At 52.7% G+C, this 54,473-nt stretch overlaps 10 protein-coding genes across 15 annotated transcripts; 6 read left to right on the top strand and 4 right to left on the bottom strand.

The window, feature by feature from the left end:
- Window positions 1-374: 374 nt before the first annotated feature.
- Window positions 375-7,406, bottom strand: TTC9C (tetratricopeptide repeat domain 9C). The gene is made up of 4 exons (XM_081100193.1): window positions 7,095-7,406; window positions 6,428-6,719; window positions 2,213-2,395; window positions 375-1,242 (listed from the first exon to the last, which is right to left on the bottom strand). Exons 2-4 carry the CDS (start codon window positions 6,663-6,665, stop codon window positions 1,148-1,150), a joined length of 516 nt encoding a protein of 171 aa, XP_080956319.1. The 5' UTR covers window positions 6,666-6,719; window positions 7,095-7,406; the 3' UTR covers window positions 375-1,147.
- LOC308525328 (large ribosomal subunit protein eL21-like) lies at window positions 4,189-4,687 on the top strand (the record flags this gene model as incomplete). The annotated part of the gene is made up of 1 exon (XM_081100160.1): window positions 4,189-4,687. The coding sequence occupies one exon, from the start codon at window positions 4,189-4,191 to the stop codon at window positions 4,669-4,671; it is 483 nt and encodes a 160-aa protein (XP_080956286.1). The 3' UTR covers window positions 4,672-4,687.
- A 587-nt stretch (window positions 7,407-7,993) lies between the features above and the next one.
- On the top strand, window positions 7,994-20,317 carry HNRNPUL2 (heterogeneous nuclear ribonucleoprotein U like 2). Of its 2 annotated transcripts, XM_081098424.1 has the most exons (14): window positions 8,023-8,888; window positions 10,861-10,996; window positions 11,286-11,362; window positions 11,550-11,689; window positions 12,215-12,305; window positions 12,401-12,513; window positions 12,699-12,962; window positions 13,155-13,277; window positions 13,658-13,786; window positions 14,325-14,493; window positions 15,815-16,021; window positions 17,052-17,125; window positions 17,382-17,489; window positions 17,607-20,317. In XM_081098424.1, exons 1-14 carry the CDS (start codon window positions 8,315-8,317, stop codon window positions 17,685-17,687), a joined length of 2,286 nt encoding a protein of 761 aa, XP_080954550.1. In that variant the 5' UTR covers window positions 8,023-8,314; the 3' UTR covers window positions 17,688-20,317. The 2 variants fall into 2 exon arrangements, 1 of the variants encoding a protein (XP_080954550.1); XR_013996389.1 differs by lacking the exon at window positions 17,052-17,125 and having other exon boundaries at window positions 7,994-8,888; window positions 17,607-18,221.
- Window positions 20,318-20,937: 620 nt separating this feature from the next.
- Window positions 20,938-33,293, top strand: BSCL2 (BSCL2 lipid droplet biogenesis associated, seipin). 3 transcript variants are annotated; one of them, XM_081098427.1, is made up of 12 exons: window positions 20,938-21,273; window positions 23,599-23,820; window positions 25,236-25,552; window positions 27,132-27,213; window positions 29,748-29,891; window positions 31,299-31,433; window positions 31,610-31,707; window positions 32,233-32,374; window positions 32,503-32,569; window positions 32,690-32,758; window positions 32,857-32,937; window positions 33,041-33,293. In XM_081098427.1, exons 2-12 carry the CDS (start codon window positions 23,674-23,676, stop codon window positions 33,193-33,195), a joined length of 1,437 nt encoding a protein of 478 aa, XP_080954553.1. In that variant the 5' UTR covers window positions 20,938-21,273; window positions 23,599-23,673; the 3' UTR covers window positions 33,196-33,293. The 3 variants fall into 3 exon arrangements, with proteins under 3 accessions (XP_080954553.1, XP_080954551.1, XP_080954552.1); XM_081098425.1 differs by lacking the exon at window positions 20,938-21,273 and adding an exon at window positions 21,787-21,889; XM_081098426.1 differs by lacking the exon at window positions 20,938-21,273 and adding an exon at window positions 21,790-22,198.
- Window positions 22,150-23,462, bottom strand: GNG3 (G protein subunit gamma 3). Its single transcript, XM_081098428.1, has 4 exons — window positions 23,352-23,462; window positions 22,984-23,061; window positions 22,601-22,700; window positions 22,150-22,496 (listed from the first exon to the last, which is right to left on the bottom strand). The coding sequence occupies exons 3-4, from the start codon at window positions 22,697-22,699 to the stop codon at window positions 22,368-22,370; spliced, it is 228 nt and encodes a 75-aa protein (XP_080954554.1). The 5' UTR covers window position 22,700; window positions 22,984-23,061; window positions 23,352-23,462; the 3' UTR covers window positions 22,150-22,367.
- Window positions 33,294-34,925: 1,632 nt separating the features above from the next.
- On the top strand, window positions 34,926-35,678 carry LRRN4CL (LRRN4 C-terminal like; the record flags this gene model as incomplete). Its single annotated transcript, XM_081098423.1, has 1 exon — window positions 34,926-35,678. One exon carries the CDS (start codon window positions 34,926-34,928, stop codon window positions 35,676-35,678), a length of 753 nt encoding a protein of 250 aa, XP_080954549.1.
- Window positions 35,679-38,436: 2,758 nt separating this feature from the next.
- Window positions 38,437-42,266, top strand: UBXN1 (UBX domain protein 1). Of its 2 annotated transcripts, XM_081098422.1 has the most exons (10): window positions 38,437-39,173; window positions 39,278-39,365; window positions 39,501-39,554; window positions 39,634-39,740; window positions 39,819-39,888; window positions 40,107-40,298; window positions 40,382-40,433; window positions 40,570-40,683; window positions 41,781-41,973; window positions 42,128-42,266. In XM_081098422.1, exons 2-10 carry the CDS (start codon window positions 39,307-39,309, stop codon window positions 42,175-42,177), a joined length of 891 nt encoding a protein of 296 aa, XP_080954548.1. In that variant the 5' UTR covers window positions 38,437-39,173; window positions 39,278-39,306; the 3' UTR covers window positions 42,178-42,266. The 2 variants fall into 2 exon arrangements, with proteins under 2 accessions (XP_080954548.1, XP_080954547.1); XM_081098421.1 differs by having other exon boundaries at window positions 39,634-39,888.
- A 1,655-nt stretch (window positions 42,267-43,921) lies between these two features.
- Window positions 43,922-44,565, bottom strand: UQCC3 (ubiquinol-cytochrome c reductase complex assembly factor 3). The gene is made up of 2 exons (XM_081098420.1): window positions 44,393-44,565; window positions 43,922-44,301 (listed from the first exon to the last, which is right to left on the bottom strand). Exons 1-2 carry the CDS (start codon window positions 44,510-44,512, stop codon window positions 44,149-44,151), a joined length of 273 nt encoding a protein of 90 aa, XP_080954546.1. The 5' UTR covers window positions 44,513-44,565; the 3' UTR covers window positions 43,922-44,148.
- Window positions 44,566-48,049: 3,484 nt separating this feature from the next.
- On the bottom strand, window positions 48,050-49,906 carry CSKMT (citrate synthase lysine methyltransferase). The gene is made up of 3 exons (XM_081098417.1): window positions 49,563-49,906; window positions 49,362-49,468; window positions 48,050-49,215 (listed from the first exon to the last, which is right to left on the bottom strand). Exons 1-3 carry the CDS (start codon window positions 49,835-49,837, stop codon window positions 48,563-48,565), a joined length of 1,035 nt encoding a protein of 344 aa, XP_080954543.1. The 5' UTR covers window positions 49,838-49,906; the 3' UTR covers window positions 48,050-48,562.
- Window positions 49,907-50,090: 184 nt separating this feature from the next.
- On the top strand, window positions 50,091-52,886 carry LOC308524212 (uncharacterized protein C11orf98). 2 transcript variants are annotated; one of them, XM_081098419.1, is made up of 4 exons: window positions 50,091-50,159; window positions 50,308-50,432; window positions 52,041-52,138; window positions 52,221-52,886. In XM_081098419.1, exons 1-4 carry the CDS (start codon window positions 50,121-50,123, stop codon window positions 52,328-52,330), a joined length of 372 nt encoding a protein of 123 aa, XP_080954545.1. In that variant the 5' UTR covers window positions 50,091-50,120; the 3' UTR covers window positions 52,331-52,886. The 2 variants fall into 2 exon arrangements, with proteins under 2 accessions (XP_080954545.1, XP_080954544.1); XM_081098418.1 differs by having other exon boundaries at window positions 50,122-50,432.
- Window positions 52,887-54,473: the final 1,587 nt, after the last annotated feature.

The following is a 54,473-nucleotide window of genomic DNA, read 5'->3' as shown; positions in this document are numbered from 1 at the left end:
GCCTCCTACTGAGCCATGGCCGCATCAGCTCCGCAGCCTGCGCTGGTGCCCGCACAGCTTCCAGAAGGTTTTGAAAACGGTACTTAAAAGGCACTAACTAAGGAAGGAGAACCCTTCCTCATGGTTTCCCTCCTCTGTAGGGGAACTGGGCTCTGGCTAAATACAAGGTGGCAGGTAGAGAACAGATTTATGCTTTTATCCTGCTCGTTCATGGTGCTGTTTCTAGACTTAGTAATCTGTCTTTCCTAAGTTTCAGAGAAACAAGCATACTATAGCAATGCACTTACTAAAAACGAAACTGCTTACTTGGGTGTTTTTGTAGCACGAGGGTGGAAGGATTATTAAATAAATACTTAAATGCTTGACTCCAGAGATCTTAAAATAGAAGAGTTTAATGAAAAATTAAGTAAGTCTACTCTAATGATCTGAATACAAACAACAGCAACAACTAGAAATTACCCAAACAATAGGAACCAGATACTTTTGTAGGGGAAGAAGAATCCAAATATGTGTGGAATATTAAAAATAAGGAATTAATTTAATTTGAAACCTTTCATTTATTTTTTAAATATGGAACGCTTCACGAATTTGCGTGTCATCCTTGCGCAGGGGCCATGCTAATCTTCCAATTTTAGTATATGTGCTGCCAAACCGAGCACTGAAACCTTTCATTTTAAGACACGTGGGCCCAATTTGTAATTGTCTAGTTTCACAAAAGAAATATACTGCCCAGTTTCTGGCCTAAGTTTGGCTTTGGGCATCTGAGAAAACAAAGGAAGAAACTCCCCTTTGCCAATCCTTCCTTCATCCTCTGCTAAACGTCTCCTCTGTGTATGAATACATCTGACAACATCCATCATTAGAATCTATGATTAATTCCACACACAGGTGATGAATATATTCTGGTTGTAATTCTCAGGGAAAATGTCCCCAAGAATACCATGTATTAAAAGCTATACAAATATATAGATGGACAGACAAAAAAGCAAAGGCAGACTGTGTAAGTAGTTCAGAGTCTGTGCAGGACTAGAAACAAGACAGACAGACATCTGGGTCAGAGGGGTGGGGCTCGTGCCTCCTGCGAGGCTCGGGTTCACTGGGTGAGACTTTCCCCGAAGTTCAAGCGGAGAAGCGTCATTCTTCTCTGTTAACCGAACATGCCCACGTAGAGCTGCTTCTCTTTCTGATGGTAGCTACTGAGTTCCGACTGTGTCAGCTGGAGGTACCGCCGGACATTGGCATCTTACAAGAGGGCGAAGAAAGCAATTAGAGACACACCATAATCTCACTTTAGGGTAGGAGGAGATTTGTTAACATGCTTCCATTTTTAAACATAATTCTAAGATCTGAAAATATTACTATTCCATGTAGTAGTAAATCTCATTAACATCACTTTGGATTTTTTAAAAAAAATCTCGTCCACATCTGGGCTGGTTGCTAATTTGATAATGACAGGGAGGTTGAAGAAAAAGTTATTGTCATAGCAGAGCCGCTAAAGATACTATACCTGGGTGGCAGTTAATCTATATACTTGAAGGTAAGAAACATGAACAAGTGGCTTATGTTTTATTTCTTTATTAATTCACAGTGGCCAGGGATCAAACCTGCAACTGAGGTATGTGACCCTTTGGTCTGAGGGCCAACACTAACCACTGAGAAAAACTGGCCAGGGCAGAAACAATGCCTTAAAATCTCTTCTACTGGGGGGAGGAGGAGGGATATGTATGTGCCCATTTAAGCATAGAGATTTCTGGAGGATATACACACAATATTGCTTTTCTGTGGAGACAAGAATGTAAGTGTAGAAGGCCTGTTCATTGTATACTTTTATAGTTTTTGAATTTTGAACCATGTGAATATATTATTATCTATTCAAAAATTTGAAAAAGTAAAATAAAACAAGCCCTAGCCAGTTTGGCTCAGTGGATGGAGCGTCAGCCTACAGACTGAAGGGTCCCAGGCTCGATTGTGGTCAAGGGCACATGCCCAGGTTGCGGGCTCGATCCCCAGTGGAGGGCGTGCAGGAGGCAGCTGATCAATGATTCTCTCTCATCATTGATGTTTCCATCTCTCTCTCCCTCTCCCTTTCTCTCTGAAATCAATAAAAACATATTAAAAACAAACAAACAAATAAAACAAAAACCCCTTCCACAGCTACCCCCTTAACAGGACAATTTTCTTTGTTCTCCCACTCCATCCCCTTCGCGCTCACCTTTTGGCTGCTTGTTGACAGCAGCCAGGAGGTAGTGCCGAGCTTGGTCATAGTCCTGCAGGTGGAAAAAGGCTACTCCGGCCCGATACAAGGCCTTGGCATTATCAGGCTGTCGCTCCAGGACTTTCTGGCTGTATTCTTTCACTCGTTCATAGTTGACTGGCTCCATCTGAAGGAGACAGGCTAATGCGGCCAAATGGAAGGAAGAGAGAAGAGGGAGAAGGGCCTTGTTATACTAAATTCCACTGGCCAACTCAAGGCAGCACCAAACATAGAATCACAACATTCACTTACCCAACAAATAAATGTAAGTGTCTGCCACGTGCCAGACCTTCCCCTAGGCAGGGGATGCAGCCGTGAATCAAGCTTTACACATCTTCAAACTACTTCAACATCTACCCAATGCCTACTTTGCACCTAATGTTGAGCTAGGCCCAGCTACAAAACGGATGAGACTATACTTTAAAATGTATTTAAACTTCTGTGTCTCTTCCAGCCAAGGCTCTCTGTTTTGAGTCTCCATTTCACCACAGTTCTTGTCTGAGGCGACAGCAAGCACTGCTATGTGCTTGTCTCACTTCTCACCCAATCTATGAAGTCGGTATGTGTTACTCCCTCAGTTCAGTGGGTGAGGAAATCAAGGCTCAGAGAGGCTAAGTAACTGGTCCAAGATGACACAGCTTCTAGGTGGAATGAGGTGGAACTGGTACCAAGGACTCTCACTCCAAAATCATCATCTCTCTCAATGGTATTACTTTACTCGTCCCTTGGATGATTTGATGGCACCTCAAAATACAAGTCTGTTTAGGAGGCAACTGATCAGGTCAGTTTTCTGCCTTCTTATTAAGAAGGGACATTTTGCCCGGCCGGTGTGGCTCAGTGGATTGAGCATTGTCCCATGCACCAAGAGGTCCGGGTTTCAGGCTTAATCCCCAGTAGGGGGTGTGCAGGAGGCAGCTGATCGATGTTTATATCTTCTCTCCCTTTCCCTTACTCTCTCTCTAAAAAACCAATAAAAACAGCCCTACCCGGTTTGGCTCAGTTGAGAGGAATCTCAGCCCCTGGACTGAAAGGTCCCGGGTTTGAATCTCAAGGGCTGGCTCTCCCCCTTACTTCCAGTCTTTCTAAAAGAATCAATGGAAAAATATCCTCGGATGAGGATTAACAACAACAAAATAAATAAAAAAATAAATAAAAACATATTTTTAAAAAAATTGCAATGTTTCTCTGTTTCATAAATGTTTCCCTATTAAGTTCCTTAAATTTACCTCAAAGAATTGTGGGAATCAAACACAGTATTTACATCACAGTGCTGAGAACCAAGAATCAGGGCTGATGAGAACATTAAAGGGCTGATGTTTGCATTGCTTCTCCAACACCCCCACCAAATGGTCATACTCGATCCCCAGTAAGGAGGTAGCTGATCAATGAGTCATAATTTTTTTATTTTTCATTGATTTCAGAGAGGGAGATAGAAACATCAATGAGGAGAATCATTGATTAGCTGTCTCCTGCACGCCACCTACTGGGGAGGGTCAAACCTGCAAACCCGGGCATGTGCCCTTGGCCAGAACGGAACCTGGGAACCTTTTAATCTGCAGACTCTATCCACTGAGCCAAACCGGCTAGGGCTCATCATTGATGTTTCTATCTCTCTCTCCCTCTCTGAAATCAATAAAAATATATACTTTAGCCGAAACCGGTTTGGCTCAGTGGATAGAGCGTCGGCCTGCGGACTGAAAGGTCCCAGGTTCGATTCCGGTCAAGGGCATGTACCTGGGTTGCGGGCACATCCCCAGTGGGGGATGTGCAGGAGGCGGCTGGTCGATGTTTCTCTCTCATCGATGTTTCTGACTCTCTATCTCTCTCCTTTCCTCTCTGTAAAAAATCAAAAAAATATATTTAAAAATATATATATATACTTTAAAAAAAAAGACCTTTCGGCCGGAACCGCCATCTTTCAGTAATTCGCCAAAATGACTAACACAGAGGGGAAGAGGGGAGGCACCCGCTGTATGTTCTCCAGGCCTTTTAGAAAACATGGAGCTGTCCCTTTGGCCACATACATGCGAATCTACAAGAAAGGTGACATTGTGGACATCAAGGGAATGGGCACTGTTCAAAAAGGAACGCCCCACAAATGTTACCATGGCAAAACTGGAAGAGTCTACCATGTCACCCAGCATGCAATGGGCATTACTGTGAACAAGCAAGTTAAGGGCAAGATTCTTGCCAAGAGAATTAATGTACGTACTGAGCATATTAAGCACTCTAAGAGCCGAGACAGCTTCCTGAAACGTGTGAAGGAAAATGATCAGAAAAAGAAGGAAGCCAAAGAGAAAGGTACCTGGGTTCAACTGAAGCGTCAGCCTGCTCCACCCAGAGAAGCACACTTTGTGAGAACCAATGGAAAGGAGCCTGAGCTGCTGGAACCCATTCCCTATGAATTCATGGCATGATAAGTGGGGAAAAATAAAAAAGACATGTGCTGATAAAAAAAAAAAAAAAGAAAAAGAGCTCTGGCTGGCTTGGCTCGGTGGATGGCGCATCGGCTTGCGGATTGAAGAGTCCCAGGTTCAGTACAGGTCAAGGGCACATGCCCGGATTGCGGGCTTGATCCCCAGTGGGGGGCGTGCAAGAGGCATCCAATCGATGATTATCTCGCATCATTGATGTTTCTATCTCTCTCACCCTCTCCCTTCCACTCTGAAATCAATAAAAGATATTTAAAAAAAAAAAAAAAAAGGAATTGCCTAGATTTAATTTTAGCTCTACCACTTACTAGCTGTTTGTTTCCTTAAATTTACCTCGGAGGGCATGTGACTCTTCACTAGGTTCATATGTGTAAAGGGCTTAAATAGTGTCTGCCCAGGGCATTTCGTAAATGCCACCTCAATGGACGCCCCCCCTCTTTAAAAGTGAACACTGGCATGCCTGTGGCACCCACTATCCCCATTTTCTGCTTTATTTTCCACAGCACTTACCATTTTCTAAAAATTATGTTACTTTTTTGTTAATTGTCTATCTCCCTTACTTGAATACATGTTCAATGAGAGCAGGAGGCCTTGGCACCCAATAAATAATTGTTGAATTGAAACATTAACTGCCTTAATTCCTATTTTTGTTCCCAAGAGTAGCACTGAACATGCACTGTAAAAAAAAAAAAAAGAAAAAAAAAAAGCTAGATTTTCACCAAATCATAGCTGATGAGTATTATAGTAAAAAAAAAAATCACTTTTAAAAAACCATAACAAAGTGTAAAAACTACTCCCAATAATTCAATAATTTCTATGGCCTCAATTTGGACTATTAGAATATTTTAATATACATTAGAATAATTTAATTAGCTCCATGGTTAGTTTGCCTTCCACAGAACAGACCTAAAAAGTCTCCCTCCGCCCAGCCGGCATGGCTCAGTGGTTGAGCGTGGACTCAGGCACCAGGTTACTGTTCCATTCCTGGTCAGGGCACATGCCTGGGTTTCCCACTCGGTCCCCAGAGGGGACTTGCAGGAGGCAACGGATGTATAAATCTCCCTCATCATTGATGTTTCTATCTCTCTCTCCCTTCCTCTCTCAGAAATCAATAAAAACATGTGTTGTTGTTTTTAAAATGCCTTCCCTTCAATGTAAACTCGGTATTTTCTCCATTGCATGCAGAATTTCCTAATCTATCAGCATCCCCAGAGACTCGGTTAGAACATGCAAACGAATAGTAGGCACCACCAGGGACCCATTAAATCCGAATCTCTGGGGGTGAGACTCAGCAGTTGTGTTTAATAAACCCTCCAGGTGATGTTTGAGAACGACTGCTCTACAGAACCTCAATTAGAGCCCTATAAATTGGGGAAAAAAAGTATATATGTATATATTTGATAAAGGATTTTAAACTTTTATTTACATATTTTAGAAAGCAAAGGAGAGAGAGAGAGAGGGGCGGGGGGGGGGGATGGATTTGTTGTCCACTTATTTATGCATTATTGGTTATATTGGTTACTTCTTTAGGTGCCCTGTCCTGGCATGCACCTGCCACCTTGGCTTATCAGGACCACGCCCTAACCAACCGAGCTACCCGGCCAGGGGACAGATATTTCAATTCTTGGCAGAATAACTAGATGGCCGCAGGAAAGCCTGTCAGTGTGTTTTCTCAATGTTCACAGATTTGGGGGTACCTGCCTGGTCCCCCTACCCGCCCCCCCTTCGGCCCTGTTCTTACCAGCCAGATTGTTGTAGCAGTCTGTCTGGGTGGTGTGCAGCATGCTTTCCTGAGCAGGTGTGAGGGCCGGGCCCTCGGGTCCCAGGTCGGGTATCGGGGAGGGCAGACTGGGATCCAGACCCCGCAGCTGAAGCAGAGCGCGATGGTACCGACTCACAGCATCTCGGTACTTCCCCTCCCGGTAGCGCCGGTTCCCTTCCTCCTTGTACAGCTGGGCCTCCTGCAGGCGCTTGTCCATGATCCGCCGCCCAGGGGTCTTGCGGAACTGGGACGCGAGAGGGCAACTGCAGCTCTGCGGGTGGGAGCAGAATTACTGCTTTGGGAGCCGAGCGCAGGCAGGAAACGGCCCTTCTCCAGGGACGAGCTCTGCTGGTTTCTGCTACAGCCCCCCCCTCCCCCCCCGCCCCCCGTCTCCTCTGAGGTATCCCCGACCTCTAGTAGAGCAGGAAACGAGTCAGTGAGAGGATGTGGGAACAGTAAAGCCAGAGAGTAAGTGCTTGCTCCGGAGTCAGGAGACCCCGAAAACGCAAAGGGCTCGCTAGGAACCGTGGCAGGCGTGCGAACGCCGGCGGAATTTGCTTCCTCCTTTCTTGGGGACACACCTCCCTGACCTGGAAGTGGAAGAAAGTAGGCGGGGACACTGCTCAGAGAAGTTTAAAGGACTTGCCTCCGTCCCGGCTCTTTATTCGCACGTATACTCAAGGAGCATTCGTCGATGTCGGTGCCCGGAGCTGGGAAACCCAGGCGAATGTGGCCCGAGCCCCGCGGCCACCCCTTGCCCTCTGCGAGGGTCCTAGCCCGGAAGTCTGCCCCTGGGTTTCCGATTACGGGTGGGAGCACCCAGAGGACAGGGTCCGGGCCCTCGACAGTTTGTTGTCTAAAGGGTCGCGCGCATCGCATCACGCCGCCCAATCAGGAGCGGCCCCAGAAAAGTAATCCCGCAGAAACGACCCCGCCTTTCCAGCTTCCTCTGCGGACCAACGGGGGAGGGGGAGAGCCCGTGGCAGCTTCGCCAATTGGAAACATTCGGACTACCACGGATGACCAATCAAAATTGCAGATGAAGATTCAAGTTGGCCAATAGCCTAGCTACAAGGCGAGGTTCGGTCATCTGTTGCTAGGTAGAAATTGAGGGTTGGGGCGGAGCAAGAGGTTACTGTATTTCTTGGTTTTGGAGAGCCCTTTGGTTTTAGTAGTCAGAAAGACGATTACTAGGAGGCTTTCACGTTGCAACAACTTCCCTTCTGGCTTTTATTTTTAACTGCGAAGAAGCTGCTGCCTGCTTAGACAGGAAAAGCGCCCGGTGAGCAAGCCCCAAGACGAAAGCGCGACTGGAAGTCAGACCGAGCGAAGGTGGTGGCGGGGTGGGAGGGGCGTGCGGCAGGGGAGGGAGGTCCGGGCGGCTGCGCGATTCCCCGCTGGAAGTACGGAAAGAAGGGCGCGCACACGCCTCCATGCTACGAGGCACTTGAGCGGCAGCCAGTCTCGCCCGTCTCCGGCTCCCGTGCGGCTGCGCAGCGGAACGCCGGCGGCGATTGGCCAGTACGGGAGAAGGGGCGGGAGGCCAGGGGAGGGAAGTCCGTCGTCCTCGGCGCGCGCCCGCCGCGGCTGGTAGCAGAGGGAAGAGGCTGCAGGCCGGGAAATAGTTCCCCGCTCCGTTGTTTCGGGCTCCCGGGGCTGCGAAGGGGAGGGGAGCCGAAAGGAGAACCGTCGCAGAGGCTGCGCGCGGCCCTCGCCGCCTGCGTGCGTCCGTGCGTGCGCTCGCTCGCGCGGGCTCAGTGCTGGCGCGTGAAGCGGAGGCGGGCGGCGGCGGCGCCTGCGCGGTCGTGCTCGGTCGTCGGTTCGCAGGGGAGGAGGCAGCGGGAGGCGGAGGAGGCGGCGGCGGCAATGGAGGTGAAGCGGCTGAAAGTGACCGAGCTGCGGTCGGAGCTGCAGCGGCGGGGCCTGGACTCGCGCGGCCTCAAGGTGGATCTGGCGCAGCGGCTGCAGGAGGCGCTGGACGCCGAGATGCTCGAGGACGAGGCCGGTGGTGGCGGGGCCGTGCCCGGCGGGGCCTGCAAGGCGGAGCCTCGGCCTGTGGCCGCGTCGGGCGGCGGCCCGGGCGGGGACGAAGAGGAGGACGAAGAGGAGGAGGAGGACGAGGAGGCGCTGCTTGAGGACGAGGACGAAGAGCCACCTCCGGCCCAGGCCTCGGACCAGGCCTCGCAGCCGCCGCCGGAGCCCCCGGAGGAGGCAGCCGTGGAGGCCGCGGCCGAGGCCGAGCCTGAGCCCGAGCTCGAGGCCGAGCCCGAGCCCGATGCTTCCGAGAAGCCGGCTGAGGAGGCCGCGGCCGAGTCAGGTGGCGTCAATGGTGGCGAAGAGCAGGGCACCGGCAAAGGGGAAGAAGAGGAGCCGGAGGAGCGCAGCGGGGACGAGACGCCGGGATCCGAGGCGCCGGGTGACAAGGCCGCAGAGGAACAGGGTGAGGTGCTGGCAGCGGAGCGCGGCTCCGACCTGCCGGGTGCGCCCTCGTCCCAGGCGCCCAGCCTTGCACCCCGGGGTCCGATCCCTTGTTCTCACTGCCTGAAGTGCAAGGTTCCCTTCGCCGTTGGGTGGGATTCCCCAGGGGAGGTGGCTTTTATTCCCCCCGCACCTTTCTGGGGGGTTGGCCGCCTCGGGTGGCCCCGCTCTGCAGGAGGGAGGTTCCTGCCTAACTGGGTGGGTTGGTGGTGGTGGATGGACGTGAGCGGTGCTGCGTGCGGACGGCTCGCGAGCTACCTGTGGAGCAGCCCCCGCGGCGCTGGTTGCCGTGTCCTAACCCGAGAATGCACGGAGCGTGGGTAGCCCCACGGACAGCCAGAGCGACCGACTGTTGGGGGCTTTGGCCTTTGGGCTGGCTGCTGGCTTTTTCGCCATAAAAATGTGAAGCAGTAACTAAATTCGTCAGCGGTCGATCCATCAGACAGACGCACAGTGGGACGGCTTGAGCCACGCAGAGTCTGGCGATCTACCCTTGCTCCTGCGCAGGCAGCAGCAGGGCACAGCCAGTGGGGTGACGGCGTCGAGTTTAATAGTTAACTAGCGAAGAGAGGTCTTGTCCAGCGCATTGAGAATGATAAGTCAGTTAACTGGCGGGGGCTTTTCCCTGGCCTGTATTATGATGAAAATGCCATCTTCCCACTGAGTGGGAGGGCGGGCACATCTGTAAATTGGGTGCACACACAGCCTTTTACGTTTCAGGCCCCTGGTGAACTGAATTGAAATGCTTGAGGTGGTGGTGGACCCATCAAGCAGCCCGGGGGAAGAGCATGTGTAAAGTTGCCCCGGGAGTTAGTCACCTGCCTTCCTTTGAAGTAATTGGCTGGTTAAGCTCACCCATAACTATCTGTCAGAGTGAGGAGGACAACTAGAGCCGCTTCTAAGTCGGGTTGCCGCCTTAGTGCCTGTCTTAATACATTGTTTGGGCTGCTACTTAGTATCGTGGTATTAATTGGAACCCATTCTACAATAATCACGTGCAACTTGAAGATTGTTTGCCTACGTCCTGGAACAGCAATCCCATTACATAACCTTTGACATAATGTGTACCCCAAATAGCAGATAAAAGAGGTTGAGGAAGAGGTGGAGGGAGGTGAAGAGGGCATAGAGGGGATAAATGGCGATGGGGAACAATAAAATAAAAAAGGTTAAAGAATAAAGGACTGCCTTAAATTATTATTTAAAAACCTTTGTATTGAAAACTACAGAGGCCGAAGGAAAAACTCCTGAGTTGTTTTTTTCCTCTAATAAAGAATGTTGCTAAATATCTGATAGCGCCTTTCTGCCCCCAAATTATGTGCAGTAATGATGCAGAATTAAAAGATGTGCCTCTTGTGAATGAATGGTTTTGCTCTCGCAACTTTCAGTAAAAATCCATTATAAAAATACAGCTCTGTGTCATGCACCTGTATCCACTTGCTATATAAGTAAATCCGTGGATGGCTGTGCATTTTAAAGCTGGAAAGGCAAACCCTTCGTTTTTCTAAATTGAGGCTTCTATATCATGAAGCTGTGGGAAAGTGTTGGAAAATATAGTTTGTGTCTAGCTTAAATCCAAATCTATCAAGAATCAAAATTAAATTAACCAATGAAGTTTTTTTTTTTATGTCATACTGTTAGGGAAAGCTGCAAGTTTGACCCGATTTAAGCAGATAAATTTAGAATGCAAAAATTGTCCAATTTTTGTCTACTGCTTAACTGTAATTAGTCCATAGTGTACTTTAAAAACATAAATACAATTTCAGCCAATGTAGGAAGATGATCTTTGGAAATAAAACGTTCTGTGGATGCAGTGGGATTAACTTGGCTATTCTGATGAAACAGATACTCAGATCCCCCTTTAGTGTCTGTTGGTTCTGAGCTTATTCTACACTCCAATATGAAAACTGCTGATTTTCTTTCCCTCCTTTTTGTAGGAGATGACCAAGATAGTGAAAAGTCAAAACCAGCAGGCTCAGATGGTGAGCGGCGGGGGGTAAAGAGACAGCGGGATGAGAAGGATGAACATGGCCGAGCTTACTATGAATTCCGAGAGGAGGCTTACCACAGCCGGTGAGGGAAACAGTCCCTTCCCTTGGAGGGAGTGTCTGCGCTGATCTTGGTGTACCTGGTTGATTGGAGAGTCTGGAAAGGGGTGGAGTAAAAATGGAATAGGTTTTATAGGCATAAGTTGTAGATGGAATCTACTCTGAAAGCTCCTGTTGCCCTTTTCTCGTTTACTGAAAGCAGCTGTCTGCTGGAATTTATATTCGCTATAGTTTAAAACAGACAATGTCCTGCAGACACCTCGCTAAGCGAGGGCTTTGGTTACATTGTACCTGCTTTTCTCTTACTTGTGTAGCTCAAAGTCTCCACCACCCCCTGAAGAAGAGGCAAAAGAGGAGGAGGAAGATCAAACTCTTGTGAACCTGGACACGTGTATGTATAAGGCAGACAGTTTGGGGTTTTAACCAATCAGAAGTGATTTTGGAGATTAAAATTTCATGGCCTGCAAATTTTAAGAGATTTAGCATATGAGAGATTTTGTATCCATTCTTGATAACTGAGTATACTTGTGTGCTATTGGTGGCACATAAGTATTAATGGATTGCTTCTTTCTTAACAGATACCTCTGATCTCCATTTTCAAGTGAGCAAAGACGGCTATGGAGGGCAGCCACTTTTCTCAGAGAAGTTCCCTACCCTGTGGTCTGGGGCAAGGAGTACTTATGGAGTGACAAAGGGGAAAGTCTGCTTTGAGGCCAAGGTAGTATGTACAGCTCATTAAGACCGTTCATTTATTAAATTATTGATTAAACTACTATGTACTGGACTCCTGCCCACCAGTATTTCATTAGTGCAGAAAAAGGTACTACACACTTCAATGATAGCCTTACCTCCAGTAATCAAGAAATTGTCTCTTCCCAGGGCTTTGGTTTAAGTTCATTGGCAGTTATTATTCTGATGCTAAGTTATGATAGTTGTCATTTTCAGTTTGTATAAAAATCTTGTCTTGCTCTGGCCTTGTTGCTCAGTTGGTTGGAGTGTTATCCTGTACACAAGGGTTATAGGCTTGATTTCTACTCAGGGCACATACCTAGGTTGACTCCTGGTCAGAGTACATATGGGAGGTGACTGATTGATGTTTCTCTCTCTCTCCCTTCCTCTCTCTCTAAACTCAATAAAAACATATCTTTGGGTGAGGATTAAAGAAATAAATATCTTGTTTTTTAAGAAACTTTGCTTCTTAGTTGGCCTGAGTATCTGAGAGGTTTTTTTCTGACCTGGCCAGGTAACCCAGAATCTCCCAATGAAAGAAGGCTGCACAGAGGTTTCTCTCCTTCGAGTCGGATGGTCTGTTGATTTTTCCCACCCACAGCTTGGTAACGTTACTTTAACTTCATCATTCATGTTTGCTACCATATTGCTTACTCATGGGAAGTTTGGGTGTAGGTAACTAATTTGTTCACTATTCTAGGTGAGGATGAATTCTCTTACGGTTTTGATGGACGAGGACTCAAGGCAGAGAATGGGCAATTTGAGGAATTTGGCCAGACTTTTGGGGAGAATGATGTCATTGGCTGCTTTGCTGTAAGTGCTCCTGAAAGTTGTGGATGCACAGCAGGGAGAGGGTAGAGGGCATTGGGAATTCAGTTCCCTTCCCATTAGTTGCTGTATTTTATGTATTTGATGCATTGCTTAGAGATTAAATTGTAAGATTCAAGCAACCTCAAACCCTATAAGCCCATAAGTGCTCTTGTCTTTTGTCACTGTAGAATTTTGAGACTGAAGAAGTAGAACTTTCCTTTTCTAAGAATGGAGAAGATCTTGGTGTGGCATTCCGGATCAACAAGGAATCCCTGGCAGCCCGGGCGCTCCTACCCCATGTCCTCTGCAAAAATTGTGTTGTAGAATTGAATTTTGGTCAGAAGGAGGAGCCCTTCTTCCCACCACCAGAAGAGTTTGTGTTCATCCATGCTGTGCCTGTTGAGGAGCGTGTGCGCACTGCAGTCCCACCGAAGACCATAGAGGAGTGTGAGGTGTGCAACACAGTGCTAAAAGGCTTAGTGCTCCTGCTGTACAGTGATTGTGGGGGCGGGCCGGGGGGAGGGTGGCAGCTTTTCTTCTCAAAGTTCTACTGAACGGGGGCAAGGGAGGGTATTATCAAAGTGGGCTTTTAAACATGACCCTTGCTTATTTTTTATGGTATTCCTGGTTTTGTTTGTTTGCAGGTGATTCTGATGGTGGGACTGCCCGGATCTGGAAAGACTCAGTGGGCACTGAAATACTCAAAAGAAAACCCTGAGAAAAGATACAATGTCCTGGGAGCGGAGACTGTCCTCAATCAAATGAGGGTGAGTTGCTGGGGGAGGTTAGGCAACTGGGTAATGGCTCTGGGGCATCAGGACGTCCCTGTAGCTCCTCCCACTGGAGTTGGTCTTTCAGGTACCTGACAACACAAAGAGAGAAATGACTCATCTCAGCACGTGTTCAAGGGAGGGCTTCTTTCTTCCTTGCTGTGTTGTCATGTTTCTGAAAGATGATAAAATCTGGAATACATTCAGATTAAGACTAGAAGTGACTCCTGCATAAAGTGGACAACATTCATGGCACTGAGGAATAGGAATGAACTGATGTGACAGCTTTGGTGGCATTAAAGAAACCTATGACTCTTAGGCTTTAACTTGCTGTATAACTTCTTGCATTTCTCTTCCTTTCCTCTCAAACTCATCAGATGAAGGGGCTTGAGGAGCCAGAAATGGACCCCAAAAGCCGAGACCTTTTAGTTCAGCAAGCCTCCCAGTGCCTTAGCAAACTGGTCCAGATTGCTTCCCGGACAAAGAGGAACTTCATTCTTGATCAGGTATTTTTCAGACATTCAGAAGCAACCTCACTTTACAGAAAATCCAAAGATGAAAATTTTGGCATCCATTTAATCTGATACAATTGCTCAGAGTTAAAGTGGGTTGCATTTGTAGAAAGATACTGAGTTCAGGAACAGAATCAGTTTACTTAATTATGACCAATAGGTTGTATGTTGTAACATCTTTTGAACTCAGAGATGGTGGGTGTTCCGTTCGTGCTCTACCAGAGAGCACGTGAGCCCAGACCAGAAAGCACATCCTCGAGGCCGGGCAGAGGGCGTGAGAGCTCCTTTGGGTTCCTGGCTCCCCCACTTGCTAGGCTTGTTACCTTCTTTGGACAAGTCTTGGCCTCAATGAGTCTCGATTTTCTGATGTGCAAAACCCAACAATATCTGTCATGTAGAGTTTAAAGAATCAAAGGAGATTGTATGTATAAGACTCCTAATCTGGTGCCTCATTTGTAAAGGATGCTCAATAAGTGTTTTCGTTGAATTTGATTTTTATTCCTAAAACATCTGTTATTCCTCTTGTCCCTAGTGTAACGTGTACAACTCTGGCCAACGGCGGAAACTGTTGCTGTTTAAGACGTTCTCTCGGAAAGTGGTGGTGGTTGTCCCTAGCGAGGAGGATTGGAAGCAGAGGCTGGAGTGGAGGAAGGAAGTGGAGGGCGATGATGTGCCTGAGTCCATCATGCTGGAGATGAAAGGTGGGCGGAAATTGTACAAGTCAGGCACCTAGCCTTGGTCAGCACACACCTCAGTAGGGCTGTCAGCCCCTGGAGGGATTCTCCACACCTAACATGTAACCCTGGAGAGTAAATTAATGGATGTGAGCGCTTGTAGGTAAATGAAGAAGCAGAGTGGAAGGAGAAGCACTCACTCCTTGGTCATTCTGGATAAGACACAGTAGTGATTGGCCTCAGGGTAATTAAAACTCACGGTGGAGGCTTCACTGAGTCAGGTACCCAGCAGTCAGTACTTCAACTGTCTACTTGCCTAGCACTATTCTAGATGTAGGGCAATTGTGAACGAAAGGAAGCTCTGCTTTATTAAATTTATATTCTGGGGGGGAGCATTATGATTCAAATTAAAATATAGTGGTTGGCCGAAACCGGTTTGGCTCAGTGGATAGAGCGTCGGCCTGTGGACTGAAGGGTCCCAGGTTCGATTCTGGTCAAGGGCATGTGCCTGGGTTGCGGGCACACCCCCAGTGGGAGATGTGCAGGAGGCAGCTGATCGATGTTTCTCTCTCATCGATGTTTCTAACTCTCTATCCCTCTACCTTCCTCTCTGTAAAAAATCAATAAAATATATTAAAAAAAAAATAAAATATAGTGGTTGGATTGAATGATCCCATCATGTCTTGATTTCCCATAGCACATCAGGCTTGCTTATTTTGGTTTCTGGTCGGAGCCTGAAACCTTTAATGCAGTACAAAGCCTAGTAGCAAAGCCCCTGTGAGGCGGGATTACCTGTCCTGCTGTTCCCTTCAGGGTGTGATTTTTAACACCCAGGGATGGAGCCGGTTGCACATCTAAGAGCCAGACTGTCCGCGTTTAGACAGACAGAACTATGCGGTCCATAACTGATAGGCGGTTGGAGGAATGTCGTTCAAGAGGGTTCACTGGATTCATGTAAGAATTAAGAGAGCCCCACATTGAACTGCATTCCACTGGGACTCAGCCTCTGAACTTGTATTTCTTAGCGTCTTATCTAACCAACACCAAAACTTTCTCAGTTACTTTTCGCCTCTGGCTACCGCTTTTGTCCTGATAAGAAACCTTAACCCAGTGGACTCCCTAATTTATTATGGATCACTTGAGAACTTGTACATCTACCACTTACAGTAGCCCTTTGCTTGTGGCTGTTACAATTTAGGGAAAGCCTTTGATAGATAAAGTACCAGCACGTTTTTGTGCATTAGTGGAGGAGTTTAGGAAATCTATTCTTCCTGTAATAGTTTTTGTAATGAGCTCTTACCCATCTATGCACTTTTCAGGCCCACAAGTTTCTCTCTTACTCTTACAGCCAACTTCTCTTTGCCTGAAAAATGCGACTACATGGATGAGGTGACATATGGGGAGCTGGAGAAGGAAGAAGCTCAGCCTCTTGTCACTAAGTACAAGGAGGAGGCAAGGAAGCTGCTGCCCCCCTCTGAGAAACGGACAAACCGCCGGAACAATCGAAACAAGCGCAACCGGCAGAACCGAAGCCGAGGCCAAGGCCAAGGCTATGGTGAGTCCCGGGGGCCAGCCAGCCCCTGACCCCAGTCTGTGCTTTGTGCTGAGCAGGATCCATAAGGAAACCAAGTCAAGTCACTAACCAGGAATAAGGAAGTGACTTCTTTATGGAGCTTATTTCTTCCTGTGTGCTTTAACCCCAGCTTCTTGTGCTTTTCCCATAATCCTTCAGTAAAAGGGAGTTATTTTTCAGCATGAATATTTGCTTCTGTGAAAAGCAATGCTTGAGCCTTCTCGTTTGTCTAGTTTTCACTTGTATATGTAGGTTTCCCACTTCACTGTTGCAGCTTATCTAAAGGGTTTGTGCAGTGAAATTGGATTCTCACTTTAAGTTTTCTTAATGCTCTATCGAGTGGGTCAGCCCAACCATATCGACCAGAAAGTGAATGCGTTATGCAGTACTGTGGGGGTTACAGAGTAATTTAGGCTACTAGTGGAATTAATATCCATCTTGAATGTCTAGCTTGTCAGTTAACCTTCCACTGTGCATTCACTGCCCTTTAAAAATGTGTGTGTGTGTGTGTGTGTGTGTGTGTGTGTGTTTGCAAGTAAGTCAACAAAATGTTTGCATGCCTGTTCCGTGCTAGGCACTGGGAATACCAACAGTGCCTACCCTGGGGGAGTTTGTCACTTAGACTTTGCTCCGTCTGTATAAGATGATGGGTCGGGGTAATCTGACCTCTGAGATCCCTTCCAGGATTGAAAGTCAGTGGCTCTGTGAATGGCAGTATTTACTGATGGTTCTTATTCTGCCAGTATTTTTTGTCATCTTAAATATCTTGCAGAAATTGGGGAGCTTCCAAAGCAAGGTGGCTTGGTTTTCTTGTGTCGCTGTTCCTCTGCCTTCCCCTCAGCCTTTCTGAGAGATCCTGGCTAGTGCTTTAATTAACATGTGGGAGCCTGACGGAAGCAGGCCTCCTGTTCTCCCAGAATTGCCTCGGGCTCCAACTTTCTGATTTCCACTCAGCCACGGAGCCAGGACCCCACGCCAGCTGTCTGAGCGCGGTCTCCCATTTCTCTTCCAGTGGGCGGGCAGCGCCGAGGCTACGACAACCGGGCCTACGGGCAGCAGTACTGGGGGCAGTCTGGAAACAGAGGGGTGAGTGCAGCTCTCCTTCTGCTCCTCCTCTGGGCCGTGCTAGCACTCCTATTGGCTTGGGGAGCAGAGTGGTTTGGGCTGTTTTCTCAGGGCTTAGCTTGTGCCCATTTAATGTGTTCCTCTGGAAGGATTTATCCTGGGAAGATTAAGTCTGTTAAAAAATCAAGCCGAGATGTGTTTCATTTAAGATGGGGGATAGCAGTGGATTGTGATACTGGAAACCCATAAATCTTCACTCCTCTTTCTCCTTTCTCAGGGTTATCGTAATTTCTACGATCGATACCGGGGAGATTATGATCGCTTCTATAGTCGAGATTATGAGTACAACAGATACAGAGACTATTACAGACAGTACAATCGGGATGTAAGTATCTTCTGGGCATAGAGAGGGTGAAGGGGGGCAGGACCAGGGGCTGAGTGTCATGCCTCTTGGTCCTCAGCCAGCTGTGGCCTCAGGTGACGGGGTTCCCCTCTCTTCTAGTGGCAGAATTACTACTACCACCACCCCCAGGACAGAGACCGATACTACAGGAACTACTACGGTTACCAAGGGTATCGGTGAAGCCTCTGCCCTTGTCACCTGTCAGCCATGAAGCTGAATCTCTGGGGGTGCCAGCCATCCCCAAAAACACAACCAAGGAAAACAGGGGCTGTCGGGGTGGGGCTGAGCTGCCGGGGAGGGGTGGTGGGAGGGAGGGTGCGCAAGCAAGGGTGGGGGAGGGGGGAGGTGGAAACAAACAACAAAACTGTACATTTTTTTTAAAGTTTGTTGAAAAGAATATTGTCTTATTCTATAAAACATTTCAAACCTAGTTAGATATTTGTAATCAAAAAACATTTGCTCAGAAAGCAGCACTTAGGGCTGCCTGTCCTATAACCTGCAGTTGGACAGGAAAAGGACTGAAAATGTCACCCTTTAACACTGTAAGGCAGCAGGAGCGCAGCCATGTGAGGGAGAGTGAGGAGGTGGAGTGGAGGGTGAGCAAGCAAGCGTGTGAGGGCACTCTCCGTGGCAGGCAGGAGTGGGACAGAGGGAGAGCTTGTGACTGGGGCAGTGAAATAAACGATTGGCTCTTATCAATCACTTGCACCAACTAACCGTTTGTATTTTCTTTACCAACCTTTCCCTCTTGGGATATCTGGTCTGGTGGGCTGGGAGGCCAGAGTGGCATTGTCTCCACTCTCCTGTGCCTGTGTGCTGTTTGGCTGAGGCCTGGAGACTACCAATTGGGTGGTTCTATTATATAGGATTCCCAGGCTGAGGAGGCAGGGGACTGTGCTTGTTCGCAGAGCAGAATAGCTTGCACCCTCTACGTGCCCATTAATGAGTTCCCATCAAGTCTTGGGGGAGAATGGGGTTGCAGGCCTCAGCCTGAAGATTGTGATCGTCAGTCTGTCCTCTCTGTCTTCCAAGGTTGAGATAGGCATGAAGTCTCTGAAGTCATCTCTGTTAGAGTCTCTGTCCTCTTACAGTGCAAGAGAAGGAACGTTTCTCAGGGTTTCCGCTCACACAGAAATGAAGCAGGATTCTTTTCATGGCAGCAGGATGTGTATATAGTGAATCCTGTGGTGTGGGCTAGCAGGCCCAGGTGCTGAGAATAGCAACTATTTTATACAGTATGGAGGGCACGAGCCCGCTGGTCTTTTTGATACACAGGTAGAAAGTGAATAGAAAGGGGCGGGTGGGGGAGGGGGGGAGGCAGCTCAGTGGGGCTGCTGCAACTTGGGGAGAGTGTGAATGTGTGTGTCATGTGTGCATGAAAGGGAGCGCCCCTTCCTGGCTTCTTGAAACAGGATTCCTTCTGGGGTGCTTTGCTTGCGTGTCCCCAGAGAGGCCTCTAGCCAGGAGACTTCAGTTGGGATGGTCTTTGCAACTTTACCAACACCCTCCCAATTCTTAACAGCTTCAGGTGCCCGGGTTCAAGGCTATGGGTGGGATATGGGAATGCTCTTTCAATATGTAGCTTCAGTTTTAATTCATCTTCCCGCTCAGCAGCTCAGCATGGAGTCCGCCAAGAGCTTCTTCAGCCAATACCACGTGTTGCAGCGCTTCCTGGTGAGGAAAGACCCTGGGTTGTGTTACTAGAAAAAGCTTCACTTCCATTTCCTCACCTGAGCAGTTCTCTGTTTAAAACTTTTTGCCGAGATTTGATCTCTCCCTCTCCCACTGTGACCACCGTGCAGCCCTTCTCTAGGTCTGCAGGCTCTCGTTCTGGCCCTCTAGTTGCCCGTCTGTGATACACCCTTCTGTCCCACAAATACCTCTGACCCCCAGGCTGGAATGGGGGGCTGATAGGAAGTAACTGCTTGCTCATGGTGTCCTCTGGACACTGCTTTTGTAGTGCCGTCGAATGGATTTGTGTGTGGCAGTGGGTGAAGTGACTGCATGAACTTTTCTGTAACCCACTAACTTTTTATTATTAAGGGAATTTTTGAGAAGCTTTGCTCATAGTATCAGGGCAAGGAGGTGAAAACTGGAGCCCAAAGAAATTCTCTTAGGGCAAGATCATGTTATAATAGAAAATTAAATCTGAGGCAGAAACTGCCACCCCCTTCGAAATATCTAGTCCTCCAGCAAGTAGCAACCTTTTGTAATCTATGACATGGTTTGTGGGTGCTGGGCCCTCAGGGCCAGGGGGATAAACTCTGCCCCTTTGGGTTTCTTGGGGGGAGGGAGGATTAGGGGAGGTACTTGCTGTTAAATTTTGACACTAGAAAGTCACCTTTAAAAAAAAAAGCTGTTTTTCTAGGTGGGTGGAAAGTGAAACTGCCATGTCCTTGTTGGTTTAATCCGAGATCACTCACAGCAACACTAGATGTCTGGGTTTTGTTTCTGTCTTTTTATTATAAAAAAAACAATGTTAAGGGGGCAAATGTGGATTAACAGAAGGGATCCCTGGCCTTGTTTTCCTTAGATTTGTTTAGTGTTTTATCAGACCTCTGTTGTAGTTGTAGGTGGAAAAGCTTGTGAGAAAAACAAACATCACATGGAGCCTGTAAATGTTTTTGCACAACCTGTAAAGCATTCTTGGAAGTGGCCAGTAAAAAAGGGTTTTACCATTTTTAAAAAAATGTAACTGTGTCATTGTTTACATCTGTAACTTTTTCCTCCCCTGTTCTCATTACAACATTCTGGCGAATATGTAGGCACAGTAGCTTCCAGTTTTAGAATAAATAACCATTTGGATTGAATTCACTCTCTCTCCTGTGGCTGCACTGATGGGTGGAGTGTGTCCTCTGAGGGATTCATTTACTTTTGATGCTGCTTCCAGTTCACTGGGCCCCACCAAGGATGGCTTTCCTGTGGGATGGCTGTTCCTCCTTCCTACTTCGCCACCCACGGCTTCACGTGGTGCCAGCCACGCCTCCGCTCGGGTGGCGAGCCTACTCGGTGCTTGCTGATGCCAAGAGCTTGAGCCGTTGGAAGAGAAGAAAATAAGTTATGTCGGACCTCTGTATTTGGCCTAGACTAACACCAGTGAATGCCTGAAGTTAAATCTCAGGTCCCATTTATGGCCAAGTAAGTTTATTCATGAGTAACTGCCTCGTCCTTCAGCAGAGGTGTTCGGTGGGAATTCTGTGGACGTGGGGACGAGAAGGTAACTGACTGACAAGCGCTGCACGGCCCGTCCTTTCCAACCGGGACTCACCGGGCTGGGGGCGCGGCGCGGGGAGCCCGTGTGTGCGGAGCCGGGACAGGTCCGGGGCCCCGGCTTCCCCTACCGGACGGGGGGACCCAGGCCCAGGCGGGTACCCCGAGGCTCCCCCGATCGCAGGGCCCGCCCAGCCATCACCTCAGCGCTTATTCACAGCTCGGGCTGCAGCGCTCGCCCTCGTATCCGAGCATGGACATGTGAGCAGAAGGTGAGCAAGGGCTTTTGAAAGTACCGGTGGCAGCTGTCAGCACTCGCTCCGGCTTTCCCGTCTGCGCCGACGCCGGCGTTTCACTCACGGCCTGGAGCTCGCCCAGCGCGGAGCAGCCCGAAGAGGACGGTCCTGGGCGTCGGCGGCCGCGGGGCGCGGGTCCTCCCGGCTCCACCGGCTCCGACAGGAAAGGGCTCGGCCTCCCCTCGGGGCAGCGGCTTCCTCTGCGGCCCCCCCCCCCCCCGCTTCCTGTGACAGCGGAGCTGGGTGATGGCTACCGTGAGGCAGGTCCCCCCATTGCTAGAGGCCTCCCCTTGACCCCCCATCCCCCCAAAACGTGTCCCGGCACAAAACTGGCTTAAGCTTCCCCGAAGGATGTGCCCCTGGGGGGGGCCTTGACCATCTGGGGGGCCGGCCGCCGGGTGACCTCAGCCCTGGCCCCTCCGTGAGGCCCTGAAGGGAAGGGCCGCGGGGGTGGCGACAAGGGGGCAGCGGAGCAGCGCCCGTCTCCTCGGGAGCCGCCATTCCGCGAGGGAGAGCCCGACTGCCGCCCCGGGCCCCGGGCCGCGGCCTCCGTAGCCGTCACCGGGTCGGGGCGCCGGCTGCCAGGCCCCGGGGCGGGTGCGAGGGGAGACCCAGCCGGCGAGGGCGGGGCAGCCATTTTGAGACCAGACGAGCTCGAAGGGACCATGTTGAGAACGCCAGCCGCTGGGCCGCCATTTTAGGGCCGGGCGGGCGCGGACTCGCGGTGACGCGGGCGCGGGAGGCGCCGAGCCCCTGGCGGCGGCCATCTTGGAAGCGCCTGTGGGCGCGGCCATCTTAGCGGCGCGCCGGCCTCTCCCTCCCTCCCCGCTCCTCCCGTCGGCGGCCGCCCGCCCGGCTCCCTCCCTGAACCACTCGGTTCGTCTGTTTTCAGTTTCTCTTGCCTCGTCGTCCACGGCCCCCGTACGCGTGCGCATGAGTGTGTGAGAGTGTGACTGTGTGTGTGTGTGTGAATCCCCCGTGGAATCCACTGGCGGTGTCCCCGCCGCCCCACCCCCCACCCCAGGCGGTGCGGGACCCGCGGGAACGGCCGTTCCCGGGCCTCGCCGGCCCCCCGGCCGCACGCACCCGCGTGACTGACGGTCCGCCCCCCAAAGACCGCGGCACCGGAGCTGCACCCCGAGGCTCTGGTGACTTTATTCAGATGCCCCCCTCCCGCGGCCCCAGGTGAGGCGGGAGCCGGCCCGGCCCGCCCCTCGCCGTGGTCGGCGGGTCACAGGGGAGGGTGGGGCCGGGCGCCGGTGGGCGTGGAAACCGGGCGGGGCGGGCCGGGCGCTGCGGCACCTCCGGGTGGCCGAGCGGGGCGGAGGCGGAGGGCGCGGGTCGGCGGGCGGGCTCAGAGGAGGGCGCAGAAGAACTTCTTCTCCCGGAAGGGGTTCTCCGAGGTGGGCACGGGGGTGATGAGCGGGTCCTCGCAGGCGTGGGCGTCGCAGTAGGACATGAGGTCAGCGGCCGCCTTGGACACCTGGGCGCCGGGAGGGATGTGAGCCCGGCCCGGCGCTGTCCCCGCCGCCTCCCCGGCCTCCCCCCCACCGAGACGGGAGCATCCCTGACCCGCATCCCGCCCACCTTGATCCGGCAGAGGCTGGCCTCGATCTTGAGCTGCTCCACCATCTTGCGGGCTTGCCCGATGCTCATGGTGCTGTTCACCGGGGTCTCCCCTTTCATCCTGGAGGGGAGCGGCGGGCCCCTCCCTGCTCGCTCACCGCCCTCCGAGGGCGGGGTCATGCGCCCCAATATTTCGTTCTCCCCCATCCCCACCCCTGCGTCCTCCGCTGCCATGGAGAGGGAGGCGAGGTGCTCCCGTCTCCCACTGGCCCGGGCCACGCCGACCCTTCCACACACACGACCTCGGGCGTTTCAGCCCGTGCAGCCATGTGCTCCTGCTCGGGAGCCTCAGCCAGGAGCCCCGCCCTGAGCCCCCCGGGGAAAGCAAGATGCTCCCGACTCACCTGAGGCCACGGGCAGCGGCGGCCGGGAGCGGGGTCCGCGGGGGGCGCCGGAGCCTGGTGCCGGGGTGCGCGCCCCACCTGCAGGGAGTTGCCGCCGAAAGCGTTAGCGCCGAGGCTGCTAATACAGGGCCCCCGGGGTGGGCAGGTCAGTGCGCCTCGGAGGGCTGGTCCCGGTTCCTCGGTTCCTGCGGCTCAGGCACGGCCCGCCAGCTGGCACCTTCGGGACGAGGATGCGGGAAGGAGCGGGATGCGGGAGGGAGCGGGTCGGGCCTGGAGCGTACCAAGTGCCGGGCCGCGGGGGCGCCTGGCTGTGCCCGCAGCCCCTGCGCACCCCCTCCTCCCCGCACTCCCCCCTCCCGTCTCAGTACCTGCCCCTCCCGCCGGGTAGGATCTTGAGTCTGGCCTCGAGCCCCCCGCAGGAGCTGCAGCCCGGGGCGGCTCCCCCTCCAGCGGGTGGTCCCGGCCTGTGACAGCCCCTGCAGTGCAGCCGGGACTGGCTGCGGGGGACCCTGCTCATTTGAAAATCTGACATCAGCTGGGCAGTCGCCCCCATCCTCCGCTCCTCCCTCTCCTCTGACCCAGCATTTATCACGTGCATCTTCGTTTCTCTCCCAGGAACCCGCCATTCCCCACATCCACATCCAGGAAAATGTGATGCGCTACAGGTATTAGCTTCTAGGTCGCCACTTCATGTTCCAGCCACAAGTGACTGGAGCGGAGACTCTAGGAGCAGCGAGGAACCTCAGGAAAATGTCTAAAGAAATGGCAGACCAAAGGGAAGCATCTGGGGGGAAAGAGGCGTGCAGAGAGCGGCTCAGAGAATCGGACAAAGTGGAGGTAGGGGCCTTGGGGAGCCCTGGTGCCGCTGGAATAGATGGGGCTTTGGGGTGCGGTGGGGTTATTGGTGTGCTTGGTGCTGGGGGCGATGCAAAGATCCCCCACACTGACCTGGCCCTCCGAGAGCTCCTATTGGGGCGGACAGACATACAGAACAGAAGGCGCCGCCCTCCGAGGCCCAGTCTGGCTGGTGCGCTGTGGGGTCTCAGGGAGAGTGAGTCAGGGTCAGAGCGGGTCCATCACGCGTCCTGGACGCTGGAGGCAAAGCACCGGACCGAACTGCGACCCCTCTGGATCGCGGCAGCCAGAGCGCGGGGCGCGCAGGTCCCTGCAGACTGCCATGTTCTCTGGCGAGTGCTCTCTGCTCGGGCACCTACCGGCCCGAGAGCTGAGGACGGGCGACCAACGTCAACGCCGGCTGGGCGCCGCCTCCCTCCCGTTTTGGGGGTTAAATGGCCCGGGTGAAGGTGTGGGCGCAGGCCCGTGATTGCGGCCTGGAGGGCGGGCCCAGGGGATGCTGCTGACTCACAACATGCCCGGGGGCTGTCGTGGGACGGGAGGGAGGTGCCTGTCCCCTTTAGCCCGGTAACCGGAGGATGCGGACTGCGGGGAGGAAGAGCGCGGAGCGCGCGTAGGTGGGAGCCCCGCAGTCCGGACAGCTGGGTCCCCGCGCCTAGCCCCGCCCCTCCCCCTGGCGAGGCCCCGCCCCCGGACCGCATTGGCCGTCGGCGGGCGGGGGCGGGGCGTGCCCGGGAGGCGGAAGTCCCTCTCGCCGTTGCCCAGGCAGCGCGCGATGCTGGTGAGTCCGCTGAGCTGTGGCGTCCGGCGAGTTGCTGTTTTCAACCGCGGCGGGGTGCAGTGGGGGCGCCGCGCCCCGCGGCGAGCGGGAGGGGGCTGGCGGGGAGCGGCCACAGTCTGCGGGACGCCCTGCCCGGCGTGGGGCGCGGGCCGGTCAGGAGAGGAGAAACTCGGGAGGCATTTGTGACTGCGCTTCGGCTGCTTCTTGAGTCTGGCTTTGCGACTTTAGGCGCGTCGCACCTTCTCTCGGGGCAGCCACCCCGCAGTGCGGATTCAGTGTCACTGTGTGTAAAAGCGCCTTAATAATTTTAAGGTGCGCACCCTCTGTGTGTTATGTATTGTTGTGAATGAGTCTCAAGGCGGCCTGTCCGGAATCGGGAGGCGGGAGGACCAGTTTCACTGAGCAGCCCTGGCACTGGGTGTGAACAGCGCAGTGGAGGAAAGGGAAGGGACATTGCCTGGAAAACAGTCATTTGGAGAAAGGCCATGTGAAACAAAGACTCTGCTATGTCCTGCTATATCTGGTTCTTCAGAGTCAGCCCAGTAACCTTGTCCTTTTGTCCCCACCTCCCTCCAAAAAGAAGCTATTTTTTTCCTCCTCTCTTGTCTTTTTCCAGGAACCACCAGCTGCTTCATCCCATGGCCAGGGGTGGCGTCCAGGTGGCAGAACAGCTAGGAACTCAAAGCCTGAACCCGGGGCCAGACTCACTGCACCCCTTACCATGGTCAATGACCCACCAGTACCTGCCTTGCTATGGGCCCAGGAAGTGGGCCATGTCTTGGCAGGCCGTGCCCGCAAGCTGCTGCTGCAATTTGGGGTGCTCTTCTGTACCATCCTTCTCCTGCTCTGGGTGTCTGTCTTCCTCTATGGCTCCTTCTACTATTCCTACATGCCGACCGTCAGCCACCTCAGCCCCGTGCATTTCCACTACAGGTGAGAGGGGTCTGTGTCAGAGAGGAGTCCTGTGGGAGAGCTGCTGCGAGACCCTTAGGGCTTATTCCGTTCCGTCCCCTCCTTTACAGAGGAGGAAACTGGCCCAGTGGCTCATATGACTTCTTACCTATCGCAGCCCAAAGCTAAACAGCAGATCAGGTCTGATGGGGGTCTGGGTTCCTAGTTGTACCTCTGGTTTAAAAGGTTTAAAAAAAAACCCTTCTAGACTGTCTCCCTGAGTGTCATGAGTCAGTTGGATCCGACCTCTCTCAGGGCCACAGTAGACTTCTGGAACAAGCCAGCCCCTTGGTTCAGCTCAAAGCTAACCTGGCCTTTACTAAAGGAAGTATTAGGAAAGCAGCCATTTGCCCTTTGCATCACTTCCGCTCCCAGTAGTCTGCTGCACAGTAGAGATTATGGAAACACAGGTGGCTAGATATGTAAACTCCCAGAGTCATGCTCTTCCCATTTACAGACCCTGCCAGATTCTCTCCCCTTGTCTTAACAACGGCCAATCAAGAGAAACTGATAAGGACATTATTGTCAATGGTCCAGAATCTTTTTTCCCCCTGTCTGTGTCCCTGATTATAAGTTACAATTTCTAAGGAGCTATGGATGTCATGAAAGCTATGGCTCTTCCATATATATATATATATATATATATATATATATATATATATATATATTATTGATTTCAGAGAGAAAGGGAGAGGAAGAGAAATAGAAACATCAATGATGAGAGAGAATCATTGATTGGATGCCTCCTGCACACCCGACACTGGGGATGGAGTCTGCAACCCAGGCATGTGCCCCGACCAGGAATCGAGCTGTGACCTCCTGGTTCATAGGTCGATGCTCAACCACTGAGCCACGCTGGCGTTATGGCTTTTCTTGCCATAAAAACATATCGATATGCCCACCCATATGCTGCACACACATGCCCATGTGCAATTTTGCCTACAACTTAGCGGGGCGGGGGGGGCATGACCCTCTTAAAAAGGGGTTTTCTCAAACCGGGCCCCAGACCAGAACTACTGAATCAGAATCTGGGGGTGGGAATCAAGCTCTCCATGTGAGAAACACTCAAGTCTGAAACGTTTTTTAAAAAAATTTATTTTTATTGATTTCAGAGAGGAAAGGAGAGGGAGAGAGAGATGGAAATATCAGTGATGAGAGAGTATCACTGATCGGCTGCCTCCTCCCTGCCCCCTACTGGGGATTGAACCCACAACCTGAGCATGTGCCCTTGACCAGAATCGAACCCAGGACCCTTCAATCCACAGGCTGACGCTCTATCCACTGAGCAAAACCAGCTAGGGCAAGTCTGAAACTTTTCAATGAAGTGTCCGTAGAGTCCCACTTAAGAATGTCTGCTCTCTGAGGGAATTAGCTGAAGTAGCAGAAAGAGAATGAAAGACTCACTTGCATCTGTGGGCTGCATCTCTCCTCCATCTGTAACAGAGAAGGGTGTTCTGTGAGAAGGGTGGGGGACAGGAGGGAGCACTAGGGGGCCAACCAGGGGTGCAGGCAGGTCAAGCAGACTCCATAACTTAGCAGTGTCATCCTCATTCTCATTTAGGACCGACTGTGACTCCTCTACCTCCTTACTGTGCTCCTTCCCTGTTGCCAATGTGTCCCTAGCTAAGGGTGGACGTGATCGGGTGAGTATGGAAGCTGAAGGGAGGTTCCATTAGAGCTTTGATGACTTGAAATCAGAAGGAAGACTTGAGAAAGATCTGGAGAACAGGGGTTGAGTGAAAGGGACTAAGAAAGGAAGGCTCTCGAGGAAAGGGATGATAATAACCAGTGTCACCTAAATAAATTCAATTAAAAAAAAAGGAAAGGGAAGTTAAAGAAAAGTTACTCTAAATAAATTTTATGGCTTGTTCTTTCCTGCAGATGTTAGCAATGTTCTCCTTCTTAGATTGTTTCAGCCAGTCCATATCTATACGAGGTGTGTTTTAAATCTAAATGAACCTAAATTATCAAACCAGCCGTTTCACTGGACTAGGATGGAAGCCACCCAAGAGTTTTGAAAGCTTGTATGTAAAATTATGAAACTGTTGACGAGTATGTGCAACCTGCCATTACAAAGGGTACTGTGCCATAGGACTGGCCAGCGGCCAGGGTGATTTCAGCTAACCTGGAAGCCCCGAGAAATGCAGAATGGGAACATCCTTTATTTTTATTTATTTGTTTATTTTTTTTTTAATATATTTTACAGAGAGGAAGGGAGAGGGATAGAGCGTTAGAAACATCAATGAGAGAAACATCCATCAGCTGCCTCCTGCACACCCCCGACTGGGGATGTGCCCGCAACCAAGGTACATGCCCTTGACTGGAATCGAACCTGGGACCCTTCAGTCCCTGGGCCGACGCTCTATCCACTGAGCTAAACCGGTCAGGGCTATTTTTATTTTTTAAAATATTTTTATTTATTTCAGAGAACAAGGGAGAGGCATGAGAGAGAATCATGATGGGCTGCCTCCTGCATGCCCCTCACTGGGGACCGAGTCCGTAACCCTGGGCATGTGCCCTGACCGGGAATACTAATAACTGGAATATACAGAGCAGATTATAAAGAAAGCCTCAGGCCCTGGCCAGTTTGGCTCAGTGGACAGAGTATCGAGCCTGCGGACTGAAGAGTCCCAGGTTCTATGCCTCATTTAAGTAAACAAGGCATGCGGCCTGCCAGCCGCGAGTTTGACATTTACAGCAAACAGTTAAAAATGAATGACTGTATTGGGTGGATGAAATAATGTGTCTGCTCTATGCTTAACACCTTCTAAGAGTAGAAGACGTGGTCCTGCTTTCAGAGAACCCAGAGGACTGATAGGGTTTTGCACATTGTGTTAAAGAGCTAGTGTACGATGCAGGTTCTGCGTTTCAGGAGAATTTGTGAAGACGTGCCGAGATCAGTGTGAGCCATGGAGACAGGCTCACGGTGAACCTTGTAAAGAAGGGTGGGCACTGTGGGGACAGGAGAGAAGGGGAGAGTCTGCCTACCAGACACACATGAACAAAGGCATGGGGTCGGTCACAGGTTCTGGGATTAGATTCCATGGATCTCCTCAGAGAGAACGTTTATTTAGACGGCACAGATACGCATGCATTCACACACAAACAGCCTGGTTGATACAAAGTTCACATGATAAATAATGCACTCATTTAAAATGCACAGCTCAGTCATTTGTAGTATATTCACAGAGTTGGGCAACCATCACCACAGTCAGTTTTAGAACATCTTCATCACCCCAAAAAGAAACCCATTAGCTAGCAGTCACTCTCCATTTCCTTCCAACCCACCCAGAGAACTGTTTTAATATTTCAAAGAATTCGCTGAAGCCTCTGGTTTAGACTCATCTGACCTCTACAGGGGGTTAGGAATCTCATGGAATCCATTTTTTTCAAAAGAGACTTCAGACTGAAAGTAAGAATCTGTATAGACTGGGATCAGCGGCTTCTGCCTTTTACCCTGTGACGAAATGCCGAGTCCCCTCAGCACGCCCAGCCTTGCAGCGGATTCACTACGGCTAGCACAGTGCTTTCCAACATAAAAAATATCCATTCCCTCTTTGATGACAAACAAGCTTTCCTTCACCCCTGTGGCGGTCACGCTATGGGGAAATAGTTGATACAGGCTTAGAGGGGTACAGGAATGGTCAGGAAACACCAGGGTGTGTTTGGTGGCAAGTCTTGAACATTTTGAGGTTAATCCCAGAGAAGAAGCCTTCCCGCTCATAGTGTTCTCAGGGTTCTCCCGACCAAGGTAAGGGGCCCAGAATGACAAAAGGATGGTCTGGCGTGACAGTGACCATGCAGAGCTGGCTGAGAGCTGGCTGGGGAGATGCGCTCTCTGGCACTTGGTTAATTAATCATGTAAGTGCAGGCAGGATGGGTCCTGGGGGCGGGCAGTAGCCTCCGGGGACAGGCCTGAGTCACAGATGGCCCAGTTGGCAACACGCTGGTTCACTTTTGGAAAAGAAACGTGACAGCCTTTTCCAGAACAGCAGGGAGAGAGAAGTGAGAAGGGTTCAGCCACCAGCAGGGGGCAGCACGACCTTGCAACGAGATTGAGAGGTGGTGACTGCCAACCAGGGCGCTTGTGGCTTAATATTAGGAGGCGAATATTTGAAGGCGTGGGGGGAGGTGGAAAATACGTGTTTTTGAAAAGAGATGGGGCTCCCTTGGGCAGGTGCTGATGTATGGACAGCCGTACCGCGTTACCTTAGAGCTTGAGCTGCCAGAGTCCCCCGTGAATCAAGATTTGGGCATGTTCTTGGTCACCATTTCATGCTACACCCGAGGCGGACGAATCATCTCCACCTCTTCACGCTCTGTAAGTGTCCGTGGCCTGGTGGGAGGGTGTGGAGAAGGATCACCGTGTTAGAGTATCTGGGTAGGCCTTCAGGAGCAAACGCCTCGCCCTGAGGTCACAGGCACATCAGGGTGGGGAAGGGGAGCAGGCATTGCCCGGTGTCATTGTCCAGCTTTGGGATAAAATCTGAAAAGAACGGCTCTGAATATGGGCCTCCTTGGAGCCAAACAGACCCAGGCTCAAATCCTCACTCAGAAACATATACCAGCTGAGGGCACCGTAACCCCGTGAGTATAAAGTATTATACACCATATTAGGGTAACTCCTCACAGCAAGACCATGAGGGTTCAATGAGGAAATGTAAAGTGCTTGTTAGCACACAGTAGGTGTTCAATAAATGTTCGAATGATGAAAATCATTGATTGGCTGCTTCCTGCACGCCTCCTACTGGGGATGTACCTGCAACCCCGAGCATGTGCCCTTGACCGGAATCAAACCCAGGACCCTTCAGTCCGCAGGCCCACACTCTATCCACTGAGCCAAACCAGCTAGGGCATGACTCCATTCTTTTATTTTGTTAATAATGGTTTTGTTGATTTTTATTTATTTTTTTAAAATATATTTTGATTTTTTACAGAGAAGAGGGGAGAGGGAATAGAGAGTTAGAAACATCGACAAGAGAGAAACACCGATTAGCTGCCTCCTGCACACCCCCTACTGGGGATGTGCCTGCAACCAAGGTACATGCCCTTGACCGGAATCGAACCTGGGACCCTTCAGTCTACAGGCCGATGCTCTACCCACTGAGCCAAACCGGTTAGGGCAGGTTTTATTGATTTTTAGAGAGAGAGGAAGGGAGAGAGATAGAAACATTGATGAGAGAGAAACATCATCAATCGGCTGCCTCCTGCATGCACCCCTACGGGGGACGGAGCCCACAAACCGGGCATGTGTTCTGACTGGGAATCGAACTGGTGACCTTTTTGTTCCTGGGTCGACACTCAACTGCTGAGCCACACCAGCTGGGCATCGACTCCATTCTTAACTATCAACAGAACCACGCCATGAAACAAACCCCTAAATGTCTACCTGGGGAAGAAAGTTTCAGGTGGCGCCCTGGCAGTCAGTCTGCTTGGGTGCTAGAGCTATCTGGGGGGAAGGTAGATTGGAGACAGTGGAAGCTGGACCTAGGGAGTTTGCTTAGCAGAGGCCTTTGTTGAGCTGGAAAAGACACGCGGTTGGCGGGGCAGGGCTGCCACGCAAGCATTTGAACGGTTGGGTCAAGACGTGGGCGGGCATGGTAGAAGGAGAAGGTGGGAGCAGGGGACCTGGGGAAGAAGCAGTCTTCATAGCTGCTCAGGGAGACGGGCGTGGGGGGCTCAGGGGAAGCTGGGCTGCCTGACTCCTGCTCGCCTCCTGGCCCTGCAGGTGATGCTGCACTACCGCTCAGACCTGCTCCAGATGCTGGACACGCTGGTCTTCTCCAGCCTGCTGCTCTTCGGCTTCGCTGAGCAGAAGCAGCTCCTGGAGGTGGAGCTGTACCCGGAATACAGAGAAAACTCGGTGAGGGGGTGCAGGAGGGCGGGAGATGGCCTCCCCAGAAGCCTAGAATTCTCCCCTCGAGGAGCCGGGCTAGGTCAGGGGGGACAGCCACCAGGAGGCTGGAAGTGGCTGGGCCTCGGATTGACAGCAGCCGGATCTGGCCTGATGGGGCCACCCCCTCCACCCCGACCCCGCAGTACGTGCCGACCACTGGAGCGATTATCGAGATCCACAGCAAGCGCATCCAGCTGTACAGGGCCTCGCTCTGCATCCACGCCCACTTCTCTGGGCTCAGGTAGGAACCGGGGCTCAGTGCGGAGGTGGAGGGTTTAGCGGGGTCACAGGTCGCCGCCCGGCTGCACAGATCAGCTCCCTGGGGAGCCTTTCCTCCTCTTGGTGCGTGTGGTTTTTTGAGGTCATGTTGGTGCCTAACATTTCAAGTGCACAACATCATAATTCAACAGCCATACACTGCAGCGTGCTCACCACCAGAGCCCATCTCCACCACCACCACACAGCGGGGCCCTTACCCATCCCTCCCCCTCCGCCCCTGCCCGATCTCCGGTGATGAGCAGCATGTTGTCTGCCTCTATGAGTTTGCTTTTGTTTTGCTTTGTTTGTTCCCTGGGGAACTTTTTAAAATGCCGATGCCTGGGCCACCCCAACCGGCCACCTGAACCCGAGTGGGTGGGGCTCACGCTGGCCCCCAGCTGTGTGAAGGCACCTAGGGAAGGCGACGTGCAGCCAGAGCTGAGACCTGCTCTCAGGAGGAGGCTGGTGCCCGTAACGGCTCCCTTGCTGTCCCTGCTTCCTGCCTCAGGTACCTGCTGTACAACTTCCCCGTCACCTGCGCCTTCATAGGCGTCTCCAGCAACTTCACGTTCCTCAGCGTCATCGTGCTCTTCAGCTACATGCAGTGGGTGTGGGGGGGCATCTGGCCCCAGCACCGCTTCGCTCTGCAGGTGGCAACGGGCCCCTTCCTGCCCCTTCCTGCCCCTTCTCTGCCTGGGGAGTGGGCCAGGGCGTACCGGGGGCCCTGGTCGCTGGGGGGGACGTCAGTCCCCGCTGCTGAGTAGCTTCTCCTCCTCAGGTAAACATCCGAAAGAGGAACGGTTCCCGGAAGGAGGTCCAGGGGAGGACGGCTGCCCACCGGCCAGGTAACGTGGAGGCTGGGGCTGGGGGAGGGCTGCTCCATCCAGGAGGAGGCTGACGGCTCTCACACATGAGCATGCGGGCCAGGCATAGCCACCTGACCCTGTGCTGCCCTCTATCCCAAGGCCAGGAGGAGTCAGCACCCCTGCCGGACATTACAGAGGACGGCGAGAGCCCTGACCCCTCAGGGACAGGTACAGTGCCGCAGCCACCGCCTCCCTCCCTCCTACCTCCTCCCTGCCTCCCCAGCAGCTCTTCCAGGCTCCCCTCTACTTTCTCCCTGTGGCTGCAGAGGGCCAGCTGTCCGAGGAGGAAAAGCCAGACCCGCAGCCCCTTAATGGAGAGGAAGAGCTAGAGCGGGAAGCCAGCGATGGTGAGGGACCTCATGGGGACCTGGGGTGGGGGTGGCATTTGGGTAGGGGCCCTGGTTATCTGATTTCCTGTTTGGGGTTTTGCTTTTCCCTCTCCTGGCCTAGGCTCAGGCTCCTGGGAAGATGCAGCTTTGCTGACAGAGGCCAACCTGCCTGCGTCTGCGCCTGCGCCTGGTCCTGCCCTGGCCCCCGAGACGCTGGGCAGCTCTGAACCCTCCGTGGGCTCTCACCGGCAGCAGCTCACCTGCTCCAGCTCCTGAGAGCAGGCAGAGCCCCTCCCGAGTTCCACACACACTCCAGCCCTTCCCCCCGCCCTGACCTTTTCCTGCGGCCTCCCCAATAAACAATATTCTTGCCAGCTGCCTCCCTGACTCTTCTTTTTTAGCTGTTTTTATTTATTAGAGAAAGAGGAAGGGGGAAGAGAGAGAGAAACTTCAATTTGTTGTTCCACTTAACCATGCATTCTACTGGTCGATTCCTGCATGTGCCCTGACCAGAGATTGAACCGCAAACCTCGGCGTATCAGGACGATGCACTAACCCAGATGAGAAAGGCCTCCACATCGTGGGCTGTTTTAGTCCCAGCTGTTCTGTGGTTGGTTTTGTGTTTATCCTCACCCACGGATATGCTTAGAGAGAGGAAGGGGGGGCGGGCGGGTATGGGGACATCATGTGAGAGCAACATCAACTGGCTGCCTTCCCTACATGGCCCGATGGGACCGAACCCACAACCCAGGTATGTGCCCTGACCTGGGAACTGAACGGGCAATCTTCCGGCGCACAGGATGAAGCTCAGCCAGCTGACCCACCCTGGCTGGGCTCGACACAGCTGTTTTCATTCATGAGCCTAGGAAGTGCAAGGAGGGAAAACCTATCTGGCCTTCTCCACATCGCTCTCATCTCCCTGTGGGGAGTGGGGAGTGCAGGGCGGGTCTGGAGAGCTGGCCTACATCATCCAGGCCTCTGCACCCCTCCCTTTCTGTCCATTGGGAGGCAGAAGACAGGAAATGACAGCCATGCATGTGGTATGATTTTTACTGAAACAGCATTTGGTAGCCTAGGCCCCATGCGGTCCACATCTGTTTTCCTCTCTGGTACCAGCCAGGTGCCCCCCCCCCCCCCGCCCATGTCGCTCATCCCTGGCATGACTTCAGCCTTTGGCTTCTCAGCTGCTGGCTGCTTTCCACATTCCAGTCCCTTTCAGAACCCAGGCAGCCTAGCCTCCAGCTGAAAGCACGGCCTGTGGCTCCCCCCACCCCGGCCTCATGACTCAGGCCTTCTGCGGGCACCAGCCCTCTTAGCACTTACCAGGAAAGGAGGGCAGGGGAAGGGGGGCTCCGTGGTGACCTCAGAGTCGAAGGGTATAAAAACAGCATTGAAACTGAAGACACAAAACCTGACTGCGCAGCCTGTGTTCCCGGAGACCCCCGGCCTGACGTTCGTTGGCTGAGATCTGGTCACAGAATCCCGCTGCATCAAGGCCTGCGCATGGGTGAGGCGCCCGGGTCGGAGCTGGTAGATGGGAACAGGCAGGGGCCAGGCCTGAGTGACAGGTGGGGCTGAGTCTCCCTTCCCCTTCTGCTCCGTCTCTCTTCCTCAGCTCGGTGCTTGCTTGTGTCCTTGACTGATGCTTGTTTTACTTAGACCTCTCCTCTGGGCAGCAGGCGGGGGCTTCGGCCACCTTTCCTTCCCAGGCTCAGTGAGTACTTCCTCCTGACTCCCCGCTCGCCCCCAAGCACTTGGTTTATTCATTAACTGTGTCTAGTACTTCCTACCTTGCTGGACACCCAGCTGCCTCCTGTCCGACCACATTTTATTTTTTGCCCCAAATCAAGCACGTAGGCTGTTCAGAAATTGGTTGACAAATTAGTGTGTCCGTCTCGTTCCCTCCCCTTTTGTACTCTCGGTCGCCAGGGGTTTGTTGAGGGGAGCCTGGATGGCATGGGGGCCCAGCAGCCTTTCCTGATCCACCCCCTTCCCTTCCAGGCTCCATGCCGGGCCCTCCCTGCCTCCTGTGGCTGCTCCTGGCGGTCGCCTTCTCCGGGGTTCCCAGGGCGCAGCCCTTGGCCCCCCAAGACTTTGGCGAGGAGGAGGAAGAGGAGGCCCCGCGGCCACCGGGGCCGGCCGTCCTCTGTGACTACGACCGCTGCCGCCACCTGCAGGTCCCGTGCAAAGAGCTGCAGAGCGCGGGCCCCGCCGCCTGCCTGTGCCCCGGGCTGTCCAGCCCCGCGCAGCCGCCCGCGCCGCCGCGCCTGGGGGACGTGCACGTGGTGGCCGAGGACGGCAGCGCCGAGGTGCGCTGGTGCGCCCCCGCCTCCCCGGTCCACCGCTACTGGCTGCTGCTGTGGGAGGGCGGCGGGCCCCCCCAGAAGAGCGGCCCCTTCAACGCCACGGTCCGCCGAGCGGAACTGAAGGGGCTGGAGCCCGGGGGCGCTTATGTCGTGTGCGTGGTGGCGGCTAACGCGGCGGGAGAGAGCAGCGCGCCCGGGCCCGGGGCGGGCGGCCAGGCCTCCGCGGCCTCCGCGGGCTCCGCGGGCGGCCCTGCCTTGGGGCCGTGCGGCCGGGTGGTCGTGCCCCCGCGGCCCCAGAGCCTGGTCCACGCGGCCGTGGGCGTGGGCGCGGCGCTGGCCCTGCTGAGCTGCGGCGCCCTGGTCTGGCACTTCTGCCTGCGCCAGCGCTGCGGCTGCCCCCGCGCCCCCCAGGCGGGCATCGCGCCCCCGCGGAGCCCCCGCCCGGCCAGCTGAGCCCGCGCTCCCCGAAGAGGTGCGGGGGCCCCGGAGCCCGCAACCCCAGAGCTCCTGCGGGCCCCAGACTGTCTCTTCTGGCTGAAGCTGGGGAAGAGGTAGAAGAGAGGGTCCTTTCCTAAAGGATCAGATGGTAAATAACTGGTTTTGCGGTTCCGGAGGATAAAAGAAGATATTATGTAGGTCCTCATATCACCATGCAACCATTTATAAACATGTACAAACCATTCTTAGCTCATGGGCCTTACCCATCAGGCCGGGGCACATCTGGCCTCGTTGGCGTTGCTTGGCAACCCCTGCCATGCACCCTGGAAGGGCTCAGAGAATCAGCTGCTGCGGGGTGGAAGTTTGGGGCCGCAGACCACATCTCCTTCTGCCTTCTGTTTAGCTTGCGCACACCTGACTTAATCCACTTGCGTCTCAGGTGGGGAAGGGGGTGGGGGGATGGGGACAGCCCATGCTGCTGTCTGGGCCGAGCTTGCCAGTTAAAAATAGTAACAAGTAATAATATAATACCAAGGGCTTTCCCCTTTCCCCAACTTGTTTCTTGTGTACCCTCTGTAACAACATTAAAGGAAAACATTTCATTTTCATAATCCTTTTCAACTCCCTATCCACACACCTGTTCTTCAGAGTAATATGCATAATTTTGAATTTATTTCTAAGTGAATTAGATGTAGAAAAGTCTTATCTTGCTAAAGAGTATAATCCTCACTTACTAGTATATTGATCTTACTTTTTTTCCCCCCAGAAGCCAGAAGTGGGATTTGAAGGTCTTATAACATTTTTTAAAAATTATGAAAGTAACACATACAAATTTTACGTAATACTGGAGAGTATAAAGTGAAAGTTCCCCTCCTCCTCAAAACACTATTGCTTGTAGCAGAGGTCTTTACGTAATACAATTATTTTCTCTTTTTTAATTTTTATAAAGCTACTTATTTTTTAAAAAATATATTTTATTGATTTTTTACAGAGAGGAAGGGAGAGGGATAGAGAGTTAGAAACATCGATGAGAGAGAAACATCGATCAGCTGCCTCCTGCACACCCCCTACTAGGGATGTGCCCGCAACCAAGGTACATGCTCTTGACCGGAATCGAACCCCGGACCCTTCAGTCCACAGGCCGATGCTCTATCCACTGAGCCAAACCGGTTAGGGCGCTACTTATTTTTTAATTGATTTGAGAGAGAGAGAGAGAGAGAGAGAGAGAGAGAGAGAGAGGAGAGGGAGAGAGAGAGTTTAACATTGATGAGAAACATTGGTCCGCTGGAGCCCGCAACCCAGGCGTGTGCCTTGACCGGGATTCTAACTGGTGACCTCTTAGTGCATTGAACACTCAGTCAACTCAGCCACACCTGACAGGACTTTTTAAAAATTGATTTGAGGAAGGGAGAGGGAGAGAGATAGAAACATCAGTGATGAGAGAGAGTTACTGATCAGCTGCCTCCTGCAGGCCTCCAGCAACCTGGGCATATGCTCTTGAGTGGAATCAAACCTAGGACCCTTCAGTCTGCAGGCTGACACTCTATCCACTGAGCCAGACCAGTGGCCACTTATCACTCTTCAGTGCCTTTTTTGCTTATTGCATCCTCAATACTTATCTATATCTATGTCTGTCTATCTATCTATCTATCTATCTATCTATCTATCTATAGGCTAATATGCAAAGTGTCCCCTTGGCAGTTCAACTGAGAGACTGGTTGTTCGATTGCTCGCTGTGACATGCACTGACCACCAGGGGGGGCGCGTTATGAGGGAAGGCCCAGGCCGGCAGCTGGAAGGCCCCAATCGGCCCTGATCACTCGCCAGGCCTAGGGACCTTACCTGTGCACAAAGTTTGTGCACTGGGCCTCTAGTTTACAAATAATAAGGGCCAACTGTTTAATTATCAAAGACATGTTTACACAATACAGTATACAGATGCTGTGTTGTGGAATTGCACAGCTGAAACCTGTATACTTTTGTTAGTGTCACCCCCATAAATTCAATAAAAAGTGGGGGGAAGACATGCTTTGCATGCATTCTCAATCTTTGCGATCATTACAAGAGATGGTATTACCTTTTTACAGATGAGAAAGTTGAGGTTCTAAATGGTTTGAAGCTACATGTAGTGAGTTGAGTTAGGATTTGGGCTCAATGGTACCTATATCCTACGGATTGTTGTGATGATTAAATATGCATTAATCATCTAAAAGTCTCTAGTGCATATATTATCAATTCAACTTATTGTTACTCTGCCTCCTAAAATAGCCTAGGGCTAAGTAATCCACAAGGACTACCCAGCAGGGGTATAAATGCGTAATGGGGTAATTATTGGAGCTGGGAGGTGGAGTTGGGATGGACCAAGCAGGCTTCCCTTAGAAAGCAAACCCAGGGAGCATTTGAAATTTTGCATCATGTCATCAGTTTGGCTCAAATAAAATCACAAAAACTCAAGTAAATAAATGGTAAAAGCAAACCCAGAGTCCAGTCCAAAGAACCGACTGGGAGTTGACCAAGCCCATAAGAGGCAGGACCTTCCAGGCAGAGGGATTGTAGTGCAAAGACCCAGGGGAGAGAGAGGGTTTGTTTTGCAATAAGCACAAGTTACCCCTCAGCCAGTGGGAAACCCAACTGCGAACTACTCACATTTACACAATACAGGCTGGCCGTGCACCTAAGATAGGGCTATTGTTAGCCCCACCTTACAGATGGAACTGGAACAAAAACGGGCTGGCAGGAGGGAGCCAGACTACATTTCCTCCTAAGCCAGCGATCCCCAACCTTTTTCATCTCATGGCACACATGAACTAATTACTAGAATTCTGCAGCACACCAAAAAGTATGTTTTGCAGATCTGACCCCCCCCCCCAATATAATTTTGATTCATTCACACTGGACGCTCTTGTTGTGTTGGCTGTTGTCATTTTTTAATTTGACAACCTAAGGGAAAGCGGTCAGTGCCCCGGACTGGCCAGGTTGTGTACGCTTTAAAAATTCCTGGGGCACACCGGTGTGATGAAGATCGCTGTCCTAAGGGGCTGGCAAGTCGTGGAGTTTTAGGCAGGTGGGCGATGACAGGGTAAGATACTGTGTTTTGCAAAGATCCCGGTGGCAGTCGGGCGGAGGCCGGCTCCATTGCCCGGAGAGACGAGGACAGACGAGCGGGTCAGAGTGTGCAGTGGCCAGGGCCCCGCGGGAAGAGCGCCAACCACCTCCCAACCGGCCGCCCAAGGGACCACATCGCCAGCCCCTGCAGGTCCGCCCACGGTGTCGGGGCCGCACCCGCTTCCCCACCGGGGTCAGGCCCCGGGGTTTGTTCAGAAGCCTCGTCTCTCTCCGGAACTCTCGCGAGATGTCCCCCGCGCCGCCCCGGCGGAAGCGTCAGGCTTGTGCTTTCTGACTCTCGGCGGCCCCCGTCCACGTCCGCCGCCACGTGACCAAACAGATCCGGGCACTTCCACTTCTCCTCCGCTTTCTTCTCGGCAGTGTCCGCGGCGGGTCCAGAGTCGGGTGAGCGAGCGAACGCCTGGCCGGGGCCGTCCGGGGGGGACGGGCTGGCCCGCGGGCCGGGAGCGCCCCTCACGGACCCCCGCCCTCCCCTTTCGTCCCCCCAGGTCCCCGCGGAGGCGGCGTTGGCGGCGTCATGGCGGAGCTGACGGCTCTGGAGAGTCTCATCGAGATGGGCTTCCCCAGGGGACGCGCGTAAGGGAGCCCCTCTAGCCCCGGCCCGCGGGGCTCGCGGGCGTGTCCGCCTCCCCCCGCCCGGCCTCAGGCTCCGCGCCCCGGCCTGACCGTCGCCATGGCCCGCGGGCGCTATCACGGTGTTTCTGCCCCCAGGGAGAAGGCTCTGGCCCTCACAGGGAACCAGGGCATCGAGGCCGCGATGGACTGGTGAGCGCCCACCCCGGGGCGGGGACGGGGGCGGGGCGGGCAGCCTCGGGTCGCCCTCCCTGCCGACTCTCTCCGCCAGGCTCATGGAGCACGAAGACGACCCCGATGTGGACGAGCCGCTGCCGACCCCCCTCGGACATGTCCTGGGACGGGAACCCACCTCCTCGGAGCAGGGTGGCCCCGAAGGTCCTGACCGAGGGGCGCGGTGTGGCTGTGGAGGGGCCCGAGGAGATGCCGGGGGTGACGCCGATGGCTTGTTTGCAGGGCCCGGGTCCCCCGCGGAAGAAGGGAAACTCGTTCTGAGCGAAGAGGAGAGGCAGGAGCAGACGAAGAGGCACGTAGGCGGCAGGCCCTGCGCGGTGGCGGGTCACCGTGTGCCTCTCCGGGCGCAGTCCGATCAGTGTCTCCCCCTGGCCACATCCCCTGCCCTCTCGGCGCGTCCCTGTTGTGCTGGGACACATGTCCCCGGGCTTGTGCTTCCCGAGCCCCTTGTTATCAGCCCACCCCTCCTCTCCACGGTCATTTCCCTGGAGCTTTGCTGTTTGCATACAGGATGCTGGAGCTGGTGGCCCAGAAACAGCGGGAGCGCGAAGAGAGGGAGGAGCGGGAGGCGCTGGAACGGGAGCGGCAGCGCCGGAGACAAGGGCAGGAGCTGTCCGCGGCCAGGCAGCGGCTGCAGGAAGACGAGATGCGCCGGGCGGCGGAGGAGCGCAGGAAGGAGAAGGCCGAGGAGTTAGCAGCCAGGTGGGGCGCCGGTCAGAGCTGAGGAAGGAATCAATATTTGCTTTGTCAGGGCCTGACCTGCTTTCTTCCTGTCCGCGTTCCAGGCAGAGAGTCCGAGAAAAGATTGAAAGAGACAAAGCAGAGAGAGCCAAGAAGGTAGGCGGTTGGGAAGACGCAGGAATGAAGTGGATGAGGCTAATGAGCCCCATTTTCTGCTTCGGAGGGCAAGGCTGGGCTCAGTGTGTCTCCTGCGGGCAGGCGGGCGCCTGATGGCTCTTGCTTTGTCCTGCAGTATGGAGGCAGTGTGAGTTCTCAGCCGTCCGCACCCACCGAGCCGGGTTCCGTTCCCTCCTCTCCCAGCCAGGAGCCTCCCAGCAAGCGGGAGTATGACCAGTGCCGCATCCAGGTACTGATTCTCATTCTTCTTGCTCCAGGACCCCTGTGTTGGCCTGTCAAGCCCCTAGCCCAGAGCTTTGTTTGTTAATCCTCACCCAGGATTTTTCCATTGATTTTTAGAGAGAGTGGAGGGCAAGAGACACAGAGAGAGACATCAATGTGAGAGAGAGACATCAGTGTGAGTGAGAGACATCAGTGTGAGAGAGACATCAGTGTGAGAGAGACATCAGTGTGAGAGACATCAGTGTGAGAGAGACATCAGTGTGAGAGAGACATCAGTGAGAGACATCAGTGTGAGAGAGACATCAGTGTGAGAGACATCAGTGTGAGAGACATCAGTGTGAGAGACATCAGTGAGAGAGACATCAGTGTGAGAGAGACATCAGTGTGAGAGAGACATCAGTGTGAGAGACATCAGTGTGAGAGACATCAGTGAGAGAGACATCAGTGTGAGAGAGACATCAGTGTGAGAGAGACATCAGTGTGAGAGAGAGACATCAATTGGTTGCCTCTTGCAGGAGCCCCGACCAGGGCCAGGGATCGAGCCTGCAACCAAGGTGCGTGCCCTTGACCAGAATCGAACCCGGGCCCCCTCAGTCCGAGGGTCGGAGCTCTGTCCATTGAGCCAAATAAGCTAGGGCCCAGAGCTTTTTTCAGTTATGTTTCCTTTGCCAAACTTCTCCCTTCTTTGTAAATGACTTTTGAAATCCTACCTTCTCTCCTCTTAGGAATAGTATCAAATTTCACTTGCCCAGTCTTCTTTAAATCCATACCTCCCTCTTACTCAGCAGTTACCTCTTACCTTGTTCATGCTTCCATTGGCTGTATTACACAGCTGTTGGCAAAGCTGACATTTATTCATTTATCTGTCATGGTGTTTTTCCAGGTAGTTTTGTGGACTCTTAAGTTGTGAGGGAGCAAGGAGTCTGTCTCTCTCTTCACTGTTTAGTCAAGCAGAACCGAAGTGATTGTTCATTAGGTGCTTGCAGTAGCAATGATGCTGGTTCCATCTGAGAGGAAGGAGGAGCCAGCTTTGCTCTTCTTTGCCTTGCTGGGTCCCTCCCTGTTTTGACACTCACCGTGTTGCGGCTTTCACCTGCCCTCCAGGTCCGGCTGCCAGATGGGACCTCGCTGACCCAGACGTTCCGGGCCCGGGAACAGCTGGCAGCTGTCCGGCTCTACGTGGAGCTCCACCGTGGGGAGGAGCCGGGCGGGGACCAGGACCCTGTGCAGCTGCTCAGTGGCTTCCCCCGGCGGGCCTTCTCGGAGGCTGACATGGAGCGGCCTCTGCAGGAGCTGGGTATGACGTGGGACCTGGAGCAGGACGTGGGTTGATAGGGACATGGCTGAGAGGGAAGGGCTGCAAAGGACTTGGTGGAGGTGTGAGGCCAGGAATTTGGGAGACAGAACGTAGGTATGTGTGGCTTAAATCTGCTTTCTTCCTTCATCTTCAGGACTTGTGCCTTCTGCTGTCCTCATTGTGGCCAAGAAATGTCCCAGCTGAGAGGCCTTATCCCACCTCCTGTCTGACCTCTTCAACTTTGATAAAGCACTGACATCTCTTTCCTAATAAATAGCCCCTGAGTTCTCTTATGTGCCCGACTCCTTCCTGAGTGACTGGGAGGGACTAAACCAGGGGTCCTCAAACTACAGCCCGCGGGCCACATGCAAATACAAATATTGTATTTGTTCCCATTTTGTTTTTTTACTTCAAAATAAGATATGTGCAGTGTGCATAGGAATTTGTTCATAGTTTTTTTTTAAACTATAGTCCGGCCCTCCAACGGCCTGAGGGACAGTGAACTGGCCCCCTGGACTAAACAGACAGAGGAAGACTAAAGGGAATGAATGCTTTCAGAACAGATGCCATTCATCTTACATTTCCAACAGAGACTTGTTTCTGATCTCGGTCTGATTAGTTGCTGGGAAAGTTGAGGAGAGAGATGCTTGGGGGTGGAGAGTACAGTGGATATGGCACCTTTTGCTCCTATGGGTAAGATGGTGCGTAAGCTTGGATTCCTTACTGGCTGTGTGCCTTGGTTTACTTCTTTAGTGAAATAGGGATGATAGTACATGTCAGTTGGAGTTGTTGTGGGGGTTACATGTCAATAAAAGGTGCTTTATCACAGTATCTGGCACCAAATAAGTCCCAGTAATTACTAGCTACTAAAAGGGTAATTTTTTATGCGGCCATTCCTAAACATTGAGGAACATTAGTGACCTTAAAAGCATTTACAAGTATTAACTGAGATATGAAGGTACTGTTACCACCTAGGAGTAGGTACAATTAGCTCATTTTAGAGACTCGGACACTAAAGCACGTAACTTGCCCAACCTGACACAGAACTCTAGGTGCCAAGCACCTTTATGGGAACCTGCCTCACAGCCACTCATCACCTGACCTAGTGTCCCCGAACAGCTGCTGCCTTCCCCTCAATCCCAGGCTGGGAAAGGTCATAGGTGACATGTATTCAGCTTATGACTTCACCGCCCAGCAGTTGAAAACAGCAGCAATGCTCGTATCTGGGTTTATACCTCCGCGTATTAGTGTTCTGGCTAAACTTACGTAATGAAAGCAGCCTTTTTTCTCGTGGACGAAAGGGGAGCCAAGCAATGGACTTGGCGGGGGGGCTGCAGCCTCACTGACAGCTGTACCTCATCCCTTCAGCGGCGCTTCCAGTGGATCCTACGACTGGACTCACAGGCTGAAAACTACCGTGAAACCTTGAAGGAAACCCCACTATTTACTGAGAGGCCGCTCTGCCAGGCCCTACACTTTCCTTTTCTACATTATTCTTATGGCAGCCCTTAAGATGATGAGCACCTTTACAGAGCAGTACTGAGGCTCAGAGGAAACGTGTAACTTGCTGGAGTTGAATCAACCCTCTGACTCAAAACACGCTTTCACTGCTCCCAGCAAACGGGCTCCCGAGGCCAATGGCCGCCGAAGCCGCCGGGCCCGTGTTCAGGGCTAAGAGCTCGGCTCCAGCCTCACGACAGGAACCGCAAGCGTCCCCTGGCAGCTCCTGCTGCACGCTTTTCCAGGGCAGTTCGACTTCAAGAATGCCGCCTGGCTACCCCCAAAGGAACACTCACACACATGAGCGGGCTCGTGCTTTCAAAGCGCGATCGCTGTGCCTATTGGGCTTCGGCCGCACATGGGAAGCGGGGCGCTGGGTGCTGCGGCCATCCCAGCCCACAGAACCGACCCCACAACGGAGACATTTACAGGCGTCACAGCTCAGGGCTCACTTTCCGGATGGAGGAACTGATTTACTGGTTCCTTCAGTTCCCCACATCGATGGCGCCGGCCCGCGAGGACATGAACGCGCACTCAGTGCAGGGTTTGGGGGGGGGGGGGTGCTCACCCGGCGGCAGCTCCCCGAGCCAGGGCTCCCCGCCAGGTCCCTGCAAGGCCGCCTCCTCCGCCTGTGCCGGAGCGGAGCTCCCAGCGCCCACGGGTGCAGGTCCCGGCTCACGCTGACTTCCCGCCGCCGCCGCCGCTCAGCCAGTTCTTCCTCCAGGTCACGTTCTCCTGCGTGACAGCTGCCTCCTGCAGAGCGGCCATCACTAACTGCTTGGTCCTGGCCGCCTCTTCCTGGCTCCGTAAGTCCTGCCCCGGCATCTCCTGCGGGAGAGAGGTTCGCAGTTCCGGCCCCCAGCGCGGGGGTGACTCCGCCTGCCCGCCCACCCCACCTCGGATTTCCCACGGCTCCCACCTTCAGCATCGCCTGAACCCGCTCCTCTCCCGGGGTCACGAGGACAAAGAGCGCGGAGCCCACGCCAGCCCACGCCCCCAGCACCGCGACTGAGATAAGCGCTTTGCGCAAGAAGCCCATCGCCCACCGCACGCGCAGCGAGGCGCCTGCGCGGTCTCCCGCAGCCTAGAGAGGCCGGCGCCGCGTCTCACCGGCTCCTGCGCGGGCTAGAGCGCCCCACAGCGGACACCATAGAAAAGGGCCGGCTAGAGAGGACCCGATCGCGAAAGGTGTCGCGTCTGGGGCGCCGGAGACTAAAGCGTGGGTGTGGCCGGGAAGCGGGAGCGCGTCGGGAAGGCTGAGCGTGTCCGGAAGGCGCTGACCCCGCAGGCGGAACGCGGGAGTTGGGAGTGAGATGAACTAAAGGCTGCTCCGTGTTTGCGTCCTGATGGAGATGGAACCCGCCACCTGGGCTATCGGAGGACGCCCGAACCCACCGAGCCACCGGCCACAGTGCGTCTCCATGGTTGCCGCGGCTTTTACAGCTAACAACCCAGTTCCTGAGTTTCCTGATCAAGAGAAGGCTAGAGCAGGAGAGAGGCTAGGCTTTAAAGGTTTTTCAAGCACACTTGTTAAATTTTTCATCATGTTATATACTCTTGGGACATATTTATTAAATCATGAAAACTCTAGATTTCGTGTAGCATACCCAAATTCCAATTTGGAGAAGAAAACACCTCTTAGTTGTGTCTGGACAAAATCATTTAAGTTCTTTGTGCCCTAGTGTCTGTATCGGGAAAGGGGCTAATAACTATGCCATAGTCTCAGGAGAATTAAATCCGTTTACACATAAAGGGTTTATAACAGTTCCTGGAAAATAGTCAACACCACATGAATATCCACTTAAAAGATACAAGGAAATATGTCAACTTGGGCAACCCAGTTGGCCAAGGAATCAGGAAGTTCCAAGTTCATCAAGGTTCTTCACTCACAGGGCTGTACTCCAGATTCCCTTGGCGCTGTCCCCCCTGCCTTTCCCAGCGTCACCAGGGAAAGGGAGTGCGTGGAAATAAAGCTCTTATCCTAGTCTCGGGATGTCTTCCTCCCCTGGAAGGCCCATCCTGCGCTCCTCAGATGTAATTAAGGAGCCAGGCTCCAAAGAAGATCAAGGAGCAGCCTGTGGGGTGTACTGGGCAGGGGTTCAGAACTCTACTGAGCTCAACCACCCTGCACTCCAAAAACCAGCAGCCATGGCCTGTGCCAGGGAGCAGCGAGGATGGGCCTTGGCCTGCAGATAGCCCAGGCTCCTTCCAGCATCTAGAAAATCCGCAGCTGACCAACCCTCCCTGGAAGGAAAGAGAAGAAACTGACAGCGTTGCAGGTCATCAGGATGTGCAGGTTAGTACTTCGCCGCCGTGTCCTGCTGCTGGCTCATCCTCTGAGTGAGCCCAAGACCCCTGCTGTCCCCGTGCAGGCTGTCTCTCAAAAGACCCAGCTGCCCTCCATTGTGGTAGAAGCTGCTGAGGTAAGTGGAGGGCCGGGAGCTCCGGTGGCCACATGAGGAGCTGCTGTTGCTCACGGATGAGGAAGGGGCCCAGGTCTTCTTCCAGGAGCGAAGTGAAGAGCCAGGTGAGGGAGGTGGCAGGTGCAATGGAGCCCTTGGGACCCGGCGTTCTGGACAGGACTCAGTTGTCCCCCTGGCATTCAGTGCCGGGCACACAGGTGTTCAGTACATGTAGTGAAGAAAAATGTTGACGTGGGAGGAAAAGGTCAAGGTGGTTGCTGTACCTGATGAACGTTAGAGAGCAGTTCTGATGTCAGCTGGGTCATGCCTTTTAATGTTTTTTTTTTAAAAAAAATATGTTTTATTGATTTTTTACAGAGAGGAAGGGAGAGAGATAGAGAGGTAGAAACATCGATGAGAGAGAAATATCGATCAGCTGCCTCCTGCACACCTCCTACTGGGGATGTGCCCACAATCAAAGTGCATGCCCTTGACTGGAATCAAACCCGGGACCCTTCAGTCCACAGGCCGACGCTCTATCCATAGAGCCAAACTGGTTACGGCAATGTTTTCTTAATATATATTTTTATTGATTTAGACACCTCCTACTGGGGATGTGCCCACAAAGTGCATGCCCTTGACTGGAATCAAACCCGGGACCCTTCAGTCCACAGGCCGACGCTCTATACATAGAGCCAAACCTGTTACGGCAATGTTTTCTTAATATATATTTTTATTGATTTCAGAGGGGAAGGGAGAGGAAGAGAGACAGAAACATCAATGAGGGAGAATCACTGATTGGCTGCCTCCTGCACACCCCCCACACAGGGAATCAAGCCCGAAACCTGGGCATGTGCCCTGACTGGGAATTGAACCATGACCTCCTGGTTCATAGGTTGACGCTCAACCACTGAGCCACACTGGGCTTAATATGTACTTTTAAAAAAATATTTTTATTGATTTCAGAGAGGGAGAGAGATAGGAACATCAATGATGAGAATCATTGATTGGCTGCCTCCTGCATGCCCCACACTGGGGATCAAGCTCGCAACCCTGGCATGTGCCCTTGGCTGGAATCGAACCCGGGACCCCTCAGTCTGAAGGCAGAGGCTCCATCCACTGAGCCAAACTGGCTAAGGCTTAATATGTACTTTAAAAAAAATATTTACAGTTTGCTGGGGGGGGGGGGGGGGGGGAGAAAAGATAATAAAATATCCCCAAATCTGACTGCCCAGTGAGACGTAACATTTGGCAAGTCTTCTCTTGCAGATTTCTCCCATCTGTATACTGTTACAGGAACTTTTTTGGGGGAGCGTTTACTATATGCTAGGCACTGTGCCAAACACTTTTATGTCATGATTTTTCAGAACCCAAGGAGGGAGATCCTTTCCCCTCATGAAGAAACTAAGGCTGTGAAATGAGGCTCTTCATTTTTCATAAACAAAAATCACACTCATGTGTTTTTTAGTAAAAATCAAAACATTTGACCTGAAGTGAAAAAAGATCACAGGTTCATTTGTTTTTAAGGTCAACATATCAGGACATTTCTCACTGCTAATGGGCTCTTAGCTCCCCTCCCCCAACCCAGACTGGACATTTAGCCCCCGGACCCCAGATCTCTCATGACAACCTTTAATTCAGAACTCAGCTTGGGGCAGGAACAGGGAGAGCAAGATGCCTGCTGGGTTCCGGAGGACAGTGTACCAGGAAGCTCCCAATCCCAGTCCTCTCTGGGATCCAACAGGCTTCGAGTCTGCAGAAGCCACCATCTCCGGCCGCCCAGGAGCTGAGGGTACTGTTTGTTCTCTCAACATTTCACCTAGGTTTGTCTATGGAGCCCTTCTGCCCGTTCTTTCACAATCTTCCCTTCTACAGGTGAGAAAAATGAGCTTAGAGCAGTGGGCGGCAAACTCATTAGTCAACAGAGCCAAATATCAACAGTACGATTGAAATGTCTTTTGAGAGCCAAATTTTTTAAACTTAAAACTATATAGGTAGGTACATTGTTATTAACTTAATTAGGGTCCTCCTAAGGAAGAGCCACACTCAAGGGGCCAAAAAGCCGCATGTGGCTTGCAAGCTTGCCAACCACCAGCTTAGAGGTTAGGCCACCGGGTCACACATCAGTCTATGCTGGCATTTGGATAAAGAATTCTTTTTTTTTTTTTTAATATATTTTATTGATTTTCTACAGAGAGGAAGGGGGAGAGAGAGAGCCAGAAACATCGATGAGAGAGAAACATCGATCAGCTGCCTCCTGCACATCTCCCACTGGGGATGTGCCTGCAACCCAGGTACATGCCCTTGACCGGAATCGAACCTGGGACCCCTCAGTCCGCAAGCTGACGCTCTATCCACTGAGCCAAACCGGCCTCGGCAGGATAAAGAATTCTTATCTGCGGCTTTTAGAAGTTCCTGTTAGTTGGAAGTGGGGAATAATCCACTTATATCTTCTCTATGGGCCTGGTTCTGCTAAATGTTTCAGCTATCAATGTATGCAATACCCATAAATCCAGGTATTATTCCTACCTTGCTGGTGAGAAAACAGGCAGTCAATGCTGTGTGCACCTAGTTAGTAACCATGGAAGCCAGGACTAAAACCCTCATTCTCCAGCCATCTTGCAAAGGCAAAGAAAGCTCTCTCCATCTCTCCTCCCCCAGCAAAAACCCTAGGGTCAAGTCTGTCTTTAACGAGAGCCTTGAACCAGGTAAGCAAAGTAGGTGATGCCCCTGAAAGGGCCCATCTCCTGCACAGTCACACTCCACCCTGGGGATCCCTGCTCCAGGCAGGGAAGCCGCACATCAGGGTCCTCATCTGAGAACTGAATCAGGGTCCCCTGGGGGCTGAGGACCCTCAGGCATTCGGACAGCAGCTGGTAAGCCCCAGGCAGACCACCTCGGGCAACAGCATCCCAGGTGCCCTTGTCCAGCACGAGCTGGAAGGAGCCGGAAGCCACTGGCTCCAGGTTCTGGGCATCAGCCTGCATAAAGCAGAGGCGGGAGGCAGGGTGCCCAGGGCACACGGGGGGCCGGCCTTGGCCACCTTCCAGGATGTTGTTCATGTGGTCCACGGCCACGGGAGAGAAGTCCACCCCCAACACGTCCACTGGGTGTGGGCACTTGGCGTAGAGGCCCACACTCAGGCTGGAGGTCCCACAGCCCACGTCTAGCACCCGCAGTGGACGGGCAGCCTGGGCTCCCTGCAGCAGCGGCAGGAGGAGGCCCTGGGCTTCCTCGTACCCAAAGAACCAGTCGAAGGTGGGGACTCTGCCCGGCCGCGGCTGGGCGTGGAGCTTATCCCAGAGGCAGCGGTCCGCCAGGCAGCTACCGGCGAGGGAGCCTGTGGACACGAGCGGAAGGCATGTGTCACCCGAGTACCGTCAAACCACCGTCAAAACGACGCGATGGGACCTGACCCTTCAACAGCCAGACTGGACTCCGGGTCAGGAAGAAACCGCCCTGCCTCCCACCGCCCATCTTTCCTACCCGCCAAGGCGCGGCGTGTCCCCGCAGCCCGGCTGGCCACCGGGAGGGTTCGTCGCAGCAGCGCCATCCAGAAATGCTGCAATGTCGCCCGAAGTCCCCGCAGAAGCCTGAGATTCAAGAGGAGATTTGCAAAATCCGCTTCGTGCAGTAACGTGTGCAACCTAACTCTGCAGCCGCGGAAAAAAGCACTCGGACACACACCTAAAACGGTACCAACGGCCTTGGCCTTTATTGGCTGCAACGGGAAGTGGAAAAGGAGGGGATACGGCAGCTCCGGATCCTGTGGCGGCTTCAGACCTGAAACAAGAGGAGGAGGCATGAGCACCCCGGGGGGAGCCCGCGGAACTTCGGTTCCGCCCAGCTTCTCGGAGACCCGTGTCCCGGCGCTTGAGGATAGAACCGGCGGACTGGCGACCGTCGGCACCGAAGACATGACGCCGAGGGGGCCGAAGCCCTCTCCCTCTGCCTCCGTACATTACGGGGACCGGGACCGCACGCCCGAACCCCGCCAAGAAAAGGAGGGTCCGCAAGCCCAGCCCAGAACCCCCGCGCGCCCCAGAGACCCCCCCCCCCCCCAAAACAGGCAGCACTCACTCCGTAGGCGACCCGGAAAGGCGGAGGAACCCACTGAGCTCCCTTATATAGCACCAGGCCCCGCCCCCGAGCTGCGATTGGCTCTCGGAGGGCTGAGGGGCGGGGCCCGTACGGACCCAGCGTCCGGCGGAAACGCGGACCGGAAGCCGACACGGCGGCTCAGCCATGGGTGCTCCGGGCGGCAAGATCAACCGGCCGCGAACGGTGACTATATGGCGGCGCCGAGCGCGTCTCCGCGGCGTCCCGAGCCCTCTGTCCCCCCCGGATGGCCCGATGCGCCCGCGGCGCCGGGTGCGGGGAGCCCGGGCGCGGGGCGCGGCCGCCGCCTGAGCAGCGTCTTCCTCCCCCGCAGGAGCTGAAGAAGAAACTGTTCAAGCGACGGCGGGTGTTGAACCGGGAGCGGCGCCGGCAGCACCGGGTGGTCGGGGCCGTGATCGACGAAGGGCTGACCACGCGGCACCACCTCAAGAAGCGGGCGTGAGTGCCGGGCCGCTGCCGCGGGTCCTCCCCGGGTCCCGCCCCCGTGGCCGAGCCCCCGAGCCGCGGGCACTGTCCGCACCCGCACTGCGCGAGGGACGCGTCCCCTGCGTTTGCGCCTTATTTATAAGCGAAGCCTGCGGCGCACACAGGCGTGGGCCTGCCGCGCGCGGGCTGGGTTTCCCCGGGCACCGGGGCTTTTGCCTGGAAGTCTCAGGACGGCCTCGTCGGGGACAAAAGTTCCCACGCCATTCTTTCATTGAATTCTTCATTATCAGTCTTGGCAGAGTTTATAATAAGAAACGTATTTCTGCCGAAACCGGTTTGGCTCAGTGGATAGAGCGTCAGCCTGCGGACTGAAGGGTCCCAGGTTCGATTCCGGTCAGGGGCATGTGCCTGGGTTGCGGGCACGTCCCCAGTGGGAGATGTGCAGGAGGCGGCTGATCGATGTTTCTCTCTCATCGATGTTTCTAACTCTCTATCTCTCTCCCTTCCTCTCTGTAAAAACTCAATAAAAAATACATATAAAAAAAATTAAAAAAAAGAAGAAAAAAAAAAGAAACGTATTTCTTTGGCCTTTGCCCCTGGTTCCTGACACAGAGCCCCTAAAGCCTTCCGAGTGATGGGAGCGTTTTTTATTTCGTTAGGAGCCCCTTTTGAGCACCCCGAAGTTTAAGCTCATGAGTGACCGGGTGGGTCTGGTCACCAGAAAACCACAGAGGTTAGAGGACTGGAACATGAAACCTCCCCTCCCCCACCTTGGGGAATAGGGTGGCGGCGGGTGGGGTGCTGGTGATTGAACTCTGAGAAGGCTTGAGCAGCGGAGGTTTGATGAGCTTCCCGGTTGGTGAACTGATGGAGGTGCTAGAATGTAGCTCACCTGGAAAGGGCCTGGGACGCCTGGCCTCTCCCCCATACCTTACCCTATGCATCTCTTCCATCTGGCTGTTCTGAATTGTATCCTTTTATGATAAATCGGTAAATGCAAGTAAATGTTCCCCTGAGTTCTGTGAGCTCTTCTTACAAATTACGGAGTCTGAAAAAGGGGTTAGGAGAGCCCTGCTTCATAGCAGGTGGGTCAGAAGTACAGGTAGATAATGTCATTGAATTAAATTTATAGGACTTAAACCCCCCTCCCCCAATCTGATGTTAGAAGTATCTAGAATAGAGGAGAAAAATAGTTTCCCCTTACAAATTTCTACAATATATTAAAATTTAACACTTCATGTTAAGTACTTGATGTGTTGAAATTAAACTTACTACCTCAGAGCCCAGATTTTTAAATAGTTCTTTGATGTGGATCCAAAGACCTTTTTTAAAAATATTTTTTTATTGATTTCAGAGAGGGAGAGAGAGAAAGAAACATCAATGATGAGAGAGAATCATTGATTGGCTGCCTCCTGCACACCCCATTCTGGGGCTCGAGCCCGCAATCTAGGCATGTGCCCTGACCGGGAATCAAACCGTGACCTCCTAGTTCATAGGTCGATGCCCAACTACTGAGCCATGCCAGCCGAGCCAAAGACCTTTTTTTTAATAGCTAGAACCGCCTGTGTGGTTGGTTGTGTTGTTCAGGTTAACCCAGATCTTTGTCCTGCCAACCCTCAGGTCCAGTGCACGTGCCAACATTACTCTGTCTGGGAAGAAGCGCAGAAAACTCCTCCAGCAGATCCGGCTGGCCCAGAAAGAGAAAGCAGCCATGGAAGGTGAGGCTGGGCGCAGAGGCGGGGTCGGGGGCAGCCTGACTCCACTTGGGTTCTTTAATGCAGCTTCTCTCTCTGTGTTCAGTGGAAGCCCCTGCAAAGCCAGCCAGGACTAGTGGCCCACAGCCTAAGTCAAAAAAGAAGACGAAGCCCCCCCAGGATGTAGACATGGAGGACCTTGAAGCTGGGAGCTAAGTCTTACCCCTTTCATCACAAGGTTCTCACCCGGAGCCAGGCGGACTCGGGGCTTGTTCCAGAAGACTTTGGAGAAGACATTGCACCTTTTCGCTCTCCCCAGACTCCTCTTCCATAACGGCCTGGCGGCCTGCCTGGAGGGACGCGTTGAGAGGAGAGCGGAAAAGGAGGACTAGAGAGGCGGCTCCTTCGCAGGCAACTCCATCTGCAGTAAAGCCCATACTCTCGCTGAGATGTGTGTGGCTGCGCGCAGGGCTGGGGATGGGCCGTGAGAAGGGCTCTGTGAGGGGAAAGGCAGCAGTGACACAGGACCCACGGGGTGTGCTTGAGCAAAGGCATCAAGGAGCCAGCCTCCGTGACAGCCCGGCCTCTTGAGTGAGTGACACTCCAACGTTTACTTCTGAACAAAGTATAGCTTGCTGTGAGATGGCCGAGGAGGTGAGGGTCCCGAAACCAGCCCTGCCGCTGCTCTGTGTTACCGGGTGGGCAAATCGCTTCGTCATGTTTGTCGCTGCTTCCTTTGCTGGATTATATTTTTAATAAAGTGAAGACCAGACATTGTTCTCCCTATTTATTAATTTATGAGAGGAAGAGAGAGTGAGAGAAACGGTGATCAGTTGTCTCCTGTATGCACCTGGACACTGAATCGAAGCCAACTCCTTTCACCACAAGATTCTCTTGCTGTGATTCCATTGTGCACAGGACACCACACTGAGTCACGCCGGCCAGGCATCATTTTCCGCTTTTAACTGTCAAAACGCTGCTCGAAGCCAGGGCTGGGGTGTTTAATGAACATGAAAAGCTGCCCAGCCCTGACCGGTTTGGCTCAGTGGATGGAGCTTCGGCCTGCGGATTGAAGGGTCCTGGGTTTGGTTCTGGTCCGGGACATGTACCTTGGTTGCAGGCGCATCCCTGGTGGGGGGTGTGCGGGAGCCAGCTGATTGGCGTTTCTCTCTCATCGATGTTTCGAACTCTGTCCCTCTCCCTTCTTCTCTGTAAAAAATCAAAAAAATACATTAAAAAAAAAATCTGCCTGTGTGGAGAAGTATATTTAATCAGTGCAGGCTTCCTGGAAGAGGGAGACTTTGTGGCCAGTGTTGCACCTCTTCCCCTACTTTATATTTTTAACAATATCAAACTTTCACTGAAGCTAAAAGATTAATACAATGAACCCTTATATATGGACTCTGTCTGGATTTACGAATTTTTTAACATTTTGCTCTACTTGTTTAATCTCTACACATTTGCAAATATGTATGTATATGGGTCTCTGTTCTTTGCTGACTCATTTGAATGTCAATTGCAAATGACATTCCATCCCTAATTTTGCTATATATATAAAAACTTTGTTGATCTTTAGAGAAAGGAAAGGAGAGGGAGAAACATCGATGTGAGAAACGTACATTGGCTGCCTCCTGCACACCCCGCACTGGGGATAGAGCCCACAACCTGGGCATGTGCCCTGATTGGGAATCCAACCAGAAACCTTTTTGTATACCAGACTACACCCAGCCAAACAAGCCACTCAGTCCTATATAGTAAAAATACTATTATCACACCGAAGATTTTTAACATGAGTGAAATGGCTAATATTCAATTTTTCATATTCAAATTTTCCCAGTTGTTCCAATGTCCTTTACATAAGTGATCTCAAATGATCTTTGCAAAATGTCTGAGATATGAGACATGCCCATTTTACAGATCAAAAAATGAGCTCCAAAAGCTGGGTCACTTGCTCAGGGTTACATGGCTAATAAATAGCAGACATGAATCCAGACCTGTCCAACTCCAAAACAAGCTCGCCACACTGTGAAACCATTAGGGCAGTGTTCTCAACCTTCCTAATGCTGCGACCCTTTAATACAGTTCCTCATGTTGTGACCCCAACCATAAAATTATTTTCGTTGCTACTTCCTAACTAATTTTGCTACTGTTATGAATCGTAAGTATCTGATATGCAGGATGTATTTTCATTGTTACAAACTGAACATAATTAAAGCATAGTGGTTAATCACCAAAACAATATGTAATTATATATGTTTCCGGATGGTCTTAGGCAACCCCTGTGAAAGGGTTGTTCGACCCCGAAAGGGGTCGCGACCCACAGGTTGAGAACCGCTGCATTAGGAGAAGGACCACATAA

Source organism: Myotis nattereri (assembly GCF_964212035.1).
Source record: "Myotis nattereri genome assembly, chromosome: 9".
Lineage (NCBI taxonomy): Eukaryota > Metazoa > Chordata > Mammalia > Chiroptera > Vespertilionidae > Myotis > Myotis nattereri.
Note: the sequence above shows the minus strand (reverse complement) of the source record. Positions and strands in the feature narration are given on the sequence as shown.

Coding starts and splice junctions, on each gene's coding strand:
- UBXN1 (XM_081098421.1), top strand. CDS start 39,307: ATGGCGGAGCTGACGGCTCTGGAGAGTCTCATCGAGATGGGCTTCCCC. Junction 39,889..40,106: donor AGGCAGGAGCAGACGAAGAG/GCACGTAGGCGG, acceptor GTTTGCATACAG/GATGCTGGAGCTGGTGGCCC. Junction 41,974..42,127: donor GCGGCCTCTGCAGGAGCTGG/GTATGACGTGGG, acceptor CTTCATCTTCAG/GACTTGTGCCTTCTGCTGTC.
- UQCC3 (XM_081098420.1), bottom strand. CDS start 44,512: ATGGGCTTCTTGCGCAAAGCGCTTATCTCAGTCGCGGTGCTGGGGGCG. Junction 44,302..44,392: donor GGGTTCAGGCGATGCTGAAG/GTGGGAGCCGTG, acceptor TCTCTCCCGCAG/GAGATGCCGGGGCAGGACTT.
- TTC9C (XM_081100193.1), bottom strand. CDS start 6,665: ATGGACAAGCGCCTGCAGGAGGCCCAGCTGTACAAGGAGGAAGGGAAC. Junction 2,396..6,427: donor CTGCTACAACAATCTGGCTG/GTAAGAACAGGG, acceptor TGGCCGCATTAG/CCTGTCTCCTTCAGATGGAG. Junction 1,243..2,212: donor TGTCAACAAGCAGCCAAAAG/GTGAGCGCGAAG, acceptor CCCTCTTGTAAG/ATGCCAATGTCCGGCGGTAC.
- BSCL2 (XM_081098427.1), top strand. CDS start 23,674: ATGTTCCAGCCACAAGTGACTGGAGCGGAGACTCTAGGAGCAGCGAGG. Junction 23,821..25,235: donor GAGAATCGGACAAAGTGGAG/GTAGGGGCCTTG, acceptor GTCTTTTTCCAG/GAACCACCAGCTGCTTCATC. Junction 27,214..29,747: donor CTAAGGGTGGACGTGATCGG/GTGAGTATGGAA, acceptor TCCCTTGGGCAG/GTGCTGATGTATGGACAGCC.
- GNG3 (XM_081098428.1), bottom strand. CDS start 22,699: ATGAAAGGGGAGACCCCGGTGAACAGCACCATGAGCATCGGGCAAGCC. Junction 22,497..22,600: donor CCAGCCTCTGCCGGATCAAG/GTGGGCGGGATG, acceptor CCCGGCGCCCAG/GTGTCCAAGGCGGCCGCTGA.
- LOC308524212 (XM_081098418.1), top strand. CDS start 50,221: ATGGCCCGATGCGCCCGCGGCGCCGGGTGCGGGGAGCCCGGGCGCGGG. Junction 50,433..52,040: donor CACCACCTCAAGAAGCGGGC/GTGAGTGCCGGG, acceptor GCCAACCCTCAG/GTCCAGTGCACGTGCCAACA. Junction 52,139..52,220: donor AGAGAAAGCAGCCATGGAAG/GTGAGGCTGGGC, acceptor CTCTGTGTTCAG/TGGAAGCCCCTGCAAAGCCA.
- HNRNPUL2 (XM_081098424.1), top strand. CDS start 8,315: ATGGAGGTGAAGCGGCTGAAAGTGACCGAGCTGCGGTCGGAGCTGCAG. Junction 10,997..11,285: donor GAGGAGGCTTACCACAGCCG/GTGAGGGAAACA, acceptor TTACTTGTGTAG/CTCAAAGTCTCCACCACCCC. Junction 13,787..14,324: donor GGAACTTCATTCTTGATCAG/GTATTTTTCAGA, acceptor TCTTGTCCCTAG/TGTAACGTGTACAACTCTGG.
- CSKMT (XM_081098417.1), bottom strand. CDS start 49,837: ATGTACGGAGGCAGAGGGAGAGGGCTTCGGCCCCCTCGGCGTCATGTC. Junction 49,469..49,562: donor GGCCGTTGGTACCGTTTTAG/GTGTGTGTCCGA, acceptor CTTGAATCTCAG/GCTTCTGCGGGGACTTCGGG. Junction 49,216..49,361: donor GACACGCCGCGCCTTGGCGG/GTAGGAAAGATG, acceptor TCGTGTCCACAG/GCTCCCTCGCCGGTAGCTGC.